This window comes from Melospiza melodia, chromosome 27 (assembly GCF_035770615.1).
Source record: "Melospiza melodia melodia isolate bMelMel2 chromosome 27, bMelMel2.pri, whole genome shotgun sequence".
Classification (NCBI taxonomy): Eukaryota; Metazoa; Chordata; class Aves; order Passeriformes; family Passerellidae; genus Melospiza; species Melospiza melodia.
This window is the reverse complement of record NC_086220.1, coordinates 10,054,390-10,105,857: the sequence shown is the minus strand read 5'-3', so window position 1 is coordinate 10,105,857 and position 51,468 is coordinate 10,054,390. Positions and strand designations below refer to the sequence as shown.

At 61.9% G+C, this 51,468-nt stretch overlaps 5 protein-coding genes across 8 annotated transcripts; 2 read left to right on the top strand and 3 right to left on the bottom strand.

The window, feature by feature from the left end:
• Positions 1–4,590: 4,590 nt before the first annotated feature.
• CRYBG2 (crystallin beta-gamma domain containing 2) lies at positions 4,591–13,620 on the top strand. Its single transcript, XM_063177427.1, has 20 exons — positions 4,591–5,391; positions 5,443–6,486; positions 7,238–7,279; positions 7,358–7,476; positions 7,681–7,882; positions 7,963–8,102; positions 8,830–8,956; positions 9,224–9,259; positions 9,355–9,482; positions 9,647–9,773; positions 10,024–10,166; positions 10,235–10,361; positions 10,453–10,485; positions 10,574–10,686; positions 10,765–10,894; positions 11,171–11,310; positions 11,485–11,608; positions 12,148–12,306; positions 12,993–13,152; positions 13,259–13,620. Exons 1-20 carry the CDS (start codon positions 4,591–4,593, stop codon positions 13,345–13,347), a joined length of 3,984 nt encoding a protein of 1,327 aa, XP_063033497.1. The 3' UTR covers positions 13,348–13,620.
• Positions 13,621–18,333: 4,713 nt separating this feature from the next.
• UBXN11 (UBX domain protein 11) lies at positions 18,334–27,602 on the top strand. 2 transcript variants are annotated; one of them, XM_063177387.1, is made up of 10 exons: positions 18,334–18,361; positions 18,644–18,744; positions 19,519–19,579; positions 21,049–21,125; positions 23,623–23,700; positions 24,413–24,533; positions 25,573–25,667; positions 25,812–25,885; positions 26,557–26,697; positions 27,295–27,602. In XM_063177387.1, the coding sequence occupies exons 1-10, from the start codon at positions 18,349–18,351 to the stop codon at positions 27,455–27,457; spliced, it is 924 nt and encodes a 307-aa protein (XP_063033457.1). In that variant the 5' UTR covers positions 18,334–18,348; the 3' UTR covers positions 27,458–27,602. The 2 variants fall into 2 exon arrangements, with proteins under 2 accessions (XP_063033457.1, XP_063033456.1); XM_063177386.1 differs by lacking the exons at positions 18,334–18,361; positions 18,644–18,744; positions 19,519–19,579; positions 21,049–21,125 and adding an exon at positions 22,525–22,994.
• Positions 27,603–29,651: 2,049 nt separating this feature from the next.
• On the bottom strand, positions 29,652–30,597 carry SH3BGRL3 (SH3 domain binding glutamate rich protein like 3). The gene is made up of 3 exons (XM_063177388.1): positions 30,469–30,597; positions 30,066–30,233; positions 29,652–29,774 (listed from the first exon to the last, which is right to left on the bottom strand). The coding sequence occupies exons 1-3, from the start codon at positions 30,514–30,516 to the stop codon at positions 29,709–29,711; spliced, it is 282 nt and encodes a 93-aa protein (XP_063033458.1). The 5' UTR covers positions 30,517–30,597; the 3' UTR covers positions 29,652–29,708.
• Positions 30,598–30,994: 397 nt separating this feature from the next.
• Positions 30,995–41,229, bottom strand: CEP85 (centrosomal protein 85). Of its 3 annotated transcripts, XM_063177349.1 has the most exons (13): positions 41,136–41,228; positions 40,465–40,608; positions 37,881–38,542; positions 37,100–37,233; positions 36,222–36,339; positions 35,758–35,943; positions 35,268–35,420; positions 35,025–35,179; positions 34,715–34,835; positions 34,249–34,299; positions 34,058–34,165; positions 33,356–33,584; positions 30,995–33,081 (listed from the first exon to the last, which is right to left on the bottom strand). In XM_063177349.1, exons 1-13 carry the CDS (start codon positions 41,188–41,190, stop codon positions 32,918–32,920), a joined length of 2,280 nt encoding a protein of 759 aa, XP_063033419.1. In that variant the 5' UTR covers positions 41,191–41,228; the 3' UTR covers positions 30,995–32,917. The 3 variants fall into 3 exon arrangements, with proteins under 3 accessions (XP_063033419.1, XP_063033420.1, XP_063033421.1); XM_063177350.1 differs by lacking the exons at positions 40,465–40,608; positions 41,136–41,228 and adding an exon at positions 38,849–39,559; XM_063177351.1 differs by lacking the exon at positions 33,356–33,584 and having other exon boundaries at positions 32,917–33,081; positions 41,136–41,229.
• Positions 41,230–43,212: 1,983 nt separating this feature from the next.
• Positions 43,213–49,932, bottom strand: CNKSR1 (connector enhancer of kinase suppressor of Ras 1). Its single transcript, XM_063177213.1, has 21 exons — positions 49,760–49,932; positions 49,318–49,492; positions 48,920–49,110; positions 48,763–48,847; positions 48,584–48,625; positions 48,061–48,501; positions 47,927–47,986; positions 47,465–47,533; positions 47,129–47,248; positions 46,891–46,976; positions 46,270–46,394; positions 46,041–46,184; positions 45,881–45,925; positions 45,495–45,667; positions 45,270–45,343; positions 44,906–44,977; positions 44,751–44,824; positions 44,532–44,596; positions 44,365–44,455; positions 43,480–43,661; positions 43,213–43,395 (listed from the first exon to the last, which is right to left on the bottom strand). Exons 1-21 carry the CDS (start codon positions 49,930–49,932, stop codon positions 43,213–43,215), a joined length of 2,670 nt encoding a protein of 889 aa, XP_063033283.1.
• Between the last annotated feature and the right edge of the window lie 1,536 nt (positions 49,933–51,468).

Below are 51,468 nucleotides of genomic sequence, written 5' to 3'. Positions count from 1 at the left end.
TTTCCTTTTCCTTTTCCTTTTCCTTTTCCTCTCCTACCGTCCCATTTTCCCCCGCTGGAGGGACGGTGACCGCGGGGCGCCCCTGCAGGACTCGGGGCCGGGCTCACTCGGGGCCGGACCGGGGGCCGGGCTCACTCGGGGCCGGGCTCTCTCGGGGCAGTTTCGGGGCGCTCCGGGGCTCCCCCGTTCCCGTTTCCCCGCCGGGAGCCGCGGCCCAGCCCGGCCCCGCCCGTCCCCGGCGTGCCCCGCTCCGTGTCCCTCCCTTCGCACACAGTGACTCAAGGCCCAGGCTCGCCCCGGCGCCCCTCCAGTTTCCCCAGTGCCCTCCGGTTCCTCCAGAACTGGTTTGCTGCGGGGGACCCTCCCCAGCGCTGACTCAGCGCTGCGGGGCTGTGCAGGGAGCTCCGCTGGAGCCGCGGCTGGCTGGGCACGGACACCCACCCTGGCACACCCTGGCACACCCTGGCACACACCAAACACACGCGTGCGCCCGCACTGACCCAGCCCCAGCACCGGGACCCCACGGCTGCCCCTCCTGCGAGCCCCGGGGGGATGCAGGGGGCACATCCCGCTCCCGAGCCACCAGGACCCGCTCAGCCACCCTTGGGAGCCCGGCCAAGGGCACGGGAGGGCACCGGGCAGCGGCCGGAGCCCGGCAGAGGGAGCTCGGCCGTGCCTCAGTTTCCCCAGCACGTGAGCGCCGTCACCCGGACCGGGTGGCCCCGGGGCTGAGCTGAGGCCGCCCGCGCCGGGCTGGCGGTGCCCGGGGAGGCTCCCGGGCCGGGCCGAGCCGAGAGTGGTGGCCCCGGGCAGGGGCTGGCACCCAGCGGGCACCGGGAGGGCAGGGCCGGCCCTGCTGCGCTCCCAGCCCTGCCGGGACGGGCCCCGCTGTCACCGAGGGCTATTGGGGTGTGCGCCCCCTCCCCGAGCCCGTGTGGAGCCCCTCGAGAGCCGCTCAGGCCTGGGGATGTCCCCGCGTTCGGAGCCCCTCGGGAACGCGCTGGGGGCTCCGTGTGGGACCCCCGAGGATTGAGCCGGGGCGCCCCCAGCCCTGCGGACCCCCAGCCCTGACCCGGCCCTGCTGGGACCCTGCCAGTCCCCCCATTGCCCTGCTGGGACCCAGCCAGCCCCCCATTGCCCTGCTGGGACCCTGCCAGCCCCCCCGGCCCTGCTGGGACCCTGCCAGCCCCCCTGGCCCTGCTGGGACCCAGCCAGCCCCCCCATTGCCCTGCTGGGACCCAGCCAGCCCCCTCATTGCCCTGGTGGGACCCTGCCAGCCCCCCCGGCCCTGCTGGGACCCAGCCAGCCCCCCTGGCCCTGCTGGGACCCTGCCAGCCCCCCCGGCCCTGCTGGGACCCAGCCAGCCCCCCTGGCCCTGCTGGGACCCTGCCAGCCCCCCCGGCCCTGCTGGGACCCAGCCAGCCCCCTCATTGCCCTGCTGGGACCCTGCCAGCCCCCCCGGCCCTGCTGCAGCCCCGCGCTGGCCGGAGGCGCGGGGACAGAGCGGTCCCCGGGGTCCCCTCCGAGGCTCCATCGCTCGGTGGGCGGTGGGACAGAGCGGGGGGGCCCAGAGCCACCCGGGCCGGCTGCGCTGCCTGCGGCGCTGCTGAGTCGGAGCGAACGGGGGAGCCGGGTCTGGAACCAGCCTGACCGGCTCCCCGGCTGTCAGCACCTGCGGAATGCCAGGGCTGGGTGCTCAGGGCTGGGTGCTCGGGGTGACTCTGCCGGTCCGCCCAGCTGTGCGGTGTGCACAGAGCAGCCCCGCGAGCCCGCTCGGCGCGGCACGGAACGGCACGGCACGGCTCAGAGCCCGGCACGGCACGGCGGGACCCTCGGCCGGCAGGTACCGGGGGTGCAGGGCACCGGGCCGGCCCGGCTGGTTGGGGCTGGCACGGAAGGGGTTCGGGGTTCGGGGTTCGGGCTCCGGGGCTCCCCTCCCGCTGCCCCCCACGGGAATGGGGCCGGCAGGTGGGGGCTGAGCCCAGCTCTGACTCTCTCACCCTCAGTGCCCGAATTTGGGGGGCTGCGGGGATGTAATCAGCTCCTGCCGCCGCAGTGCATCCCGAGAGGTGCCGGAGCGAGCGGGGGCTGCTGCACACCCGCAGGGTCAGGGCTGAGGGGACAGCGGGGCTCTCCTGTCACCGCTGTCCCGGCCATGGCACAGGGGCAGCGAGGGGCACCAGAGGCTCCCCTGCCCTCGCCGTGACCCTGAGCCGCCCAGCCCAGGTCCCCGACTCTCCTGAAGGTGGCAGGTCCGCTCAGCCCGCGGGGACAGAGCTCGGCCCAGCCCGCGCTCACCGGCCCCTCCGGCCCCTCCGGCCCTGCTGAGCACTGAACGGCCCCTCGTGCCTTCGGCTCGGGCGCTGGGGGACCCTTGGGGGTGACGGGAGGCAGCGAACGAGGTCAGCGGCGCGGCTTGGCCGGAGGGGATCGATGAGAGCCGCGCTGGCTGCCCCGGTGTGGCAACAGCGCTGGATGCAGCCTGGCACGCCCGGGCAGGCGGGGATGGCCGGCAGCGGCAGCCGGGGAGCTGCAGGCTCTTGTCCTCCTGTCCTTGCGTCCTCGTGTCCTTCACCCATTGCTGCAGCGGGAATGGCTTGAGCAGAAACAGAAAGTGCTGGGGCAGAGCCGGGCTCTGGGTGGGCTCCTTTCCCAGGACCCGGGGGGCTCGGGGGGGCGCCAGCAGCAGGGATGGGGTGGGATGGGAAAGACAGACCTGGAGGTGTTCGGAAATGCAGCTCCAGGTGAGAGGCGGGATGCTGAGTCAGCAGGTGCTCCCTGCCCCCAAGCACGGAGTCAGCATCCCTGCGTCTGTGTCTGTGTCTGTCCCTGTGTCTCTGTGGACCCTGTGTCCGTCCCCGTGTCCCGTGCAGCCACGGGCACAGCTGGTGCATCCATCCCCCTTCCACTGGCGAATGCCATGGCCCTGGGGATCCAGCTGTGGCCCTGGGGATCCAGCTGTGGCCCCGAGGATCCAGCTGTGGCCCTGGGGACCCAGCTGTGCCCATGTGGTGGCCGTGCAGCCCCACCCAGGCTGGTCCCAGCCTCCAGCGGCGCTGGCTGCCCCAGACAAGGTCTCATCGCCCTCCGGAGAAATGACACAAACCCTTCCTATCTGTTCTGGAAAGACCTGCTGGGCCGGGGAGGGCAGGCTCGGGAGGGCTGGCAGCAGGGGCAGGCAGCCGCCTGTACCCAGCGCTTCCCCGCCTGCCGATCCCCCGGCCCCTGGTCCCCCCGGGGCTGGGGAAACCCAACCTGGCAGGGCTGGGTTGGTCCCACCCGGCTGCCGCAGCGTGAACTCCTCTCCCGAGGTGTCCCCCCTGGATCTGTGCAGGGAGGTGTCCCCATTCTGGATGGGGACATTAATCCCAGCCTGTCCCGGGGCTGACCCCAAATCCCCGCCGCTGCCCCCAGCTGGGCGGTGACAGCCCCGAACTGGGAGACGCTGGGACGTGGGTGCCCTGCCGGCTCCTGCTGTGTCAGCTGCTTCCCGACCCAAACCAGCAGCAAAACCTTTCTGGGCAGGCGTGTGTCCACAGCACGGCACATCCCCCAGGCTGAGGTGGCACGGTGTCCCTGTCCCCTGCCCTGAGCCCCGGGAGCGGAGCGATGCCCGCCCTGCAGCAGCCGGGCCAGGAGGGGGAGCTGCGAGCTGGGGACAATCTCGGGCCCGGGGTGAGCTCTGGGGGATTATTGCAGCTCGATTCCTCGCGGAGCTGCAGAGGAGGACGCAGCAATCCCAGGCAGCCACAGGGAAGGGTCAGGGGATGGAGCTGCTCAGGCCTCCTCCTCCTCCCAGCCCTGCTCCCGATCCCAGCCAGGCCTTTCCCCCACGGAGCCGCTTCCCTGTTGTTTTCTGGGCTTGTTTGTTTGCTGCTTTTGCTGACTCGGCGCAGCCCTGCTGCCCGCCTGACTCATCCCGCAGCTCGGGGCACGGCATGGCCCGGCTGCGTTCTGCACGCTCACCTGAGCCGCGCCAGGTTCACCTGGGCCCTGCCAGGCTCCCCTGAGTCCCGCCAGGTTCACCTGGGCCCCAACACGCTCACCTGAGCCGCGCCAGGTTCACCTGGGCCCTGCCAGGCTCCCCTGAGTCCCGCCAGGCTCCCCTGAGTCCCCCCAGGCTCACCTGGGCCCTGCCAGGCTCACCTGGGCCCTGCCAGGCTCCCCTGTGCCCTGCCAGGCTCACCTGAGACCCCCAGGCTCCCCTGTGCCCCGCCAGGCTCACCTGAGACCCCCAGGCTCACCTGAGCCCTGCCAGGTTCACCTGAACCCCGCCAGGCTCTCCTGGGCCCTGCCAGGCTCACCTGAACCCCTCCAGGCTCAGGAGCCACAGTGCCCTCACACCCCAAATGAGCACCACGAGGAGCCCCAAAGCTGCCTCCTGTGCCCCCAAAATGTCCCTCGGGACCACAGGGATGCCTGGGGGTTTCAAGCCAGCTTTGGCACCCGCGGTTTGGTGTCGTTCCCAGCTCTCCCAGACCCCTTCTGTCCCCGCAGCTCTGCCGGCCCAGCGCGGCGCCCGCGGGGGCTGAGCCCGGCGGCGCGGGGGGCACCGCGGGACCGGAGCCGCGCCCTGCCCGGTTCCCCGGCATGGATCCGCCGCTCCGGCACAGCAAGAGCCGAGCCTTCATCTCCAGCGCGGAGCTCAGCATGAAGCCGGGGGCCGCGGCCGCCCCCGAGGGCCGCTCCCGCTTCCAGAAGGTCTCGCTGGTGTCGCGGCGCCTGGAGAGCCCGCGGGGCCGCGACGGGAGCCCGTCCCGCGTGTCCCTGCTGCTGCAGGCCTGGGAGAGGGAGATCGTGGAGAAGAAGACCGGCTCCGGCCCCGCCGCCCCGGCCCGCCGGGAGCACTCCTCCTCCGCCGCTCTCCGCAAGGACTTCGCGGCTCACGGCCCCATCTTCTCGCAGGTCTATGCCCCCGCGCAGCGGCCCCGGCGCCAGGACAAGGAGCGGGGCAAGGCGGGGCCCGGCGGGGACGGCTCGCCCGGCCCGGAGGTGCCGGTGCACCGGGAGAGCTACGTGCACGGCACCCTGCTGCCCACGGGCCCCGCCGAGCGCCCCGCGGCGGCTCCCGGGAACGGGCCCGGTGCCCCCGGTGCCGCCAAGGCCGGCGGCGCCCCCGCCCTGCCCAGGGCCCGGCAGGTCACCGTGCTGCGGACGGGCAGGGACGCGGAGGGACGGGGGGCTCCCAACGGGACGCTCGGCACTGCCGGGGCCACCGCGGCCGCCGCACGGCGGGACAGCCCCGGGCAGGAGGGCAGCGGCTCCGCGGGGGCTGCGGCGGGCACGGAGAGCTCACCGGGCAGCGCAGAGGCCGCTGGGCCCCCGGAGGAGGCATCCCCCGAGGAGAAGGACTCAGCACAAGCCGAGCCCCCGCCGGTGGAGGCGGCTCCGGTGGAAGCGGCTCCGGTGGAAGCGGCTCCGGTGGAGGCGGCTCCGGTGGAGGCGGCTCCGTGGGCCGGGGACCCGCAAAGCAGCGTGAGCAGCTCCCCGCAGGGTCCCTCGGCTGGCCAGGCTGCTCCGGCTGGCACGGGTGAGGGCAGCGTGGCAGACGCGGATGGCACCATGCCAGCCACGCCACCGAGGACAGAGAGCCCCCCGGGGGCTGGCAGCACCCCCGAGACCCCCCCCTCAGAGGAGAGCGATGGTCCAGAGCCTTCATCCGAAACAGCGGCATCGGCCAAGGCTGAGATTGAGCTGGAGGGGGATGAGACGATGGGAGACCCCCAGGGCACAGCCCAAGAGCCTGAGAGCACCCCAGAGCCCCCCAGCGAGCCCCCAGCCCCCGAACCCCCTGCCGAGAGCCCCCCGGACGCGAGCGAGGAGGACCCCGAGCTGCTGGTGGACATGGAGATCTTGGTGGACACGCTGCGGAACATGGAGCCCTCGGAGATGCGCAAGGCGCCCAAAGCCCCGCGGCAGCCGCGGCCGTCGGCGCTGGGGCGCTGCGCCGCCCTGCCGCCCATCCACGAGCACCGCGTGGCCCCCCGCGCCCCCCTGGCCCTGCCCCTGCCCCAGGCCCTGCGGGAGCTGCTGGAGCGGGGCCCGGGCCCGGCGCGGCCACAGGAGCCCCCCGAGGAGGAGGAGGAGGAGGAGATCGAGAACCCCTACCTGAGCCCGGAGGAGCGGGCGGCCGCGGGGAGCCGCCGGGGGGTGCCCGGGAACGGCCTGGGGGGCGAGGGGCGGGTGGAGGGGGGCTCGCCGGCAGAGGAGGGGAACGCCAAAGCGGCGGCCGAGAGCAGCGCGCCCTTCCGAGGGAACGTCCTCAAGGGCATGGCGCTGCTGTCGCACTTCTTGGAGCAGCGGGCAGCCGGGGCCGAGGAGGGCAAGCCCTACTCCCGCCTGGACAAGAGCGTGCTCTACGGCCGCTTCGTGTGGCCCGGCGCCGGGGGCTCGGAGCCAGCCTGCCCCGGGCACCACGACGGGCTGGGCCCTGCTGGCCCCGAGGAACCAGAGGGCAGCGTGACCCTGAGCCTCGAGCCCGTCCTGGTGAGTGAATCCAGCGCTGGGGAACGCTCTCCTTCCCCGGCGGCGGGGGTGAACCCTGCAGCGTCCTGCCCTGACCCCAAAATGGGGCTGGTGCTTCCTCTCCACTCAGAGATGCCGTGGGGGGAGAGTGCAGGCACTGGGATGGTGATGGGAGATACTGGGGTGGTGATGGGAGGGCACTGGGATGGTGATGGGAGGGCACTGGGATGGTGATGGGAGGGCACTGGGATGGTGATGGGAGATACTGGGATGGGTGATGGGAGATACTGGGATGGTGATGGGAGATACTGGGATGGGTGATGGGAGGATACTGGGATGGTGATGGGTGATGGGAGGGCACAGGGATGGTGATGGGAGATACTGGGATGGGTGATGGGTGATACTGGGATGGGTGATGGGAGGGCACTGGGATGGTGGATACGAGGTCAAGGGATGGAAGGGTGTCACCACGGCTGCTGGGAGGGTCCTGGGCAGGTCACAGGAGGGTCCCGGGCGGATGACAGGAGGGTCCTGGGCAGGTCACAGGAGGGTCCCCGGTGGGTGCCAGGAGGGTCCCGGGCGGGTGCCAGGAGGGTCCCGGGCAGACGGGAGGCCGATCCCCGGCAGGGCAGGAATGCTCGCTCAGGTGTGGCTGCCCGGGGCCGTGGGAGGGCCGGGCGGACGCCAGACGCGAGGCTGCGGGGAGATGGCTGCCTCAGCCGAGCTCCCCCCGCGCTCCTCACCCGCCCGACCGCCGGGCTCTCCACTGCAGGACGATAAGGAGGGCTTGAAGATCAACACGAGGCCTGGCAAGGTACGGAGAGGGCGGTGGGGCCGGGCAGGGCTGGCCGGGCAGGGCAGGGCGGAGTGGCAGCCGTGTCACCCTTCCCAGATCATCCTGTACTCGGACGCCGGCTTCGCGGGGCACAAACGGGAGATCTGGGACGACATCCCCGACGCCACGTCCTGGGAGCTGTCCCACACCATCTCCATCCGAGTCATCCGCGGCGGGTACGGACGGCAGGGACGGCAGCGGGGCCGGGACACGCGGAGGGGACCCCGGGGAGGGCAGCCCGGGCTTCGGGAGCGCCCGTGCTGCCGCTGCTAATTACCGGCGCGGTGTTAATTACCGGCAGCCCTTCCCCACCCACGCTCTGCCCCGGGGGGCTCCGGTAACGCCGGGTCTCCCCCGTGCCGCCCCCACGGCGCTCGCAGGTGGGTGATGTACGAGAAGCCGCGGTTCCGAGGGCGCAAATGCGTCCTGGCCGAGGGCGACGTGGAGATCGACAGCCCCTGGACGGCGTACGGGGACAGCGGGGACGGCGGGCACAGCGGGCACAGCGGGCACAGCGGGCACAGCGGGCAGCCCCGCGGCAGCCGCCCGTTCCGCATCGGCTCCTTCAAGCGGGTGGTGCGGGTGAGTGCCGGCACCCCCGGAGCCCCCAGCGCCGTTCCCGGGCGGAGCAGCGGGGCCCGAACGCTGTGCCGTCCCCGCAGGATTACCGCACGCCCCACATCAGCCTGTTCGCCCAGGAGAACGGAGAGGGCGCCCGGCTCCGCTTCAGCGGCTCGGCCGAGGACACCCGAGAGCGGGGCCAGGCGCTGGCGGCCGCCTCCATCATCGTGCACTCGGGCCTGTGAGGGGACCCGGGGCTGGGGGCTGCGGGTGGGCTCGGGCACTGACGGGGGCGGGGGGTGGCGCCTTTCCCCATCCTCAGGTGGGCTCTGGCACAGACAGGAGCAGGGGGTGACGCCTTTCCCCATCCCCAGGTGGGCTCTGGCACAGACAGGAGCAGGGGGTGACGCCTTTCCCCATCCCCAGGTGGGCACAGACAGGAGCAGGGGGTGACGCCTTTCCCCATCCCCAGGTGGGCTCAGGCACAAACAGGGGGTGACGCCTTTCCCCATCCCCAGGTGGGCTCGGGCACAGACAGGAGCAGGGGATGACACCTTTCCCCATCCCCAGGTGGGCACAGACAGGAGCAGGGGGTGACACCTTTCCCCATCCCCAGGTGGGCACAGATAGAAACAGGGGGTGACGCCTTTCCCCATCCCCAGGTGGGCACAGATAGAAACAGGGGGTGACGCCTTTCCCCATCCCCAGGTGGGCTCCAGCACAGACAGGAGCAGGGGGTGACGCCTTTCCCCATCCCCAGGTGGGCTCAGGCACAGATAGAAACAGGGGGTGACGCCTTTCCCCATCCCCAGGTGGGCTCGGGCACAGACAGGAGCAGGGGGTGACACCTTTCCCCATCCCCAGGTGGGCTCGGGCACAGACAGGAGCAGGGGGTGACACCTTTCCCCATCCCCAGGTGGGCTCTGGCACAGGTAGAAACAGGGGGTGACGCCTTTCCCCATCCCCAGGTGGCTGCTTTACTCCAAGCCTTTCTTCGATGACGATCCCTACGTTCTGGAGCCGGGCGGGTACCCCAATTTGAAGGCGTGGGGAGCGAAGGAGCCGTCCATCTGCTCCATGCACCCCATCAGGCTGGTGAGTGCTGGCTCCTGGGGGTGCTGTGTCCAGGTGTCAGCGAGTTCAGGCAGCTCCTGGCTCCATCAGTGAGATCACGGTGTGGGAACAGGCCAAGCGTGGCTTTGGGAAGTGCTCCTGTGGGTCAGGGGTGAGGGAAAGCTTCCAAAGAGCTTCTTGAGTGAAAATGAGCCAAAACCCAGCTCAGGCTCTGTAGGGTGGCAGCAGATGTCCCTGCAATGTCTCCTCCTGCCACCACGGCCTCACTGGGGCTCCTTCTCCTTCCAGGGCTGCCCCGTCGTGGAGAGACCTGGTGAGCCTCAGGTGAGCTCTGGGGCAGCTCCCAGGAGCCCTGGGCTGGCCCTGGGACCACCCTCACCCCACCTTGTCCCCTCCTCACCTTCCTCACCTGTCCCCAGGTGCTGATCTATGAGGCTGCAGCTTTCCAGGGCCGCAGCTTCACCATCAGCAGAGACATGTACGACCTAAGGCACCTGCCCGAGGCAGCCCTGCCCACCGTGGGCTCCCTGCGTGTCCTGGGGGGCTGGTGAGTGCCACGGGGAGGGCAGGGCCGGGAAGGTGACGGCCACCCCTGGGAATGGCTGTGCAATGGCTGTGGGGCACCTGGGGGAGAGGCTGTGCATGGTGCCCCCGTGCCCCAGCACGTGGAAACGCTCTGGAGTGCTCAGTGCCCGTCTGCCTGTGCCACAGCTGGGTTGGCTACGAGAAGGAGGGATTCCGCGGCCACCAGTACCTGCTGGAGGAAGGGGAGTACCAGGACTGGAGGCACTGGGGCGGCTACAGCCCGGAGCTGCTGTCCCTGCGGCTGATCCGGACGGTGAGGAAAGGCTGGGAACGGCTGGGGAAGGGATCTGAGAGAGCCAGGCACCCCCATCCCATCCTCCCCCCCAAAGGGAGCCGTGCCCGCCTGCATCAGGCAAGGCCTGAGATCCCCCAGAATCATCCTGGCCGAGGTTTGGCAGCTTTGGGTGCCCAGAGCCAGGCAGGAGCCCGCCGTGCGTGTGCCCAGCCCACAGCCCTGTCCCCTGACAGACCCTGGGGCCTGGGGGGGCCCCTTCTCCCCGCAGGATTTCTCGGAGCCAGCCCTGGTGCTGTTTGAGGCCATGGACTTCGAGGAGGGCGCGAGCGTGGAGCTGAGCGAGGCGCTGCCCGACACGGGGCTGGCCGGCTACGGCAGCGTCACCCAGTCCATCCACGTGCTGAGCGGGGTGTGAGTGTGCCGGGGGGCAGTGAGGGGCACCCGGGGGGCGACGGGCCGGCACTGACCTCCCCCCACAGCTGGGTGGCCTACGAGGGCCCCAACTACTCGGGAGAGCAGTACGTGCTGGAGAAGGGCGTGTACCGCAGCTGCGAGGACTGGGGCGCCAGCGACTGCCGCATCGCCTCTGCACAGCCCATCCTGCAGGTCAGGGACGGCCCCCCGCCCCGTGGGACCCCCCCCCGGGCCGGTGGGGTCACAGCCAGACTCACAGCAGCCCTGCTCTGCTTGATTCCAGGTCAGGGAACGCAACCTGCACTTCGTCTCCAAGGTAGGGCTGCTGATGGGGAGGGGGCTGCAGCCCCTTGGGGGTGGTGGGGACGCTTTGTCCCTCACTGAGCCCTCTGCTCCCTCCCCAGATCCTGCTTTTCTCAGAACCCGATTTCCTGGGGGATCACATTGCCTTTGAGGAGGACCAGGGTGCCCTGCCCGAAGCCTTCACCCCGCGCTCCTGCCGAGTCCGCGGGGGCAGGTGGGGTGTCGGGGTGCTGGGGAGGGATGGGTGCCCTCCATGACAGCTCTGTCAGCCCGGGAATGTCCTCCCCACCAGCTGGATCCTGTTCGACGGGCAGGACTTCACTGGGGAGCAGCACGTGCTGTCCGAGGGCGAGTACCCCACGCTCGGTGCCATGGGCTGCCTGTGCTCCACCGCCATCGGCTCCCTGAGGAAAGTTCCACTGGTGAGCCTTTCCTTTCCTTTCCTTTCCTTTCCTTTCCTTTCCTTTCCTTTCCTTTCCTTTCCTTTCCTTTCCTTTCCTTTCCTTTCCTTTCCTTTCCTTTCCTTTCCTTTCCTTTCCTTTCCTTTCCTTTCCTTTCTTTTCCTTTCCCCTTTCTTTTCCTTTCCTTTCCTTTCCCCTTCCCCTTCCCTGATGTTTTTCCCCTCTCAGGGGCACCCCCAGTTCTGCCTCTGCCCCCCAGGAACCCTCATTTCCCCCTTTGTCCCCCCCATCCCACAGTTTTTCTCGGAGCCCTCCATCTTCCTGCACGGGCTGGAGTGTTTCGAGGGGAAGGAGATCGAGCTCAACGCCGAGGTGCGGAGCCTGCAGGCCGAGGGTTTCAACAACCACGTGCTGTCCGTGCGGGTCAAAGGAGGGATGTGAGTGACCCCTGGGTGTCCCCTGTCCCCCTGGGTGACCCACCCTGTGCCCCCCTGTCCCCCTGGGTGTCCCCTGTCCCCATGCTGTGCCCCCTGTCCCCCTGGGTGACCCACCCTGTGCCCCCCTGTCCCCCTGGGTGTCCCCTGTCCCCATGCTGTGCCCCCTGTCCCCAGCTGGGTGCTGTGCGAGCACGGTGATTTCCGAGGGCGGCAGTGGCTGCTGGACTGCACTGAGATCACCAACTGGCTGACCTACAGCGGGCTGCAGCACGTGGGCTCCCTCTACCCCATCCGCCAGGTGAGGGGCACCTTTGGGAGGGGACAGGGCCGTGTCACCTGCTGGGGTGAGCCCAAAACCCCGGGCTCAGAGCTGCCAGCCCTGGGCGGGGGGAGCTGGGGAGCCTGGCAGCTCTGGCACGGGAAAGGTGCCACCAGCTCGGCGCTGTCACCCCACATTCCTGTCCCCCCACCCTGGGAGTGGCCGCCTTTGTGGTGAAATGCTCCCCGTGGGCGATGCCTTGTAAAACACACGGCATGGCAGCGTGGTGAGCCGTGCCAGCTGCCAGGGACAGGTCACGGGCACAGCCATCGCCCTGGGGACACCTGGGGACATCCTGGGGGGAGGACAACGGGGAGACCCCTCCTGAGTGCAGGATCCTCCTTCCCAGAGCCCAGGTGGGTGAGGAGCTGCAGGCAGGCGGGTCTGGGGTGCAAAGCCAGGTGGGTTTGGGGTGCAAAGCCCAGCTCCTCTCTTGCAGAGAAGGGTTTGGGTGCAAAGCCCAGCTCCTCTCTTGCAGAGAAGGGTTTGGGGTGCAAAGCCAGGCTCCTCTCTTGCAGAGAAGGGTCTATTTCCACATCAGGAGCAGGGAGCTGCAGCTGCTCCTCTCGGTGCCCGACGACGTGGAGGACATGAAGGCGGGCAGGGTGGTGGTGTCCAGCCTGAGCGAGCAGAGCAGCTCCGTGTGGTACTACGAGGACGGGCTGATCAAAAACCAGGTCAGGGCTGGGCAGTGGCAGCCAGCGCCACCCAGGGGACCCGGGCAGGCCCTGGCAGGGCTCCTGTGGGCACTCCCCACCCCTCAGCCTTCTTCCAGGGTTTATGGCTGCAGAGATCCAATTCATACAGCCACAGCAGCCCTGTTCTCCACAACAGCAGCAGTCTCACTCCTAACTCTACTACCTCTCTTCTTACTAACCATCCCAAAGGCAGCAGTAGCGATAATACAAGCCTGTGTTTTCGTACTCCTACTGAGCCTCTTCCCGCAGGAAAATATCTAATTCTCAATGGCACATCCAGCACGTTCTTATCACACAGCTGACCCCAGCCCCTGACCCATCCTAGCAGCAGTCACTGCTCTCCTGACCACCTCAGGGCTAACAACAGGATTCCACTACATCTCCCCTCGACCCCTTATCTACGCCTGCTCTCCACTATTCCATCATGCTCCAGTGATGACATGACATTGTACAGGGGGGTTTGTAAGAGCTTCTCCCAGCCCCTGATCCCAGAGATGTGCTGATTCCTCTCCCGGAGTCTCCCCTGGAGATGTGAGGCCATCTCTGCCTTCCCTGCTCTCACCCTCACCGCCCGCGCCTCTCGCCGAGGGGCTCCCCCTGCTCACCCACATCCCAGCCCAGACGCAGCCGCCCTAGAGGGCCCTCCCTGCCCATGTCCCCTGCAGGTGGCCCCCAGCATGAGCCTGCAGGTGATCGGGCCGGCGGGGAAGGGAGCCAAGGCCGTGCTCTGGTCCGAGACGCGGCTGCCGCGGCAGACCTGGAGCGTGGACAGCCAGGGACGGATCCACAGCCAGATGTTCGAGGACATGGTGCTGGACATCAAGGGTGAGCCCTCGGCCCCGCACACCTGCTTGCCCAGGGGTGCCCCAGGACGGGGTGTTTCCATCAGGAGCGGGGTTTGCCCTCCCCAAACCTCCCCCTCATTCCGCAGGCGGCCGCAGCTACGACCGGGACCACGCCGTGGTGTGGGACACGGCTGAGGAGCGACCCACGCAGCTCTGGGACATCCAGGTGCTCTGAGGGACAAGGGCAGCATGGGGACACCCTGCCAGCGTCCGCACACGGGGGCAGGAGGCCTCAGACCCATCCGCGCTGCATCCCCAGCACCTCTGCCCCAGCTGCTGCTGTGGGGGATGATCACCGTCCTCTCCATCACGGGGGGACCACCCCACATCCCTCCGTGGAGGCCTGAGCACGGCCCGTGCAGGATGCCATGGACACGGCCAGCGTGGCACCCTCTGGAGAGCAGCAGGGCCCCTCCCCGCAGGCCTTCCTCCCCCCCGAACTGTATTTATGTACGTGTGTAAGATACAGCCCTGCCTGGCCGGCTGGTGTCCTTGTCCTTGTCGTGCCCACGGCCTGGCAGCTCCCGCAGCCCGATGCTGGTGCCAGGACGGGATCCCAGTGCCCTCTAGTGCCCACGGGCACCGGCAGCTCCGTGGGCATGGACTGTGAGGAGAGAGGCACCGGCCAAGCCGTGCCGGGGACCGCTCGGGGGACAGGAGGGGACGGCTCGGGGGATGCTCGGGGGACAGGAGGGCACTGCTCGGGGGATGCCCGGGGACGGCCCTGGGACCGCTCGGGGGATGCTCGGGGACGGCCCTGGGACCGCTCGGGGGATGCTCAGGGGACAGAAGGGGACCGCTCTCTCGGGGGTCCCCGTCCTTCTCCCCCCCAGTCCCCCATCCCCGAGGGTTGAAGCCCCAGGACGGGGCCGGTTCTGCGCCCACACACCCGCGGCAGCCCCGGTACCGAACCGGGAGAAGGCGGAGGCGAGCCCTGCGTGGCGGCACCGGCGTTTATTGCTCGGCGGGGTCGGGGCAACGCTTCCAGCGGCAGGGACGGGGGCGGTGCCGTCCTGGGGAGGGTCTCGGGGGGCTGCAGGACCCTCGGGCTCAGCGCAGGTGCAGCAGCAGCGCCGCCAGCCCCCCCAGAGCCGCGGACAGGAGCGGGGCGCTGGCGCCGGGCGCGCTCACGCTGCTGGCGGTCGTGGCGTTGCTCGGGGCAGGAATCTTCGGGGGCGACGCCGCCTCCTTCCCCTTGTCATCCTTGGCCGTGTCCTCCTCCTTGGCCTGGCAGAGGGACTGGCAGAGAAAACGGCTTCAGGCACCCCTCCAACAGAGCAGGGCGGTGAAAGCCCCCGGAGCCCTGCCAGGGTGGTCCTGGGGCAAAAGGACCGGGGGGTCCTGGGGCAAAATCCCCTGCCCAGGATGGTCCTGGGGCAAAAGGAGCAGGGGGTCCTGGGGCAAAATCCCCTGCCCAGGATGGTCCTGGGGCAAAAGGAGCAGGGGGTCCTGGGGCAAAAGGACCGGGAGGTCCTGGGGGCAAAATCCCCTGCCCAGGATGGTCCTGGGGGCAGAAGGATGGGGGCACACCCGAGCCCACCCCGCCCAGCCCCGGCAGGACAAACGGACAAAGAGCCGCCCGTCTGTGCCCCCGCAGGTTCCCCTCACCCTGCAGCCCCCGGCCCTGGGCTCGGGCAGGGAAGTCGCTGTCCCTGCTGCTCACCGGGGGTTTCAGAAACCGGGGGAAGCGCAGGGCGGGGAGCGGCCCCGCGCTCGGAGGAAGTGGCGAGGAGGTGTCGGGCACGGCCCTGCGCGGGGAGAAGGGCTCGGTGCGGGGAATTCCCGTGCTGGGAGCGAGGGGCAGCGGCAGGAGGGACCCCCGAGGCCGGGCTGGGCAATCAGGGGGTGCAGCCGGTGGGGGAATGCAGCACAGCCGGGGGATGGAGCTCAGGGCAGCCCCTTTCCCTCTCCAACACTGCTGGAAAAGCAATTCCATTTCCCAGTCTGCCCTACACCCCTCCTCAGGGCCCTCTGGAGATGGGGAAGGACCAGGAGCAGAGCCCAAACTCTGCTCTCTCTGCCACACTCCTGCTCTCTTTGCCTCCTTTACAGAGGGGAATCCAAAACGTAAATGCAGCCCGTGCAGGCAGCAGCAGGGCCCAGCTGTGGGGAGCTCCAGAGAGAAATAAGCACAGACAGATCTGTCACCAACACATTGTAGGGGGAAAAAAATCATCCCAAAAGCTGCCCCAAAGTGCTGGTGGGTTCATCCCTACATCCAGGAGAGCCTCATGTCCCTCAGCATGGCCCTCACCCCATGGAGCCCCAGCAGGAAGGGAAATAACCCAGCGAGGAGAGGTGAGAGGGAAGCACAGCCCTGAGTCCCCCTCCAGCTCAGCATCCCCGCTGCAGGAGGGGCTGGAAGGTGGGCTGGAGAGCTGAGCTGGGCTTAGAAAGGCTGGGAGACGGGCTGGAGAGCTGAGCCAGGCTTAGAAAGGCTGGGAGACGGGCTGGAGAGCTGAGCCAGGCTTAGAAAGGCTGGGAGATGGGCTGGAGAGCTGAGCCAGGCTTAGGAAGGCTGGGAGATGGGCTGGAGAGTTGAGCCAGGCTTAGAAAGGCTGGGAGACGGGCTGGAGAGCTGAGCCAGGCTTAGGAAGGCTGGGAGATGGGCTGGAGAGCTGAGCCAGGCTTAGAAAGGCTGGGAGATGGGCTGGAGAGCTGAGCCAGGCTTAGAAAAGCTGGAAGATGGGCTGGAGAGCCCTTCCAGAGCCTCACAGAGCTGCGTGCCACCCTCAGGGTGCAGAAAAGCATCAAAAACCCCCCGCGTGGAAGCATTTGGAGCCCAGCGCGAAGCTCCGGCGGAGCTCACGGCGCTCAGAGCCGAAGACAAAGCCCAACCGCAGCGGGTCTGAGCAGCGATCGGAGGGAGATGCTCCTTACCAGGCCCAGGGCGAGCAGGGCGAGCAGGGCGAGCAGGCGGCAGCGCTGCATGGCCGGGGCTCCGCGGGCGCCTCCCGTGCCGCTCCCGCCCGCCCCAGCCTTTAAGGCGGCGGGGGCACCGCGCACCGACCGCGCCGCCCGGCCCCAAAGGGGGAAGGTCCCCGGCGGTGGCAGGAAAGGGTGCCAGACGCGAGAGGGACCCGCGGGGCTGCTCCTCTGCACGCCCTGCAGCAGCTCCTGGTGCGGCAGAATGCAGAATTTTTTCAGTCATAGATAGATATTAGATGTATGTTATAGATATATAGATATTTTCGGTTCTTCCGGAGTCGCTGCGTAGAGCTTAAAGACGGGGGAAAATAAGGTAAAAGGATGTGAAGGGATGCAAAGTGGCAAAATAAAAGGATGTAAGTAAGATACGAGGATGTAAAGGGGCGTAAAGTGGCAAAATAAAAGGATGACAGACGTGGCTGGAAGCAGCTCCCCTGGCGCAGCAGGGATAAAGGGCAGAATACAGAAATTTTCAGTTATAGATATATATTATAGATATATATAGGTATAGATTTATAATACATAGATATTTCCGGTTCTTCTGGAGTCACTGAATAGAGCTTAAAGACGGGGCAAAATAAGATAAAGGGATGTAAAGGGGTGTAAAGTGGCAAAACAAATGGATGTAAAGGGGTGAGCACAGGATGCCAAACGTGGCTGGAAGCCGCGGAGCTGCTCCTCCACATCCCCTGGCATGGCAGGAGTAGGTGACAGAATATAGAAATTTTAATATATATTAGATGTATGTTATAGATATTTGGATACTTTCAGTTCTCCCGGAGTCCCTGCACAGAGCTTACAGACCAAGTGGCAAAATAAGATAAAAGGACGTAAAGGGGTGAGCACGCGGCTGGAAGCAGCAGAGAAACAGATACTACAGTGGGGTTTTTGTATGTAAAAACGAGCTGCGGTGCGTGCCCAAAGGAAAGGTCCGAGGAAAGGCTGAACCCCCCAGCTCTGCCTCTCCCTGGGCCTCTCTGTGCTCACACCCCACGGAGCGAGTGAAACCCTCCCCGGATCACCGGAGGGCTGGCAGGAGCAAACCTCCTTCCCTGCAGGTGGAGCTGGAGCCAAGGCATCCCTCGGGATTTCAGTTAAATCCTAAATAAGGGAATTGTTTCCTTTAACCCCGGCTCCGTGCGCTCGCTGCAGATCCCCGAGCTCCCTCACCCTGCAGGGAACCCAGAAAAAGGGATGGGAGCACGGGGAACCAAAGGGATCTGTTATTTTAAGATGGTTTGAAGTGAATAAAGTGAATAAAGTCGCTGGGGCGTGCTGGGAGCACACGCCACACCACACAGCTGCTGTCTGGGTTTGTGCTGCTGGAGCGCATCGTGGCCATGTGCTTCATCATGGTGAGGTGAGCTCCCGCCCGGAGCTGGGGTTATTCTGCAGAAAAACGTCACCAAACTTAGTTCTGCTTTTGGCCAAGTAGAAATCACAGCCGCGTGAGCACAGCCAGCATCCCTGGAAGTGCCCAGGGCAGGGCTGGAGCGGCCTGCGACAGGGGAAGGTGTCCCTGCCCATGGAGGGGGCGCATGGGATGGGCTTTGGGGTCCAAACCTGGCTGTGGTTCCGCACACGCCCCAGCAAAGGGGGTGATACCGGGGCGATCATTGACCTGTCCCCATCAAAGGAGGTAAAACAGGGGGGAGAATTGGCCTGTTCCCATCAGAGGAGGTGATACCGGGGGGATCATTGGCCTGTCCCCATAAAAGGGGGTAAAACAGGGGGGAGAATTGGCCTGTTCCCATCAGAGGAGGTGAAATTGGGAGAACTGGCCTGTCCCCATCAAAGGAGGTAAAACAGGGGGGATAACTGGGCTGTCCCGCTCACCTCCAGCAGGTGAGACCGAGCTGCTGGAGAGCAGCAAAGGCAGCGCTGGGGTGGGGACAGCCAGGAAAGGCTCCTGGGAGGTGACAGCCAGGAAAGGCTCCGGGGTGGGACAGGCGCTGGGGGAGCTCAGGGCATCAGTGGGGTCCAGGTGAGAAAACAGAGACCGGGGAAGCAGGTGAGGGCATCGGGAGGAGCTGCGCGGCGAGAGGAGCCTCAGGCCAGGCTGATGGGTGTGTGTGGAGCGCACAGGAGAAGAACGGGACCGGTCCCGGTCCGTTCCCGGTGTCCCGGGATAACGCGCGCGGTGCATGCTGGGAGTTGTAGTTCCCGGCGCTACCGCGCCCGCCACGTGACCAGCGCCGGGCCAATCGCAGCAGGTCTCTCGTCGCCGTGGCAACCGGCCGTAAACAAGATGGCGGCGGGGGGTGAGTGTCCAGGCCCGGCCTGGCTGTGTCCCCTGGGCAGGGAATCCTTTCAAGGCACCCTCTGCTCCTGTTCGGGGGGACAGCACTGCAAAAGAACGCGGAGGGTGAAGCCGTGAGGGCTCTGGGCGTTCTGGGCCGTCGGTTTTTGGCAGCACCCCAGGCCAGACCCGTTCCTGTGGCTCCCCTCTCGCACGCACAATGAGGAATCAAGGGATTTCTACCCAAAAAGTCTCCCTGCTGTGGCAGACCAGCAATCCTGCTCACAGGTGTTTGTGCTTTCAGGTGCAGCTCACGCTGACGTGGAGCTCGTGTCCTCTCTGGCAGAAAAAATCTCCCAGTTGGAACAAAAAGTAGAGAAACAGGCACAAGAAATCCAGCTGAAGGTAAAAGTCAGCCTCTTGCTGAGCCTGCCATGTGCCCTGCCACAGGAGTTCCACCTCCCAGACCCTGTGTGGGCTCAGTTAATCTGTGTTAATTACCCAAATGAGCCCTTTACAAAGCAGCAGAGCAGCGGGATCAGGGATTGGGGTGGCAGAGGGGACAGTCCCTGCTGGAACTCCTTGCAGCAGTGGCTCTCAGCCCCCTGGCACTAACAGTAGCAGCTCTTTGGCTTCAGAATTTAATTTTTTTCCTCCTGTTGTGGTGGTGCATCTCCCCTTTTGTTTTCTGAAGCAGCAGCTGCTCACACAGCAGAGCCATCCTGGAGCAGCCCTCTCTGACTGGAATAAATACCCTTTAAAATCTAAAATAAATACCCTTTAAAATCTAAAATAAATATCCTTTAAAATCTTAGAATAAATACCCTTTAAAATCTTAGCACAAATACCTTTAAAATCTTAGAATAAATACCTTTTTTTTGTTGTTGTTTGGGTTTTTTTAAGAAGCAGCTGCAGTGGTTTGGTTTCTAGCTCAGCCCTTCCCTGCTGCTCTGAGCAGGAGCACCCAGCACACCCAGAGGGAGGGTGGGAGCTGGGTCACCACTCCTGGAGCTCTGTATTCATCCCAGCCCTCACCTGGGCCTCATTAAGGTGTTTGTGGGGTGATTCAGCCCTTTGGCCTGGGCTGGGTGGGGTGCCAGCTGTGCCTGGGGCTGCTGAGGGCAGAACTGACCCAGGACTGGCCCAGGACTGACCCAGGCCATTGCTCTGCCCCTCCAGGACAGGAGGATCGCTGAGCTCGAGGAGAAGATAAGGAATCTTCAGGAAGAGGAAGAGGAAGGTAAAAATTGTTCTACCTGTGGGAGAAGGTAAAAACTGTTCCAGCTGTGGAGATCTGCGGGGCTCAGCTGGGCACAGCTGGATCCCAAATCCTGGACCCTGCCCTTGGCTCCAGCAGCCTCCCTGCTGAGGGCACACACAGAGGGGCAGAGCTGCTCTCTGTGGCTGTTGCTCTGGTGTCAGACATCATTTCCTGACCCGTTTCTGGCTTTCCATGGGTGTGAACCAACCGCAGGCAGCCCAGGGTGGGCAGGGGGAGCAGCAAAGGGTTCAAACAGCTGGAGAGCAGCTCCTCGCAGCTGGGAGACACCAAAACCCCACTGGGAGCCCCCAGAGCATCCCAGGCCAGCCTGGCTCTGAATCGAGGCCAGTTTCAGTGAGTTTCACTGGAGGGTTTTACCTGGGCCCAGCAGCTTTCCAGCCCCACACACGTTTCCTGCAGGGCCCCCGTGGGCCGGGCTGTGCTGTGCTCTCCATTTCCTGAGCTCTGAACTCAAACGGGGCTGTGAAACCACAGCCACGTGCTCTGCCAGGCAGCCAGGACCCGGCTGCAGGGACTCTGCTCCTCCTGGAATCCTCCTGGAATCCTTGATTCCCACCCAGTGCTGCCAGCAGCACCTCTCACGCCAGCTCCCACTGCTGGGAAGGAGGAAAGTTTGACCAGAAAGTCTCACAGATATCTGTGCTTGGCAGAAAGATTTTTACATGTGGAGTCTGGTGAAGGAATAGAGATGGAAGCAAGTTTTGATAGAGAAGAAAAGAATTGCTGAGCCAGTCTTACTGGATAACCAAGGAGGCAAAGGGTGTGTTAGTTAGAAGGGGTTTTTATGGATAAACCCACCCCAAACAGGAAGATGTTTTTACCAAGCAAAAAGATTCCACAGACAAACAAGGCAGCAAATGTTGCAGGTAGAAAAAAGGTCTCAGAATTTTCCACTGCAAGAAAACTGAAAAACATCTAGCTTAAACTGTAATGTACTGACTTTTAGTGATTGGAGAACAGTAACATGAATATGGTAATTATAGGAGTTATGATAGGCTATAGATAACGGTTAAGGCATAGATTGGTTCTGCTGTATTGAGATGCTCAGCAAAGAAAAGTAAATAGTGCATTGTAACCAAAAGAAAAGTATAGAATGCATTGTGACCAAAACCAAAGTATATAATGCACTGTAACCAAAAGAAAAGTATAGAGTGCATTGTGACCAAAAGAAAAGCATAGAATGCACTGTAACCAAAACCAAAGGGTCTCCAGGCCTGCCTGCAGCTGGAGCTGACAGCTGTGGGCACAGCTCTGTTGCTCATGGACTGCTGTGACCTCTTGGATGGAATAAACTGCATTTTTAGTCTGTCAGCAGCACTGTCAGACCCTGCAGGGCGGATTCTGTCCCCTCCAGCCCCTGTGTGCCAGGGTGGGAGCTCTCTGAGCACAGGGGGACCCTCACAGGAACGGCAGCTTTTCTCCTGCAGGTGCTCCTGACCCGGCCAGCACGGAGGAGCTGGAGCTGAGGTGCCTTGAGCTGCAGAGCCAGGTCTGGGAGATGGAGGTGAGGCTGCTGAGCCAGCCCTGCTCTGCTTTGGGGTCACTGCAGCCCCACTGTGGCCTGTGCCAAGCTGCCCCTTTGGTCCTCACAGCCCTTGGGGTCACTGCAGCCCCACTTTGGCCTTTTCCAAGCTGCCCCTTGGTCCTCACAGCCCTTCCCCTCTGTAAAGGAGAAGCAGGGGGAGGATTTAAACATACAAACACCTGTGCCTCCTTCACCTGTGAGCTCCATTCTGATTCCCAGGGCTGTGGGGATGCCCAGCTCCTGCAGCCTTGTCCTCTGGCACTGCAAATCCTCCCTGCTCCTTTTCCCTGTGTTGATAAAACCGCTCCATCTGTCTGTCTGTCTGTCTGCCAGGGCCAGGAGCCCCAGGACAATGCTGTCCCACCTCTCCCAGCCACATCCGACCCCTCCCGGGCTCCCTTTCCCGGTTCTGAGCCCCGGCTCTGCTCCCGCAGCGGTTCCTGAGCGATTACGGCCTGGTCTGGGTCGGAGAGGAGCCGGGAGCGGCCCGGGACGGAGCGGAGCTGCCCGCAGGGAGCCTCTGCAGGCCGGGTGAGGCGCAGCCCTGCCGGCCGGAGCTGCCAGCACGGACAGGGGATGAGCACCAAACCCTCGGGATTCGGGGGCCAAGATCTCCCCGTCACAGGGAGCACACAGGGAGCTCAGCAGAAGGTTTAATTTCGTATTCCTGTGTTCTGTACACCCATTCTGGGGGAAGAGCAGAGAGCCTGATGGCTCAGGAGGCCTCAGAGCAGCTGCTTCCTGCAGAATTCACAGCCCCTGCACATTTGAGGCCCCGCTGCTCTGATGGCATTGGCACAGAGTGGGTGTGGAGCAGGATCAGGTGCTTTGTGTACACAGGAGAGCCTGCTCCATCAGGGAGTATTGTTTGCCTTTCCTCCCTGCCACATGTGAGGTTTGATTGGGGCCTGGCTCTGCTCTCTGGGGCCCAGCAGCTTTGGCACTGCCTCCTTAGGTAGAGAAAAAACAGAAAATTATTTGTACTGTAGAGCCAGTGCTGCTTCCTAACCACCATGGAAATATCAGACCAGAGCTTCCCTTAAATGCAGGAGGGGAGAGAAGAGGGAGAGCAGCAGGAACAGTTTTGGTTTCAGCTCGCTGACCTGTTTCACATCATCCTTTCACAACTCGTACAAAAAGCAGAACAAGCAAGGACTTCAACTCAGCCAAGCCCTTTCCTCTCATTTCCTCTTCTGACTTCTTTCCTGTGCCCCATGACAGCCCTCAAAGCCCCAGACAAACATCCTGGCGGAGCCCCTGCCCTGCTGCAGGCAGCTGCCCCTGGCACCTGCTCTGCACCTGATCCAATCTGCTGAATCCAGCTGGGGCAGCTCCTGATCCTGCACGGGGACAGCACAGCACAGCTGGGAGGGTCAGGGAGCCCAGGGTGGGCTGCAGGAGATGCTCAGGAGCTGCAGGAGATGCTCAGGAGCTGCAGGAGCTGCAGCTCCAGCTCTGCATCCCTGCCCCTGTGCTCCAGCACACACCCCGGGGCCCTGGCTGCAGCACATCCTGCAGAGGCGTGAAGGGCAGCCCAGCAGTGTCAGGGCTCAATCACATCCCAGATTCTCACAAATAAATAAATGTCCTGCCACCAGCCCTAACTCCGCTCCCTGTGCCGCAGGTGAGGCCGCTCTTTGCCAGCAGCAGCAGGTTGATTTTGATTTGATCCTGGAGCACATCAGGGACCTGAACTCGCTGGTGGGCGAGGGCAGCGCGCAGGTGGAGCAGACGGCGCGGGGGGCTCGGCTGCGGCGGGCAGAGCCCCTGCCCCTGACCCTGTACCGGGACGGCATCACTGTGGGGCAGCACGGAGCCTTCCGGCCCTACCAGCACCCCAGCACGCAGGTATACAGTATTTTATACATCATAAAATGATAAATCAAGCCTTCTGGAACACGGAGTCAGATCCTCGTCCCTTCCCTCATCCTCGGACCCCTGTGAACACCGTCACAGCTTGCAGGGGTCTGAGGATGAGGGAAGGGACGAGGATCTGACTCCGTGTTTCAGAAGGCTTGATTTATTATTTTATGATATATATTACATTAAAACTATACTAAAATAAAGGATTTCATCAGAAGGCTGGATAAGAATAGAAAAAGAAAGAATGATAACAAAAGCTTGTGGCTCGGACAGAGTCTAATCTAGCTGGGCTGTGATTGGCCATTAATTAGAAACAACCACATGAGACCAATCCCAGATGCACCTGTTGCATTCCACAGCAGCAGATAACCATTGTTTACATTTTGTTCCTGAGGCCTCCCAGCTTCTGAGGAGGGAAAATCCCAAGGAAAGGATTTTTCAGACAATCTCATGGCTACACAGTGCCTGTAAAGCCTCTCGTGTCCTGTGCAGCAATTTCTGTAGATGGAAATTCCATGTCTGTGCTGCAGACCTTTCTGCATGGCCACAGCAGCACAGACAGGAGCTGCCCAGCAGGGCTGAGGTGTGAGCAGGAGCTCTCGTGTTGTTTCAGCAATGCCTGCAGGACATCCTGGACGGTTATTTCCCCTCGGAGCTGCAGCCACGCTACCCCGACGGGGTCCCCTTGCAGGCAAGTGCCATTGCAGAGGAGGGGCTGAGGTTTGTGGGGCCGTGCAGGTGTGTCTGGCACCCCGGGCACCTGCAGCAGCCGTTACAGGAAACGTTTCAGCATCAGGGTTCAAGGGTTCCTGTGCCCCAGTGAAGCTGCCCTGGAACGAGGCCTCTGAGAGCACGGCAGGCTCTGTGAGACAAGCAGCACATGCAGGAAATGAAGGGCTGTGTCACAAAAAGGAGGGGGGAAAAAAGTTCTCAGAAGTTGCCCTGGAAAAGCTCGTAACGTGAGATTGAACAAGAACCTTCTAAAGGGGATGTCGTGAGTTTGTTTTGCCACAGTTTAAATGGATTTGGCCACCTGAGGTTCTCTTGGGCCCCAGTTTTTGATGTCTCAGAAATGGCAAAGAGCCAAAGCCGCATTTGCAGGCAGGGAGCCTCGGAGGACTCCAATGTAGGTCTGGGAGTGCCCCTGCAATGTCAGCAGGCACAGCCAGAGGCTGGACTGTCCTGTGCCATGAGAAACCAGGGCACAGCTGCTGAGCAGGACAGGGTCAGGCCAGCTGGGAGCTCTGGGGGTGAGGAATCCCATGGAAATGGGATTGTGCAGAGCTCTGGGGCTCCATGTGCAGCCCTGGTTTGGGGTTCACAGCTCCTGCCTGGCATTGCTGTGCTTTGCTGGGCTCAGATGCAGCAAGAGGAGCTTGTACAACACCCAGATTTGCTTACAGGTCACTGACAGGAGGGATGTGGTGTTCCAGAAGCCAGACCTTGCAGGGAGCTTTCCTGGCCTTGGCCACGTGGTGGGAACTGCAGAATCCAACAGAACGCAGGAAACATCCAAGATCCCAGGTAAAACCTTAAACCTGCCTCGAAAATGCTGCTCAGTCTTGAGGAGGAGGATTCTTAAACCTTACCAGGTGGTAGGAGGGGAATGTGAGGGTCTCAACCCTTCTGTGAGCCAGCAGCACACACAGGATCCTCTCAGCATTAATCCTGCTCAGGAATGAGACGTGACAAGTAATGAAATAATAGAAATTCAGCAGGTTTCCAAAACCAAATCTGCCCTGTGCCTTTCTGAAAGGCCGAGCTTCCTTCCAGCTTGACCACATGAAAGGGTGCTGAGGTAACCCTGCAGGCCTGGGGGGAGCTGCCTGCAAACACTGCCCCTTTCAACGAGTCATTCCAAAAATGAAGATATCGTCAAGGCAGATTTACCGTAACTGCACCCAGCACGGGACGGTTTCTCTTCAGGCTTTCACAGCACAATATGGGACATCAAAGGCCACAGATTCCTCATTTGGCTTCTAGACTCTTGCAGTCTGTGTAAGCAATGTCTGACAGGGCTGGGAAGTCAGAAATCAGTGGGGCTGTGGGTGCATCACTGAATGACCCAGCACAGGTATCCCTCATGAGAAACAGCTGCCTGCTTCCTACAGCTGTGCTCGAGGATAAAGCTAAATATCCCCTTTACCCAAGCAGCAAAATAAAGAATTGTCCCAGCAGAAAGGAATGGACACCTACAAATTCACCCTCATAAGGTAAAAATTCACTTTTACAGACTTTTTTTCACCTGTCTTTTTTCACAGACAAGGTGAAAAAAGTCTGTAAAAATGGTGACAGCCCCAGTTTTTCCCAGCAGAGGTGCCTGCCTGCTGAGCACCCCAGCTGTGCACAGGTCTCACTGTTGATGCTCACAATCAGACATTCAGTGGGGCACAAAGTGGGACAGCTTCAGGGAGGAGCCCAAGAGCTGCTCTGGGTCTGGCTGGGGTGCCAAGAGCTCTCCCTGTCGGCTGCTGCTCTCTCCTTTCACCAAATCTGCCTCTTCTGGAGGAAAAACCTTTGTCACAAAGCTCACACATGGAAATATCTCCCCTTTGCTCCCTAGGTCCCAAATGCTCCCGGGAGCAGGATCCCAATGAGGTTTCCCAGCCCCTGAAGCACAGAGGGAGCGTGGGCAGCGCCCAAGGAGCAGCTCCACAGGTACAGTGAGCTCCCCAGACACGCCAGGAGAGAGCAGGGTGATGCTCTGGGCTCAGCGCCCTGCACAGCACCCACAGCCCCTCCCCGGGCCTCTCCCAGCCCCCTGGAACCTGCAGGGCTCACGCTCACCTGCTCTGGCTGCAGGGCTCTGATGGGCGGCAGAGCTGCGAGGAAATCCTGCTGGAAACACCTGGGCTGGCTGCCCTGGACAGGGACAGGTACAGCCCCCCACCCCTGCCCTTCAGCATCTCCTCTTCCTCCTGTTTCAGCACTGCAGGTTTAGTTCAGTTGAGGAATGGACTTTCCCCTTTTAGACCTTAGAAATAGTGAGACAAAAGGCCGAGTTTGGTCCTTTGGGAAAACCACTGAATTTTTAATGGCAAACATGCCACATTTTACATCTCTAACAAAAAGCTTCTGTTGTTCAAAATGTCACTTATTAATGTGAAAGTTTTCCCAACAGCAAGCCAAGGCCTAAGAGTTTGTAACCATTGAAGGAGCTCTTTGCAGTCATAGTAAATGGAGAAACTGGTGATGAGAGGTCTCACTAACAGCACTTTTCCACTCAGTTTTCTGGCAAGCCAAGACCCAAATAACTAATGAAAATAAACCCCAAGCAGATTATTTTTAATCAAAGAAGTAGGGCAGAGTACTTACCAGACAGCCCTGGTTTAAAATGAAAAAGCTGAAAAAGGCCCATAAATAACCCTCCCCAAGGCACCTCCAGCAGTTTGGGCACTGGGTTGGTCTGGGTGCCCCTGGTCGGACGGGGCCTCATTCACCTCAAGGACATTGCCAAGCACCAAACTGCCGTGCCCCGGTCGGGCCATGGAGGCTGTTGCTGCTGAGAGGAGCTCTCCCCGGGGCTGACAGGGCTCTGTGACCGCAGGGCGAGGGCAGCAGAGCAGGCTGGAGCCCCCGAGCTCTGCAGGCTGCACGTCAGGTCCGAGAGCGGGGAGCAGACGTACGAGCTGAGGATGCTGCTCACAGACACCATCGGGGACCTGCGCCAGCTGCTCGCCCACCTCAGGTAGCCCAGCCCTCCCTCCCACCCTGCCTGACCCTGCAGGGCCCCAGGAAGGGGTTCCTGAGGTCCTGGAGCCTCAAACATGAGCTGGGGCGCAGCCCCGTGCCCACCCGGCACTCTCCAGCGCTCTGAGAAGCTCAGAGCATTTCATACCCACCTTTGCCACACAGCAACAGACATAAACTTCTGTACTCCTCAAATTGCCATCAATCCAGGCCCAGTGCTGCCTTTGCCTCCTCCCAGCACTCACCAGGCTGGTGCCACCCTTCCCAGGGTGCTGGAGGCTGAGCTGCAGCCTGACCTGGCTCAGCCAGCTGTGTCCCAAACATGCAGCGCTGCACAAGGGCTCCCTGAGCCTGCTGGGGACAGCTCCAGGTGCCCGAGGGACCCCTCTGCTGTCCCCACTCCTGCTGCAGGCCTGGCCTGGTGTGAGCCCAGGCTGAGCTCAGTGCTGGTGGCATGCAGGAGCCTCCTTCCTCCCCACTGCAGCTGCACTTTGGGCTGCAAACCCTTTTTTCTGCTCTTGCATAACCACATTTGGATCGGTCAGAACCTTGGGGAATGCCGTGAGTAGGAGGAGATTGTGCTGTTCTTTCCTAGGGGTGGGAACTCGGACTATGAGATCCTGAGCACCTTTCCCCAGCGGGTGTACACGGACAGCTCCAGGAGCCTGCAGGAGTGCGGGCTGGTGCCCCGGGCCTCGCTGCTGCTCCGCAGGAGAGACCCCTCCCCGGGGCAGGGCAGGGGGCTGCAGCCAGCCTAGGAGCTGCTCTGCGCCGGAGGCAGCTGCTCTCACCTTACCCGGCTGGCAAGAGGGAGAGGTTTCCTTTCCAGATTCAGTTTCACCGTGCTGGACAGGGAGCAGAGCTGGGTGGGAGCAGCCGTTTGGCCGCTCCCTGTGGCAGAGGGGCCGGGCCAGCCCTGCTGCCCCACGGTGGCTGCTGTTCCCCAGCACAGGGACACCTCCAGCAGCTCACCTGGGCCTGGTGAGCTCCTCCTCTCTGTGCAGGTTACACGGGCTGAGCCCCGCCCAGGAGCCTGCCAGCCTCCCCCCAGCCCTGGGCAGCGCTCAGGGATGGGAACAGCAGCATGGCCACGCAGCCAGGGCAGTTTGCATTCTGCACTCGGCTCCCTGCAGATCTCACCTGCACGGACAGCAGGGGACACTCAGGCTCAGAGCCACGGCCTGTGCTGGAGCTAAACCTGAAGGCCTTGAGTTGCTGCCTGGCTGGGGCCGAGCCAGGCTCAGCTGCGAGATCCTGCTGCTGCTGCTGGGCTTCCTGTACGTGCACAGCTCCTTCCCTTGGACAGCCCCCAGCTGCAGCGGCCCGGCTCCAGCCTGCCTGCAGGCACCCGCCCTCCTCCTCCTCCTCCTCCTGCAACAGGACACCGTGTCACCGAGAGCAGCAGAACCCCTCTCTGCCCAGCCCTGAACAAAGCATCTTCCTCCCTGGCCGTGGGCTGGGGCTGCGCTTTTCCCTTTCCCTTTCCCCAGCACATTCTTCCCATTCCAGCTGTGACAAGCTCTCGCTTGACTCGCAGCTGACAGCACTCCCACTCATGTGGGGCAGGGCTGCTCGCAGGTTCCTCTTCAGACAGACCCAGCCCTCAGCAAAGGCTCCCAATAAAACCCTTTATTCCAGCAATTTCCACTTCCTTCAGATTTCTGAGGCATGGTTGGAAGCCCAGAGCTCTTCCCAGAGCCCTCTGAGCAGAGCTGCACTACTAAAACACAGGAAGCAAACCAGCAGCTTCCCCAGCTCCCTGTGAGCACTGACTCAACCCACTGAGCTCTCCCTTCCCACCTGGAGCAGACTCAGGAGCAGCTGTTTCCCCTGCCCCTCTGTGTCCCAATCTTTGTGCCAATGTTTGTTTTTCCCTGCCACGTCTGGCTGAGGCTGTCCCTGCCCCGGGCAGAGGGGAGGAATGCTCTGGTACCTGTCCCTGCTGCGCCGTAGGACATTCCCACACGTCCTGGGAGCCTCTGATTAGCAGCAGCAAGCTAAGGTGTTAAGGTCTTTGTGTCAGGCTGCAGCAGCAGGCACAACCCACTCAGCTGGAAATGACTCACAATCCTTAGGTAGGGCGGTGTTTAACCTGTAGCCAAAATAAAACTGAATTTAAAAGAAAGGCAAGAGCGGCGCCGTGAAAGGTCCAGTAACATTTAATAGCATCTCGGAAGACAACACTGGTTATAAACTTGCTTTTTGGCAGGAAAACAAAATGCACTTGGTCCAGGATCGCAAACAAGCCAACACAAAGAGGAAAAGATGGGACAGCTGGAGCATCAGCTGTTGTGGGGCAGCCCTGAGCCATTCACGCTCACCAGGGAGCTGCTCGGGGTGGAGGGCGGCCAGAGCAGCACGGATCCCACTGCCAGCCCCACCCATTCCCCAGGCAGCCTGCAGCCCCAGCCCCACCGTGCTGGGCACTCACACCCAACTCTGTGCAGTACTTTTGCATTAAATTAAGACAAAAAAAAAAACAAAAAAAAAAAAAACCAAAAAAACCCAAACAAACAAAAAAAAAAACAACGCACCCTTGCCATAATCTCTGCAGTTGAGATGAAGAGGAGGGAAAAAGAAAAAAAAAAAAAAAAAAGGAAGTGAGGCAGCAGAATTTACAATTTTAACAGCAACTGGGAGAAGTGGGAAGTCCCGTGCAGCCCTAAGCCCCTCCCTGGCGAGGCAGAGGAGGGGGCTGAAGGCCAGCATCACCTCACACAGCCCCAGAGGCTTTGCTGTTTACAGAGGCACTGGAAGCTGCCGTGAGCCAGGCCCAGCTCTGCTCACAGCCCGAGCGGCGAGCGGCGCTTTCTTTGGATCCCTCTGAGACGAGGCCGGGGTCAGCAGGAGGGACTCGGAGGCAGCTGCAATGAGGAGTTTTGGTCGAGGGTGTTTCCCTGGGCTGGGATGCAGGTGGAGGTGCCAGGACAGCGCTGACAGGTGAGGGTGGTGGGAGATGAGGGCGCTCAGGAATGCAGGTAGAGTCCGGGCTGGGAGGGGAAGCGGGGCTCAGGCCAACTTGAGGAACTCCTGCAGAGTGTTTTGCTCCACAGCTTCCACGAAGAGCTCGTAATCCTGCGGGGAAACGCCACAGGGTCACTCCCGAGGCAGGAGGGGCCCTGAGCCCACGGCACAATCTGCTCCGCAGCCCTGGCACAGCCGCTTGTGCCAAGGATGACGGGACAAAGCGGGCACAGCCCCACTGCCACCCAAACCCCCCGCCCGGGTCCCCTTTTTCCCGAGACAAACAGCCGTGCTGGTCCCTGCGCCTCACAATAAATAATTTACACGGCATCCTGAAGGTGTGCAGCACATCCAGGACAGGACAGCACCCACCCCCAGCCCCGGCGTGCAGCACAGCCTCACCCCGCAGTACTGGTCCCCGTTGACGATCTGGGGCGGGATGGCTTTGGGGTTGCCTGCCTTGGCCCTCATCTCCTCCCGGAGAGCGTTGTCCTGGGAGATGTCCACCAGCTCGTACTTGATGTTCTTGCCGTCCAGGATTCGGGTTACCTCGCTCTGTTGGGATTTGATCTGGAAGCCGGGTGGGAGAGGAGCGGGTTACGGGGGATGGAGCGGAGCCCCGAGGGCGGGTGGGCACACACCCAGCGGGGCCCGGGCTGTGTGGGGCAGCCAGCACGGAGCGCTGCCTCTGGGGACGGATGGGGCCGGTGCAGGGGACAGCGAGGATGGGGCGGGGGGGCTGCGCTGCAGCACGGACGGGGCCGCGCAGCCCTGCCCGGTGCCCGGTGCCCCGCCCGGTGCTCACCTCCCGGGAGCCGGTCACCGACGTGCTGTAGACCTTGAGGGTGCTCATGGTGCGATCGCGGCCGCTCCCAGCGCCAGCCCGGCCAGGGGAGCAGCGAGGGAGGGAGGGAGGGACGGAGGAGGAGGATGGACGGAGGGAGGGAGGGATGGAGGGAGGAGCGGCAGCCCCGCCGCCGCCCGGCCGGCATGTGACTGCGGCGGCCAATGGGGCCGGCGGCACCGGGCATGCGAACTCGGCGGGGCCGGCCCCGGACACCGCCCCAGCGGCACCGGGAACGGCCGGCACCGGGAACGGTCGGCACCGCCCCAGCGGCACCGGGAACGGCCGGCACCGGGAACGGCCGGCACCGGGAACGGCCGGCACCGCCCCAGCAGCACCGGGGAGCCACCGGCACCAGCCCGACAGACACCGGGAGCCACCGGGCACCGCGGAGCCAGCGGCCCCGAGCCGTCGCTCGCACCGGCAGCGGCCCCGGAGCTCCTCTGTCCCTCCCTCCCTCGCTCCCAGGCAGGACGGCCTCGCACGATGGGGCAGAGCAGCTTTATTTGATACTCCAAATACCCGATACAAACAAGCGCCCAGACAGAGGGTGGGACAAAGACACCGAGCCCAACGGGACCGGGCACGACACCGGGGGACACGCGTGGGATGAGGAAGGGGGGACGGGGAGGGAACACCGTCCTGGGGTGTTCTGCAGCCCAGGATTTCCCCTGCAGCAGCAGCAGACAGCACAGCATCACCCTCAGGGCCTGAGGGGCTCAGCCGAGCAGGAGGATGAGGAGAGGACATGTCCCCATGGAGGGGACACAGGACAGGGCAGCCCAGCTGCTGGGACAGAGCCAGGCGGTTCCAGCCACAATAATCCCATCTCAGAATCACCTCTGCAGGGGCAGAGGGCACAGCTGTGCCCTCACAGCACACCCAAAGCCAAGGGGAGAAGGAGATGGAGCCCAAGCCCCCCGAGAAGCTGCAGGAGCCAGCAGAGCTCCCAGCAGTCAGGACAAACAGAACAGCTTCAAAAACAGCCCTGGAAATGTGTTTTGCTCAGTACACAGCACCAGCAGCCTGGGGACGGACACAGCCAGGAACACAACACCCAGGGACAGCAGGACAGACAGACAGACACGGCTGTGTGCTCCCTGTGTAGGACAAACCAACCAGTCCCCCATGGTGGCCAAACACCGAGAACAAAACAGATTTGGTCTTAAAATTGTAACACAAAAGAACAATAAAAGCATTTCTGCCAAACCCAGGGCTCACAGCCCAAGAGCAGCCAAACACCACAAGTGCCAGCAGGACTTTCCCTGTCACAGCTTGGGCGTCTTGCTCTTAAGATGAAAACCCAAGTTCCACCCTCAGACTCAGTAAAGCTGTCCCTGGGGGTAGGGAGGGTGGTGGGACAGTGAGACTGATCCCTCAGGGACTCATTCAGAAATGCCATCACCTGCAGAGGAGCAGGGAAGGAGGGACAGGGCTGGGACAAGGCCCAAGTGGCCACAGCTGGCAGAAGGGCTCCCTGTGCCACCCCTCCACATCAGGAGCAGTATGGCTTTCTCCAGTAAAGCAGGGGTGTCCCCAGGGCACAGAGGCTCTGGCAGGGCCCACAGACACTTGGGGCTCCCCAGGATGGTTTGATGGCTCTAAAAGGCAGTGAGAGGGAAGAGCAGCCCCTCCCCTGCCAGGGGATGCATTAGGCACGGAGCAGAGTGGGGGCAGAGGGTTCTTCCAGCCCATTAAGGCACTTCAGCACCAATCCACTGGCTCTGCAGTCTGGATCACAGCCCACTCCCAGTGCTGATGCAGGGGGACAACAGGCTTAAGGCTTCTGGGGTAACAGTGCCCAGGGGGAGCAGCTCCAGAGTCTTTTAGTGTTGCTTTAGTCCTCAGCTCGTGCTGGCTGCTGAATGGCTGCATTACCTGAGGAGAGCAGGTCCTGCTCCATCAGCCCAAGGCAGCAGCACCTCGATGTAAATGCCAGCAGTGGAACTGGCACAGCTGCCTGCCCGTGGAACCCAGATATCCCACAAACACCCTGACAAGCCTCTGGTCCCACAGGACCTGCACAGGGAGGTTATCAGCGAGACCAGGGCGTACATTTCCTTTCAGCCACCATTTTAACTGTCACACTTGCATGTTCAGCATTTGACATGCCTGCAAGGCAAGTCAGAATCCATCTCCCAGCATCAGAGGCCACGGCAGCTCCAGCAAACACAGCATAAAACACATCCCACAAGATCAAAGCTACTGCAAAGCCTGACACCGGAGCCCTGAATTATCCCAGTCAGCAGCTGAACACTTCTGGCCACAAACCCCCCCATTCCTCACAGATCAGATAAGTCTTGTACCCAAGCAGAGGGATGGTAAAGTGCTGAATAGTTTAGGGTTGTAGGAGCACAAGACTCCTGAGAGGTTCAAGTCTTCATTCCCTGTCTTACTTTGGGAGTGCTCTTCACTGGGTGATGCAGTTGTCTCCCATGTCCTGAGCGTATCTGTCAGATATTGCAGTCCTCAAGTCCTCCACCTCTTTGTGAAGCTCTTTTACCTGCACCAGCTTCTTGGCCAGTCCGTCAGGGCTCAGCAGGTCATCCTTCTCCCTCACAGGGTACTGCACAGCTGTGGGGTCACAGAAGGGAGGAGTTTGCTCACACGCAGTTCTCAGCAAGGATCGCACACATTTGCAAATCAGCCAGAAAAACCAACTCACATTTGCAAAAGAGGTTGTAATAACTGAATGCTAAGTAGAACATGCACCTTTGAAGCAAGCCAAGCACAGAAAGAGCATTCAGAAGCCCAGGAAGAGCACTTTCCATGCTCTGTGTGAGTTATTTCATTCTGCCACAGCACGGACAGAAGGGTTTGCTCTGCCATCGAAAGGAAGGGTACTCACAGTGAATGCCCAGGAGCAGGGAGAGGTTGGGGTCCTTGCCCTGAGCCCTCTGGGTGACGATGCTGTAGACAGACTGTAAGTCCTGCAGGCAGCTGGCCAGCTCCCCGTGCAGCTCCTGGGCCAGGCGGGCAGCGTCAGCAGGCAGGGGCTGCGCCGCCAGCTGCGCCTGCCGCAGCTGCTCCTGCAGCGTCAGGTTCTTCTCTATCAGCTCCTGGTTCTGCACGGACAGCTGGACACACGGACAGGGCACGTCAGGGGGCGCCCGGGGCAGCACTGGATGCTGGAGGCAGCTGCTGTGTGAGGGGAGCATGGGGCAGGGGCTGCAGGGCATGCAGCCCTCCGGGCCGTGGCCAGAGCAGCGAGTGTCACTGCCACAGGGGAAGTGAAGCTGCACTGTCCCTGCCAGCCAGAGCAGTAAAAGCTTCCAGGAGCTGGTGCACCTTGCCAAGAGGGCTGGGAGGGAGCTCTGACCCCGGGGCTGTGCTTGGGCTCCTGTTCTGCCGCCCCCAGCTGGCAAACTCGGCCTCCTCCATCCTATCCCCATCGATTCCCGAGGCACAACCTGCTGTTTCTGCTTCCCAGCAGGGCACAGCTCCCTTCTCAGCCCTGACAGGACAAGGACTAGCAGGAGAGACTGAGCTGCTGACTAAATTCAGGGCCTTGCTCAGAGACAATCCATTGTTCACTCAAACCCCCCCTGACCTCTTTCACGGCAGCCCGGAGCTGCTGAAGAGCATTTTCCCTCCTCATTGCCTCCTCTCTCAGAGCTTGGCTTGTCCCCTCCTCCTGGGCCACCTGTTCTTCCAGGTTCTGGAACAGACCATGGGAACACAGTAAGTAACTCATTTCACAGCATATTGTCAAGTTCAGGGTCCCTCCCCATCACCTCTCACCTTGACTTGCAAGGATAACTGCTCCATCTTCTTCTGCTTTTTGTCCACAATCTGGAATTAAAAGCAGAGGCATCAGAAGTGGCCACCCAGATCCAGAAATACCACCAGGAATTCTCCTTCAGTGGGACAGCATCTCCTCTCCTCTTTCCTGTCCATTTACTGCTCTAATCACAGATGCTCTTAGGAGTGCACTTGGATAAAAGGCACCATTAGATTTATGAGCTTAAACCAGACGTTGTACTCTTGTGGCTTTCCTCTCCCCTCTTCTGCATTCTGCAGCTTCTCCCCAGCATTTCTGGAGAAGTGTGTGGTTATCACATCAAGAACAGCTTTTGGCACCCTGCAGTCTGCAATTCCAGGAACTGCTGCTTTAGTCTGTCTTTAAAAGTCCCCAATTTCCTCTGAGTGCCTGGTGTGACTCAGCGGAAGGAAAAACGTGTGATTCCTGCCTGGGACAGCCCCTTACCTTCCTGAGGCAGTCACACTCCTTCTTCAGAGAGTCATGCTCCATTTTCTGCCTCTCCCCATCCTGGCCAGGGGCTCCTCTCTCTGCATTCTTTGCATACTGCTGCAGCTTGTCCTGCAAGCTGCAATGAGCAGAACCACAGGGCAAAAAACAGTTTTAGTTACGATCCCTCCCTTACTTAGAGAAGGGAAATTAACTTCATATCAAATATCAGCATTGCCCTGTTTGCATCCCAGTCCCCCACCTGCCAGGGCTCTCCTCATGCAGCAACTCCTGCAGTGCCAGGATGAAGCTGATCCCTCGTTCCTACCTGTGCACAGTGGACAGGAGCTCCCTCTCCTTGTGCTTTTGGGTTTCCAGCTGCAGCTCTTGCTCCCTGAAAGCAGCCTGGACATCTCCAAGCTCTGTTTCCAGTGTCAGCACTGTTTCCTGCAGGGCAGTGGTCTTCAGTTCAGATTCCTTCAGCTGCAACAAAAGAGGAGTAGATGTAACTATGGAAAAGCCACCTGAGCAAGTATGTGAGGTCAGCATTGCAGCTCAGAGGAAGTTTTACCTTCTGACTCTGTTTCTGGTGGTCCTCAAGGGTGGGGAGATCAGCCAGGTATCGTTCCAGGGTCTCAATTCTCTGCTGTCTCTCTCTGTTTTGTTCAGATTCCTTCTGGCACTTCTTTTTAAGGTTATTAATGTGTTTGTCTCTTCCCTTTACCTGCAGGGACAGTTACAGACAAGTTTATTTAATTTCTTATTTATTCTTCAGTCTTCTGTAAGCCCACTCATTTAGGTTTTTGCATGCCACATAATGCCAAAATACAAGATCCCCTTCACTCGTTTCTGCTCATTGAGAGAAAGACGGGATTTTTTTTTGTTAAAAGAGGAGGCACTGAAATGCTTATAACTGCAGGAGGAGAGGCTTTTGCTTGTAAACCATAGTCTACAACAAGATGAGAAAATACCTGTAATTACAGAATGCCACAGAAAAGGTTCACTTCAGCACTACAGTGACAAGAAAACACGCTCCCATCTCCAGAGCAACAGGATCATACCCTTTCCTCCTGTTTCTTTAGCTCCTCTGCATGTTTCTGCACCGTTTCCTTCAGGGACTCCCGGCCCCGCTTCACATCCAGCTCTGCAGCAGCCAGCTTCCTCTCCAGCTCAATGTTCTCCTTGCTGAGGCTCTCAGTCTTCTCTGTGAACTGTGCTCGCAGGAAGGTGTTCTCCCTCTGCAGCTCCTGCAGGCACAGACAGCCCCTGAATTTGGGGGGGTTACAAACTGCCCCAGGGCTGTGTGCTCGTCCTGCCCAGTCCCCAAACATCCCTCAGCCCATCTCAAACAGCTCCTGCATCACCAGCACAGCTTTAATCCAACCAAAGGGACACAGAGGTGATGGTGACTCCACACAAGGGATAATTTATAATCTGACTGTGCACAGTCCTGCTCAGCCAACACCTCAGCAGCACTCTGGGCCATGGCATTCAGCACCTATTTTGTCCCTGGCACCTGCTGTACCTGCATCCTCAGCATGTAGAGGTCTCCATAGGATGCTGGGCAGCCCAGCAGGGCGCTGTGCACCTGCAGCTCACTCTCACGGACCTTCTGCTCCAGCTGGGAAATGTGCTGCCTCTGTCTGCAACAAAACAGGCAATTCACTGTTCCCAAACATAGAGAGCAGCAGCACAGCACAAACAGAGCCAGCACAGCACTGTGCTCCACTCAGTGACAGGCAGAGCACAAACACAACGCTGCCACTCAGGGCTCACCTGCAGAGAAATAAACACTTTAACCGTTTTTACAGTTATTATTAACTTTTCTTCCCTTCAAAAACCTTCCCCCAGCCATGATTACAGGTAAAACACACAAGTCTTGCACGTTTTGGAGGATCCAGCTAGACTCTGGAGCTTAGGAGGGGAATGAACAGACAACGGATGACTCGAAATAAGGAAGGAAAGGTATTTACAGTCCAGATGTTGAAGGTACTTTTCATTAGGACTTGTGCACCACTAGCCTTAGATAAGAGAAATGTTGTTTGCCAGCCCAAAGTCACAACCCCCAAATTTAAAGTAAAGGTCTCAAAGTCCTTAAGCAAAAGAGGCAGTTATTTTGACATTCCAGATAATCATGATGTGAACAGAAATCTTTATCCCTTATAAAACACAGAAAACCATAACTAAAATTAGTTTATTTGAGCCCTTCAGGATCATTGTCCTAATTTCAAGAAGGAGAGAAGAGCTCAGGTTGTTTTCTGAGATTCTTATATTGCTCTTTGCAACAAAACAAGATCAGCTGGGCAAAAGGGACTCTTTTGTCCAGAAATGAGCCTTCCTTGGTACTTTCCAAATGGAACTGGACTGGACTCTTTGAACCACATGTCAGCATGAAAACCTCACCTGTCAATGAGGAGCTCCTTCTCCTTGAGCAGGTTTTCATTGGAGTTCAGGATATTGATCCACTGGGCTGGGTCAGGTGCAGGCAGGGATGGGGAACACAGAGAGGAATGGGGGCAGGTGCCTCCATTCTGTAACTGCAAGAGGAGACAAAACAAGGAGGGAGAGGTCTGTGCCCCACAGGGGTAATTGCAACACTGCTGCAGCTATTTTGCACACTGTGTGCTCATCTGCATGCCAGGGCAGGGCTATTTCAGTCTCTGTTGATGTCCAAGAACAAGAAAGTTTGCCCAAGCACAAGTGGAGATTAACAAATAATTTTAGATCACTGTCCTAGCTCGCTGGAAACAATTTGTCTCCGTTAGGGTACAGCTGGTGGGAGGTAGTAAACAAACTGTTTCCACCTAGTAAACTGCAGCGAGTTTCATGCATTTTTTTCAAAAAAAAGTCATTCTTAACCCTAGCTACAGAACAAAGCCATTCTAGACACTGCTTAAAACCTCTTGGCATGCCTTTTCTTCCCAGTTTCTATCAGACAGGGCATTTCAGCTCCTGATCTGGCAGGTGGAGCAGGCTGTAACACAATCCAGGGCTGCTCTGCACCCGCAGCGTGTCAAACGATACCTGTGACACCACAAGCTGTAAAAACAGACCCTCAGGAGACTCCTGCTGTCACTCAGGGAGCAGCAGCAGACATTTTCCCCCCGCCTCCTTAGTCTGGGACAACAGCTCCTCACTACAGAGACAGGAAAGGTTTCAAACTCACACAGCCACAGCCGCCTACCTGCATCTGCTCCACCTGCAGCCGCACCTTGTCCAGCTGCTGTTTCCAGGCACTGAGCTCGCAGATTCCCTGGTGGGAGTGCAGGGCGCAGCCTTCCTGCAGCCAGGCTCGGCCTGGGGGAGCTGCCACGGGTTTGGAATAGAAGCTGTTGGCCTGGAGTCCCGCTGGCATCGCCCTGCTCCCGCCGGGCCACGGCTCGCAGGTTCCATTGGGCCCCGGCGCCCGTTTGCTCTCTGGCAGCACCTTGTAATGGTCCTTCCCTGCCTCGGAGCTGGGGCTGAGCTGCTGGCACCTGTGCAGGGGCTCGGTGCACAGGCTGTCCGTGAGCAGGGACTGGTTCAGGGTCTGCTCCACGGCAGGGGTGTCGAACTTCCAGGCTCCCTCGGCGGCGGCGGGAGGCCAGGCGTGCTCGCAGCCCCCGTCCCCCGAGGCCCTGCACAGGCGCAGCAGCTCCCTGGCTGGCACCTGGGAGGCCTTCCCGGCGCTCAGCTCCCCGTTCCTGGCCAGCCCCGGCCCGGCAGGCTGCGCAGAGCCCTGGTCCCCTGCAGGGCACAGCTTGGAGGGCGAGGCACCCAGCGTGGAAGGCATAACGTGGGCTGTTGGAATGGTCACCTGGGTTTTGATGGGGTGGAATGAGGAGCCGCTACTGGAGTTGCAAAAGTCTGGGGGCAGAAGAAGAGTGATACTCTAATTACAGTCCTGAAAATACAACCCTCCAGTCAGCTTTCCAAAATGATCTCAAAACCAGCTCCTTTCCCACTGAAAGCAGCGGCAGCATGACTCAGGCACACCTGTGTTCCCCCTCACTACAAGTTTCAGGAGCCTGCTGACCTGTTCCTACCACCACGGGAAGAATCCGAGTTTAATCCATATTTTTAACATTGATTCAGGATTATACTAGAGTAGATTATCTTTCTCTATGTTTAGAAATCAAGTCCTTGGTACTGAATAAAAAGGCTGAAACTTACAGGTCTGAACACTGAGCCCGCGATCCCGCTCTGCCCGTCCCACAGCTCAGCGACTCCAAAGGGTGAGCAGAGCTAACAGGAGCCTTCCCCGAGCCCATGATGAGCCTGCAGCATTGCTGACCCGAGGATCTGACCTTCCAGCTCCTGCAGGACACCTCGGCAGAGCCCGTCCCAGAGCAGGGCAATGGCTCTCACCTACGGCCACAGGAAGTGAGGCAGAGCCCCTGTCCTGCCAGCGGGGCACCAAACCTGGCTGCAGGCAACTCGGGGTTATTCTTAGCAGCTCTCAGATTTCAATACAGCAACAGCGAGGGCTGAGAAAGGCAAACAGCAAAGTGTCCGTTCCCACTCCTGTCCCGAGACGTTCTGAGTCAGAGGAACTCCAGGTCTGTCCCAGGAACACACTCCTGATTTCCTCATGGCTTTGGCCCAAGGCCCATCGCCATGTGATGCTCCAGCCAGTCACCCTCACACCTGTTTGTGCCCTCCAAGCACTGCTACAACAATGAACAAACACTACAATTTCAATACAGCCCAAATCAGGCTGTGCAAAGACCAAAACCACGCTAAAGGAAATGGCAGGAAGCACAGGGAAGTGAAATATTGAGAACTGCCACAATAAAGGCACTCAATCCTTTCATCACAAATGAGAAAATGTCTCAGCACAGCCTGGACTCCAGAGATCACCATGCTGCTGGGCAGCTGCAAGCACATTCACCTTGGCACAGGGAAGGGACAGAACCATTTCCTTTTGCAGCCCCTAAATTTATCCCCTGGTGTCACTGTCAGGCACCCGAGGTCCCTGAGCAGCACATCACGTGGGGGTGCTGCAATCAGCTCCCAGAGTGTGCTCGGGGTCCTCACAACAACATTTCTGACTAATGTTCTGAGCTCAGCGTGCCCCAGCAGCGGCCAGGCCCGCGGGTCACCCTCGGCTGTGACAGAGCCCAGCAGGGTCATTCCCCAAAGGAAATCATCTCCCCTGCCCCCAGCTGCCAAACGGTGTTTGATCATCCTCAGAGAGGCCTGATGGAGCACTTCAATGTGTGCTCGTGTAGTATTTCCAGCAATAATTCCAACAGCCAGACCTAAAGCCCCCATTTCACTAGCACGTTACTGACACCTGCAATCTCCATAATCATTCCAAATCTCATTCCAAAGGCTCCCTGAAACACAGGGATGTGTGAAGTGTTTTAAGGAACACCACAAAGTCCCTCATTACTGAAAAGACAATCAATGAAGGTTAAAATAACAGGTGGAAAGGATTGCTGGGACCAGAAATTTCAGAGAGCGCGCCTCAGCTGAAGGCCAGGCTGCAGAGCTCTCAGCTCTAACACTGCAGAGCCAAACACAAAGGCACAAGTTATTTCCTTAAAACACAAATTATTTCCTTAAAAAAAAAAAAAATTAAATCACCCAACAGACTTGCTGATAAATCTGTCACTGGACAAAAAGAACCAGCAAGTCACCAAGGTGGCTTTTGGTCAGTGAAAAGCCCTGCAGTGAGACGATAACCAAGCTCAGGGACACAGTGAGTGTAACACAGCCCTCCCCTGGGTTGGGAACAGCTGCAGCACTGTGCCAGGCTGTGCCCCAGGTGCCCCTGTGCCCCTCACCCTCGGTGCTGTCCGAGCAGGAGGTGCCAATGCCCCCGTCCCTGCTCTCGGCCACGCTGGGACAGCGGCTCAGGGACCTCAGGGACACCATGGCTGCCTTCCACTCACTCTCCAGGGACTGGCTCTTCTGGCAGCTGCTGGGGTCTGCAGAGATAAAAACACAGATATTCACCCTTTAATTAAGCCATATATAGTTACCAGTGCCTCCAAACCCCAAGCACTCCTTGCTTCGCTCCCTGAGTTCCTGTTAAAAAAATATCATTTGCTAAAGGAAACATCAGGAAGCACAGGGAAGTGAAATAATATCAACAGGAGACTGAAAAACAACCTTGGTAAGGAAGTCAGAGTGCAGAAGCTGTAAATTATATTCCCATTGATTAGTTTGGTCATGTTACAGCCAGCTGGTGCTCTGACTAAAAGGAGCAGCACAGCAAAAACGGGCAAGTTAAAGAGATATTTTTGCATTAACTCTAAAAAACTCTCCCCAGCAGCTTAAGGGAGAAATTCCTTACCAAATGACTGCTGAAAAAGCAGGCAAGGGCAGAAAATAAGATTTTTTTTTTTTAACAAAAAGCTTCTGGTAGAGAATCTTCTGAGGGCCATGCGTTTCCTCAGAGAGAGTGAAACGGGATCTGACAGCAGCAGGGCTTTGCAGAAAGGACTGTCCTTACCCAGTGGGTTCCTCTGCAGCAGCCTCAGGTCTGGATCTTTCTCAGGAGCAGCCATCTTATCTACCTAGAGAGCTGGATAAACGAAGAAAAACCTTATTTTGAGTGAGTATAAACCACACCCCGTTCCCACTAACCAACACAGCAGCTACTCATCAGAATAGCACAGCATTTGGTATTTAATTAGCCTCTTCTCCCAATAACATCTAGTTTTCCCCTGCAGCAACACTTTAAAAAAAAAAGCAAAATAAACCCTTGTAGTTTTTCTTTATGCCTGTTTGCACCATTCTCCAGGTATTCAGCAGCACCTTCCAGCTGTTATCTGTGTCTACAGAGATTAAAAATTTCTCTTTAAAAGTCTCAACTCTCAACCAGATCATTTCTGCCCTCTGTAGAGGTCACTAAGCAACTACATGAGAAAAAAGTCCTTCAAAATTCAGCCTTTCTGTGCCATGAATGGCAATCCTTATCTGCTCAGAGTTTTGGGTTCATTTATCCATTTCCCTGAGTGCTTCAGTCAGTCAATTTCCTGTCTCTGGTAATGCAAGTGCAATTTACAAATTACACACTGGAAATTCAAGGCCTCTACAAACCCATACTCAATCCTCACTCAGCAGCTGTTACAGATCTTTGTTAAACTGATTCAAAGAGCTCAGATAAGAAATTAATTCCTAGAAAATATTAATGTACACAGATGTTACAAGCTAACAGAAACATTAGGAATACAACAGGATAACGAACCAGAAACAGCATTTTACTCAGCAAAAAAAAGAAACGCTTCTACATCAATGCAGCGCTCATTATGGTTAATTTAGGTGTGGTTAATTTAGGCAGAAACAATTTCAGGTCAATTCTGACGGGCTGGAGGTCCCGGTCCGTGAGGGTCGGGTGGGCAGGGGCAGACCCTGAGGAGCCCTGGGGGATCTGGGGGCTCAGCACCCGATCGGGAGGCGGCGGGGAGGGGTGGCGGTGTCGGTACCCCGGTCCCTGATGGGGAGAGCGGGACCCGGCAGCTGAGGGGCGGCCACGAGGAGCGGACACACCGGTCCCGGACGGGCGGGAGGGTGCGGGGCGCGGTGCCGGTGCGGCAGCGGCGCTGCCGGTGCCCGGTGGCGGCGCCGGCACCGTGTGGGCGCAGCTCAGGGCCGGTACCGATACCGGGCTCTGTCCCTCACCTGCCGCCGCCGCCGCCGCCGCTCCCGCCACCCCCGCGCGCCGCGACCGTTACCTCCGCCGGGAGGGGCGCGGCACAGCGCGGGGGGCGTGGCTTCCTGGTGTACCAGCCAATTGAATATTCTGACCACGCCCCCAGTGGTGCCTCATTGGCTCGTCTGAACGCTGGCCCCGCCCCCGCCGCGAAGGGCTGTGGCTGGGGAAGAGTGGCCGCGGGCGGCACCCGTAGGGCGGGCGCTCAGTCCAGGGAAATGGAAATGGAAATAAATGGGAATGGGAATGGGGGATCGGGGGCGCCTCTGGATCTCCTGCCAGGGGAGCGACAGGACAGGAGGAAACCGCCTCAGGCTGCAGCAGGGGAGGGTGAGCTTGGATGTCAGGAGGCATTTCTCCATGGAAAAGGTGGTCAGGCACTGGCACAGCCTGCCCGGGGCAGTGGTTGAGTCACCGTCCCCGGGAGTGTTCAGAAACACGCGGATGTGGCGCTTGGTTTAGCGGTGAACGCGGCAATGCCAGGTTTACAGCTGGACGCGATGGTCCCGGAGGTCTCTTCCAGCCAAAACAATTCCGTGATTTGATGGTTTCAGCGCCAAAAAAACCAATTCCATGATTTGATGGTTTCAGCGCCAAGAAAAACCACGGCAGGACCATGCCCTGTCCACACGTTTATTCACAGCAGCAGAGCCCATGGCCGGGCCGGCTGGCAGCGCCACAGCGAGCGCTCAAAATCCCCTCCTTGCCGACTGCAGGCAAGGAAAAATTAAGACTGTCACTTAAAATAAAGGAATTAGATGGACCCGGTGGGGGCTGAGCCTTCCAGGACGCGTTCAGGCCCCCCAGCACGGAGCACCCACCGCGCTGGGCAGCGAGCCAGGGCAGGGCCGGTGGGTGCCAGGGCCGGTGCGTGTCAGGGCTCGGCCGCCTCTCCGTGCTGCTCCCCCGCACCGCCCTGGCCCCGCTGCCCTGCCCAGCCCTCCCGCAGCTCCTGGTACAGCTCCTGGTGCTCCTCCTTCCAGCGCCGGAACGTGTCCGAGGTGAGCGCGGCCTCTCCCAGCAGCTGCTCCAGCGCCTGCAGCTCCGCCAGCTTGGCCTGCCCGTACAAACCGCGCGCGTTTTACGGGGCCCAGCCGCGGGCAGGGGGCTCTGGGGGCTCTGAGGGGCTGCAGGCTCCCACCTTGAGCGTGCTCTGCAGGGCCCGCACGGCGTGCACCCGCTCGTTGATGTGCGGGTTCCTGTTGCGCCGCAGGAAGGACGTGCGGCACTGCTCCTGGGTCAGGGCCCGCCGCTGCCCCGTGAGGGACAGCCCGCCCTGCCGCAGGCACCGCGCCAGGCTCGCCAGCTCCTCCGCGCCGGGATCTGAGCGGGGACACGGGACATGCGGCGGGAGCGCACGGCCCGCACCCCGCGGGGCCCGAGGGTGTGGGATCGGGGAGTGGGTTGGGCTGGAAGGGGCCTTAGAGAGCGTCCTGTTCCACCCCTGCCACGGCAGGGACACCGCAGACTGTCCCAGGTGCTCCCAGCTCCATCCAGCCTGGCCTTGGGCACTGCCAGGGATGCAGGGGCAGCCACGGCTGCTCTGGGCGCCCTGTGCCAGAGCCTGACCACTCACACAGGGAGGACTGTCCTTCTAAACTAACCTAAACCAGCACCTGAACCAATCCAAACCAACTCCTGAACCAATCCAAACCAACTCCTGAACCAGTCTAAACCAACTCCTCCTAAACCAATCCAAACCAACTCCTGAACCAATCCAAACTAACTCGTAAACCAATCCAAACCAGCTCCTCCTGAACCAATCTAAACCAACTCCTAAACCAATCCAAACCAACTCCTCCTAAACCAGCTCCTAAACCAATCTAAACCTTCTCTTTTTAGTTCAAATCCATCCCCCTTGCCCTGTCACTCTGTGCACTCATACAAAATCCCTCTCCACCTTCCCTGCAAGGCTCCCTCATCCCGAGATGGTTCACAGCCAAGCACAGCCCACTGGAGTCCCCCCAGCCCACCCAAAAGGGGGGACACAAGGTGCCAGGGGCCAGGTGTGCCCCCCTGCACGTACCCAAGGGGGAGCAGGGCCGGGGGCTGCCCTGGGGGCTGCTGCCTGGGGACAGCTGTGCCTTCTCCTGGCTGTTCTGCAGCCTCTTCCTTGCCTGGGGGAGAGACGGGCAGCAGGTGACACGGGGAACTCTGTCCCTGTGTGCCCAGGGTGTCCCCAGGGCCACTCACCGGGTCAGATCCGTGCCTGGGGGCCTCATCGTCGGGGTCCTCAGCTTCCGTCTCACTGTAGCAGTCTGGAGACCATGGGAGAAGACAGAAATTCCCTCCCAGGGCTCAGAGTCATCCCAGCCGCCCCTCAGGGAGCGTTTGTCGCCTCCCCAAATCCTGGGCCAAGCTCCCAGTGATGCTCCTACCCCATGGGGACCCCTGCCCCCGACCCCTCCTCACCTTCCTCCTTGGCTGGCACTGCCTGCTGGGCCAGCGTGTGCTTTGTCTTGGCTGTCACCAGGTGACTGACCCACCTGGGGAGGGACAGGGGGACAGGAGGCTCCTGGCCAGCCCAGGCTGCTGGGGCCAGCGCCGGCCATGGGTCAGTTACTCACATGCTCAGGTCAGCCAGGGTTTCAGCAGCGAACACAAAGGGTTTGTACGTCTGGTGGCACAGCTGGAACACGCTGGGGACAGGGGGGTGGCTGCTGGGCTGCTGTGGGGACACAGGGGAGCCCCCAGACCCCTGCAGCCCCCCAGCCCAGCCCAGCCCTGCTCCAGCCCTCAGCCTCATCCCAGATAACCCCAGGAACACAGGGCAGGCCTTGCTCAGGTGCCAGCTCTGTGGGGACCTCACCAGCCCCACGGGGACACACAAGTGGGTCCCAGCAGGACACATCAGCACGTGGCCTTGGTACAGCATGCCCCCCCCCTTTTCCGCCACCATCTGGGGGTGACAGTGACACAGACCCCACTCACTATTTCTTCTTCTGCTCCCTGGTGCTCTCCAGGTTGTAGGTGGCCAGGTTGATGAGTCCTGCAGCCCTCTCATCCTGCGGGGGACAGGGATGAGAGCCGTGTGGGCACCACACCAGGAGGTGCCAGCTGCCTAGGTGGGCACAAGGACCCCAGGGACAGGGACAGCCGTGTGGCAGATGCCAGCTGCCCAGGCGGGCACAGGGCCACCCCAGGCCCCCCACTCACGTTGGGGTGGTTGTACCAGTAGAGCGTGTGGCCCTTGAGCACCACCCAGCAGCGCTTCCACTTCTGGGCCATGAATCCCACGTGCTCCTTCTTCTTGAGGAGCCACCCGTCGCAGTCAGCCCGGCCCAGGTCCCGGCACGACACCCGCCGGCGGCTGAGCCGCGTGGCCACGCCTGCACCGCGGCCTGGGGTCAGCGCAATGGGGGAGAGCCCCCCGGGCAGGGCAGGGGGAGCAGAGACCCCCCGGGCAGGGCAGGGGGATCAGAGCCCCCCGGGACAGGGCAGGGGGAGCAGAGACCCCCCGGGCAGGGCAGGGGGATCAGAGCCCCCCAGCACAGCCCCCAGCCCAGCCTGGCAGGGCTCTGCTCACCTCTAGCTCTGCTCACCTTTGGGTCTCCGTGCCGTGCTGGGGCTGCCCTGCATGGGCACACAGGTGACATTTCAGTGGCAGTGCAGGGCAGTGCTTGCTGAGCACCCCCAGCAGCAGCACAGCCACGGGGACCCCCTTAGGGACCCCCAGTTCCCGCACCCACAGCAGGGGCTCAAGGGGAGGCTCTAACCCCCCCCCAGCTCTCACCTGTGCAGGGCCGGGCTCTGCCGCCCCGGGGCTCAGCTCTGTGCCAGGGGGCTCAGGGGCAGGGGGGGTGTCCAGGGGGGTGTCCAGGGGGGTGCCGCTGTCCCACAGCTCCTCTGCAGCGCCTGCGAACAGCGAGCAGGGCTGTCCCTCCTGTGCTGGGGGAGCTGCTCCATCCCCGCCAGCCCCGCTCCATCCTACCCTGCCCAGCCGGGCCCGGCCGCTCCTCCGCAGCCGCCCTCGGCTCCCGCTCGGCCTCTTCCTGCTCCTCGTCACTGGCGGGGTCCGGGACAGACTCTGCTCCCGAGTCCAGGTCGGCCGCGACGCTGGGAGGGAAACGGGAGCCCTGAGCCCCGAGCTCCGGGAGCGCCGCCGGGATCCCGGCTCTGCCTCGGGATGGGGCATCCACGGCACTCCCTGCCCGGGAACGGGCTGCAGGGGCGCGGTGCGGAGCTCCGGTTTAGCTCCACATCGGTTCCAGCCCGGTTCCCACCCGGTTCCAGCCCGGTTCCAGCCCGGCTCCAGCCCCGTTCCAGCCCCGTTCCAGCGGGCTGCCCTGCCCCGCGCTGCCGCTGGCTCTCCGCACGCCTTTCCATTCCGGGAGGGGAGAAGGGTCATGGCTAAATATAGCTCCAGCCCCACTAAAACGTTACCGAGTGAATGAATTACAAACTCCCCTTTCTGTCATTCCTTGAGACTCCTGTCAGCGTCCCGGGCTGCTCACAGGCAGCTGCTGCACTGCTGCCACCCCTGCCCCTAAAAAGGGCCCTGGGTGCACCCAAACATCTCCTTGGGGCGTTGGGGTGTCGGGGTGGGGCTCACCTGGAGCTCAGGGACACGGGGCTGCCCGGGCTCTCACCACTTCTGGTGCCAGGGGAATCTGCAGCGTCCAAAAACGCTCCTGGGGACTGTGGGCGGAGGGTCAGTGCCAGCCCCATCCCACCGTGGAGCCCCGAGCTTTAGGAGTCCCCAGGGTGATGGGAGATGCCCAGCTCTGAGCATCCCCGCCTGACCCCCAGTACGGCGCTGGGGCTGGACTGGGAGCACTGGGATCGCTCACCTGCTGCCTGGGAGAGGGGGGCGAGCTGGGCAGCTCCAGGGGGATCTTCTTCAGCACCAAAGTCACCCTGTCCCCCTCCTCCAGCAGCTTCCTGGCCAGGCTGACAGGTGTCCAACCCACCTGCAAATGCTGGGTGAGCTGTGCGGGTGCTTCACCCCCGAACCCACCCAGCCACAGATGCCACATCCCCCAGATCCTCCTGGCACCGGCTCCTGTGTCCCTTTCCCAGCCACGGCTGCTGCTTTTTGCCGCTCACCACTCCTGCACCCCCACCTGTGCCCCCGAGCCCTCCCCCTGCCCACGTCCCCCCACCCTGAGCCCCTGTGCCCCACTCACCACCACCTGCTCGTTGACCTGCACGATCTCATCGCCGGGCAGGACGAGGCCCCCGCGGGCAGCCGGGGCCTGGGCAGACAGGGGGACAGTGGGGTGCCCGCTGCTGCCTTCATTGCCTCCTTCCCTCCCAGGCTAACCCCACTCAGGGTCTCTCCTGGCCAGGGGGAACCAGGGGGGTTCAGCCTGGCAGCACCCCCGGAGCTGGGCTTGGGGTGCAGAGGGGGCTCCCCCGTGCCCAGGCTGTGCTCACCCGTGGCATGAGTTACACGGGCTCAGCACAGGCATCCCCCCTGCTCTTTTTTGCACCTTTTAACCCCAATTTTTTTTCTCAATTTTTTCCTGAATATTTTTGTCAATTTTTTTGGGTCTGGGTCGGGCAGATCAGGGCCCTAAGAGATTCGCAGGATCCCATGGATGGGGGTGTTCCCCCCATAAAAGGGGGTGACAGGGCCCCTCACTCACCCCCGGGCGGGTGGCAGACACGAAGTGCAGGCAGGAGCTGGTGGAGGTGACCTCAAAGCCCTGCGGGCAACCAGGTGGGGGTGTGAGTGGGGGGTCCCGGGGCAGAGGGGGGCCCTGGGGTGGGGGGCACTCACCAGCCGGGCAGTGAGCAGTGCCTGGGGGCTCCCCAGAGCATCACAGGGCGGTGTTGGGGTCCCAGGGGATCCCGGGGGGCTGCTCCACTGGCTGGGGGGCGGCGTTGGCGTGTCAGAGGATGCTGGGGGGCTCTGCCACAGGCCGAGGGGCAGTGTTGGGGTGCTGGGGGACGCTGGGGGGCTGCCCTGTGGGCCGGGCAGCAGTGTTGGGGTCTCAGGGGACGCTGGGGGGCTGCCCTGTGGGCCGGGCAGCAGTGTTGGGGTCTCAGGGGATGCTGGGGGGCTGCCCTGTGGGCCGGGCAGCAGTGTTGGGGTCTCAGGGCTGCCCTGTGACCTGGGCAGCAGCGCCAGCCCCACGCTCTGCAGCACAGCCCTGCGGTCCAGCAGCGCCGGGGGGCTGCAGCCCACGATGCTCTCGCAGATGCCCTCGATGTGCTGGCACTGGGGGTGACAGTGAGGGGGTCAGGGGGGTCCTGGCAGCCCCCCAAGCCCGCCACCCCCTCTCTCCTCAGCCTGCACTCACAATCTGCAGGATCCCGCTGCTCCTCTGGGCCGCAGGAATGTCCTGGGGGACAGGATGGGGGATGAGCACCACGGGGTGGCTCCATCCCAGCTGGGGGGTCCCTGTGGGGCACCCCCTGCACCCCATGCCCCCTCAGCAGAGCCCTGGGGCTCAGGAGAGCAGCCAGCCTGGGCACTCACCGCCTGCAGCGTGTCTGCCAGCTGGGCACACAGCACGATGATGTCCTGGCTGGCCGAGAAGTCATTGAGGGTGGAGAACAGGTACCTGGGGGGACACAGAGCTCAGCCCCCAGAGTGGGGGCACCCAGCCCCCAGGGGTGCCCGCACCTGCCCACACCTGTTGAGCCAGGAGAAGAGTTCCTTGGCAGCCCCGAGCAGCTCGATGGCTCGGGCCAGGAGGGTGAGGGAGGGCTGCCGGGGGGCATCCTCTGCCCACAGCTTCCCCTGCACCAGGCCCTGGATGCCCCGGGCCAGCTCCCGCAGCCTCTCCGTCAGCGTCCGCAGGCTGGTGCTCGCCAGCCCTGAGTCCTGGGGGCACAGGGGGGACAGGGGATGGGCGGGCAGGGTGGCATTCGGGGTGCCACCACGTCCCTCCCTCTGCCCGGCGCAGAGCCCCCCTCCACTGAGTCAGGGTGCCCCCGTGTCCCCACCTTCCACCCAGCCCAGGGTGACCCCACATCCTGGTCCTTCAGCCCAGGGAACCCCCGTGTTCCTGGCCGGGACCCCGGCACTCACCAGGCTCCGGAGCAGCTCCACGGCCTCCAGCAGCAGCTCCTGGTGTCCCACGGGCCGCACGCCCAGAGCCTCCAGCAGCCCCGGCTCCAGCCCCAGCAGCTCGGGCCCCGAGAGCCCCCAGGCCTCGAAAGGGTATCCCTGCACGGCGGCGTCCAGCCCTGCACACACCAGCCCGCTGGCAGTGCCACCCCAGGGGTGTCCCCTGGCAGTGCCCCCTGGCAGTGCCCCCTGGCAGTGCCCCCTGGCAGTGCCACCCCAGCGGTGACCCCCGGCTGGTGGCAGGGTCCTCTCCACACACCGAGCTCACCCGGCCTCAGCCTAAAGGGTGGGCACGGCCGGACCCCACCCCGGGAAGAGAACAGGACGGGAAGCGCCGCCAGCCCCTGCCCCGTGTGCCCCGGCTGGGGACGCCCCAGAGCCCCCGGGGACAGCCGGGACTCACCTCGGAGCCAGGCGGCCGCTTGTGCGGGGCCCCAGGAGCGCGGGGGCTCCATCGGGGCGGCGGGGCCGGAACGGCGGCGGGGCAGGAACGGCAGGACCGGAACGGCGGCGGGGCGGGCGCGGCCTCACCTGCGCCGGGCGCGGCCTCACCTGCGCCCGCAGCCGCGGCCCCATTGGCGCTCCCCGGTGCCGCTCAGCGCCGGGCCCGCCTGCCCCGGATGGCCCCGCACGGTGCCGTGGGGCGAGGCCGGTGAGTCACGGCCCGGGCGGTGACACACGGCCGCTGGAACCCGGGAAACGGCACCGGTGTCACCCCCAGCGAGCGCTGAGCCCCACGGCGCTTGGGACACCCGTGGGACACCCCAGGAGCTGTGTGACACCAGCGGGACACTCCAGGAGGAGCGCTGCGGGTGCAAAGCTGGGCCACAGAGACCCCCAGAATAACCTGAGGGAAGCCCCCGCTCAGCCCTGGAGTTTTTGGGGTGTCACCCCCCCTCACCCAAATCACAGCTCACACCCCTCTACAGGTGGGGAAACCGAGGCAGCCCCATGCAGGCCCGCAGAGGGGTTCTCTGGTTAAGCCCGGCCCTGCGGCCCCCCCAGATCCACCCTGGGCTGGGCCGGGCCGGCCCCCCCGCCCGCCGTGTCCGCTCCGGGGAGCAGCGGGCGCTGATCGCGGCTGACAGCGGCTCCTGCTCCGCGCCCTGCCCGGGGCCGCGGCACGCACGGAGCGCCCCTCGCCGGCGCCGGGGATCTGGGGGGCTCCATCCCCGCACGGAGCGCCCCTCGCCGGGGCCGGGGATCTGGGGGGCTCCATCCCGGCCCAGCCCCGCACGGAGCGCCCCTCGCCGGGGCCGGGGATCTGGGGGGCTCCATCCCAGCCCCGCTGCTCCCGCTCGCCATGATCATCCGCCCCCGCCGCCTGACCCCGGGGTACTTCAGACTGCTGCAGGTAAGGGGCGAGCAGGGCCGGGGGAGCCCCGGGTGCTGCTGCCCTTGCTGATCTTGCTGCCCACCGGGCCTGCCGTGGGAGCTGTGCCCGGCTCCAGCCCAGCTCCACACTGGCAGTGACGCTGCTGCCGACGGGGGCCCACAAGTGCTGCAGGGGCACCCTAAAACCCTCCCTGAGACACGCAGAGGGGCTCAAAGCTGCCCCCATCTCCTTTAACACCCCCCGTGTGATGGGGCCATTCAGGCCCCAGGCCCCTGTCCCCATGGGGTTCGGGGCATTCCCGTGCTCCCCACGGCTCTCTGTGTCCCCACAGATGCAGCTGGCCGCGGGACGCGAGGCTGAGCCGGGGGGGCGGCTGCTGACCCCCCTGGCCCTGCTGCTGGCAGCCGCCGGGCTCTGCCTGTCCCTCTACAGCGCCCGGAGGATGGCTGACCCTGCCAAGGCGCCCCCGGAGCCGTGAGCAGGGGCTGGGGGCCCTGGGGACAGTGCCCGAGAGATGTTCTGGCCCTGGGGACTGTCCCTATGGGGTGTTCAGGCCCTGGGGACAGTCCCGGGGACGTCGGGGTCCCCTCCATCCACCCGAGCTCTGCAGCTGACCTGCACCACATCCAGCCCTTCCCACCGCCATGGGTGCCCTGGGCACGGGGGACGCGGCTGTCCCCAGCTGTCCCCAGCTGTCCCCGCCTGTCCCCGCCTCGGGCAGCCGGGATGCAGAACGCAGAAGCCGCTTCCAGCTCCGGAGCTGCCGGCTGAGCCCG

What these genes read in the sequence shown, in the direction of transcription:
- SH3BGRL3 (XM_063177388.1), bottom strand. Translation starts at nt 30,516, where the DNA reads ATGAGCACCCTCAAGGTCTACAGCACGTCGGTGACCGGCTCCCGGGAG. An exon ending in CGGTGACCGGCTCCCGGGAG is followed by an intron (nt 30,234 to 30,468) that starts GTGAGCACCGGG and finishes CCCGGCTTCCAG; the next exon opens with ATCAAATCCCAACAGAGCGA. An exon ending in ACGGGGACCAGTACTGCGGG is followed by an intron (nt 29,775 to 30,065) that starts GTGAGGCTGTGC and finishes GTTTCCCCGCAG; the next exon opens with GATTACGAGCTCTTCGTGGA.
- UBXN11 (XM_063177386.1), top strand. Translation starts at nt 22,548, where the DNA reads ATGCTCAGGAGCTGCAGGAGATGCTCAGGAGCTGCAGGAGCTGCAGCT. An exon ending in CCGACGGGGTCCCCTTGCAG is followed by an intron (nt 23,701 to 24,412) that starts GCAAGTGCCATT and finishes ATTTGCTTACAG; the next exon opens with GTCACTGACAGGAGGGATGT. An exon ending in GGAAACATCCAAGATCCCAG is followed by an intron (nt 24,534 to 25,572) that starts GTAAAACCTTAA and finishes TTTGCTCCCTAG; the next exon opens with GTCCCAAATGCTCCCGGGAG.
- CRYBG2 (XM_063177427.1), top strand. Translation starts at nt 4,591, where the DNA reads ATGGATCCGCCGCTCCGGCACAGCAAGAGCCGAGCCTTCATCTCCAGC. An exon ending in TGCCGAGTCCGCGGGGGCAG is followed by an intron (nt 10,687 to 10,764) that starts GTGGGGTGTCGG and finishes CCTCCCCACCAG; the next exon opens with CTGGATCCTGTTCGACGGGC. An exon ending in CCCTCTACCCCATCCGCCAG is followed by an intron (nt 11,609 to 12,147) that starts GTGAGGGGCACC and finishes CCTCTCTTGCAG; the next exon opens with AGAAGGGTCTATTTCCACAT.
- CEP85 (XM_063177349.1), bottom strand. Translation starts at nt 41,190, where the DNA reads ATGGCTGCTCCTGAGAAAGATCCAGACCTGAGGCTGCTGCAGAGGAAC. An exon ending in AAGGAGCTCCTCATTGACAG is followed by an intron (nt 36,340 to 37,099) that starts GTGAGGTTTTCA and finishes GTTTTGTTGCAG; the next exon opens with ACAGAGGCAGCACATTTCCC. An exon ending in ACCAGAAACAGAGTCAGAAG is followed by an intron (nt 35,180 to 35,267) that starts GTAAAACTTCCT and finishes CTTTTGTTGCAG; the next exon opens with CTGAAGGAATCTGAACTGAA.
- CNKSR1 (XM_063177213.1), bottom strand. Translation starts at nt 49,932, where the DNA reads ATGGGGCCGCGGCTGCGGGCGCAGGTGAGGCCGCGCCCGGCGCAGGTG. An exon ending in CACTGCTCACTGCCCGGCTG is followed by an intron (nt 47,987 to 48,060) that starts GTGAGTGCCCCC and finishes GGTTGCCCGCAG; the next exon opens with GGCTTTGAGGTCACCTCCAC. An exon ending in AGGGAGCAGAAGAAGAAATA is followed by an intron (nt 44,978 to 45,269) that starts GTGAGTGGGGTC and finishes CCCTGTCCCCAG; the next exon opens with CGTGTTCCAGCTGTGCCACC.